This window comes from Zingiber officinale, chromosome 9B (assembly GCF_018446385.1).
Source record: "Zingiber officinale cultivar Zhangliang chromosome 9B, Zo_v1.1, whole genome shotgun sequence".
NCBI classification, from domain to species: Eukaryota; Viridiplantae; Streptophyta; class Magnoliopsida; order Zingiberales; family Zingiberaceae; genus Zingiber; species Zingiber officinale.
In genome coordinates this window covers 55,491,951-55,564,039 of record NC_056003.1, presented here as the reverse complement: position 1 = coordinate 55,564,039, position 72,089 = coordinate 55,491,951, and the positions used below count along the sequence as shown (strand labels likewise).

General features: G+C 37.8%; 2 protein-coding genes across 2 annotated transcripts; one reads left to right on the top strand and one right to left on the bottom strand.

The window, feature by feature from the left end:
• Positions 1 to 34,201: 34,201 nt before the first annotated feature.
• On the bottom strand, positions 34,202 to 39,013 carry LOC122023022 (senescence-associated protein OSA15, chloroplastic-like). Its single transcript, XM_042581121.1, has 7 exons — positions 38,739 to 39,013; positions 38,552 to 38,628; positions 38,402 to 38,464; positions 37,539 to 37,607; positions 34,580 to 34,626; positions 34,326 to 34,449; positions 34,202 to 34,249 (listed from the first exon to the last, which is right to left on the bottom strand). The coding sequence occupies exons 1-7, from the start codon at positions 38,830 to 38,832 to the stop codon at positions 34,202 to 34,204; spliced, it is 522 nt and encodes a 173-aa protein (XP_042437055.1). The 5' UTR covers positions 38,833 to 39,013.
• Positions 39,014 to 45,806: 6,793 nt separating this feature from the next.
• Positions 45,807 to 47,577, top strand: LOC122023021 (flotillin-like protein 1). Its single transcript, XM_042581120.1, has 2 exons — positions 45,807 to 46,745; positions 47,005 to 47,577. The coding sequence occupies exons 1-2, from the start codon at positions 45,807 to 45,809 to the stop codon at positions 47,524 to 47,526; spliced, it is 1,461 nt and encodes a 486-aa protein (XP_042437054.1). The 3' UTR covers positions 47,527 to 47,577.
• Positions 47,578 to 72,089: the final 24,512 nt, after the last annotated feature.

The following is a 72,089-nucleotide window of genomic DNA, read 5'->3' as shown; positions in this document are numbered from 1 at the left end:
CTAATAGCGCCGACTACTTGCGAAGTGATGGAGGAAAGCCGTTCGGAAGTCTTTGAAGCTTGAGATAGATCCGTCCGGCAATCTCCGAAACCACCGTTGAGCCGATCCAGAGAGGGTGGTGAGGAAAACCCGACACTTCACCCCATCTATGTATTGATGAAGAGTAGTCGTGTTATCGAACTTACCCAAATGATCATCCGGGTTAGTGTTTCCACTGTATTCACCGATCGCCGAAGGCACATAGTGCTTTGGCAGAGGGTCCTTCAAGATGGCCTCTGAGAACTGACGATTGACCCGCTCGGGCGAGGAGTCCGCTCGGGGGGCTTTGCCTTTTCTATTGTCCCGCATTGGTACTTCATCTGACGAAGAGCCTCTATCGCGATTAGCTGTTGGGGCTTCAGGAGGAGTGCGGAAGAGAGCTCGATGGAATGGAACTGTGGCTGGGGGTGCTTCCGCTCGGCCACCAGATGCTGACGTTGCTTGCTGCTCAGGTCGCTCGGCTGGTGCCTTCTGTTTTTGTTCCACTAGCTTTGCGGCCCTCAACTCAATCAGAGCGTCGAGTTCCTCCGTGGAAAGCGTCACCGTGTGCTGTCGTCCAGCCTCGTCTATTGCTTCCGTTCGGATGCAGGAGCGTTCCCACAGACGACGCCAAATTGATCCTGTCCGAAAGCTGAATCAACGGACGCTGGGCACGTGGCGCTCCCCGAGTCACTGTCGTGGATCTCCGACCGGTCGTACGGTTCTCCGGCGAACCTACACAGAAGTCGGGCCGGGAAGGGGTTCCCGACGGCGACCCTCCGACGCTCAAGTCAGGCAAAGCTCAACAAGAAAGTGGCTCCAGGAATCGTAGAATGCGTACATCCGTCGAAGGATGAGAGCCTTTATATAGGGCTGTGGAGAAGCGGGTGCACACATACCGAGGTGTACACGTGTCTTCAACTCATACCTGAGTAAAGGCTTGTCAGTGAGCTTACCTGATCCCATACTGCTACAGTCCAAGCACGTCTTTGATGGGACATCGGAACCCCTGGTCGTAAGATTTGGAGTATGGCCGAATTATAGAGCATGCATGCTGTCAGAAGATGTCCCTTGTCCTTTTCTCCTTACTCCCTGACGGCCGTCCGACCGGCCAGCATTCGACTTACGTCCGGTCGGTCATATATAGTGGTCTACTTGGGAGATTCTTGATAACGTGTTCTGTGGAGACTGTTAGCAGTATGCTACCTTACGTCTTTGGCCAAGCGTGACATCTGCTCGGCCCTGCGATCCTGTTTAATGAACGTCAGAACCCCGACTCCTGCCGGGGCGCGTTTTGTCATCAGTCAAACACCGGTCGACCGGTCAGCCGGTCGGTCCACCCTTATCCGGTCGGCCTATCGATCCACCCTTTTCTTGGACTTCCGGTCGGGCCATCCTTCTCCGGTCGGCCACCTGACCTTTTGACTTCCACGTGGCATTGACTCCCCAGAACGGGGGTCCCCTGTTCTTACCGCCGGATCACATATGATTCTAGTTTTCAAATTTGTTATTCGAGTTTGTGTTTTTTTTATTTTTTGAATTTATGATTCGATTGTTCCTTTTGGTTAAACCTAGGGTTATATAAGGAAATTAAATATTAGATTTCATTGAAAGGCTTTGTCTAGGAAGTGGTAGCTGCATACCCAAGAAGGCCTAGTGCCTCACCATGTTTAACCTGGAAGTCAATTTCTGAAATTAATATTTAATTGAATTTGTAACATGGGTGGATTTGGATCAATAATGTTAAACATCGTTTGCGATCCAAGTCTAAACCTAAAAGAACAGATAAGTTAAATTTGGAATCAATAATGTTTAGTTCCATTTGCTATTCCGAATTTAATTTCTAAAGAACACAATAGGTTATTAGGAAAGGTTTGACACTTGTATAAAATTTTTATATAGTGGAACCGGTACGATCTTCCGAGTAGCAACCAACAATTGGTATCAGAGCTAGGGTTTGCCTCTGTGTATTTGGTTTTCAGTTTAATTGTGCACATGTCATACATAATTTAGGCAGGATAATAGTAGGATATGCTAACTCTGTGGTTGCAGGCTCAAACTATTATGACTTATGGTTATTGTGTGTGATTGGACCCTTGGACATGTCAAGGGCATTTTATTATGTGTGCATGATTGTATTTAACTAATACAGCAGGAGCTATATTAGTCCTAGGATTTTACATTTATGTTCAATCTAGACTTGATGTACATTCCCTTGTGGAATATAGGATCGATGTATGTAAAATTTTATTTTCTGTCGTGGATCATATCCTTGCGAGGCGTGGTGCTATTGAAGAACCAAAGGCACAGCGGAAAAGGAAGCTCGATGGACCCGACGGCATGAACCCTAGGGCTGGCAGCACGCGAAGGACAGTGATGGAAAATGCCATAATAGTTGGAAAATTAATTTCCATATTTATTGCTTTTATTTACTATGATGTGTGTGATGTGTGTTTGCTAGGTTAAAATTCCTCACCTTAAATAACTAAGTGGGAGAGGGATTTTTTAAATAAATTCCACGGTCTCCATTACTGGTTTGTAAGTGATGCAAACAAACTTGTGCGCTGGCTCTGAGTGCCTTCCTCCATATCGGATGAGTTTGTTTGCGGATCACTAGATCAAACTTCCATTTGGATGATTATAGGAAATTAATTAAGAGCGTGTGATATTCCCCATTGGAAGGGGCACAATCTTATTTAATGGACTAAATATCAAGTAATGGTATACACTTAGGCATATTTAATAGTATCCTCCCCATCGGAGTCACTGCTATTATTTGTGTGACCGAAGGAAAACTAACTATTAATTTTATTTTTCATAAAGTTAGGTCGACAAGAATAAAATTAATGGGTAAAACCTCCCTTACAAATGTTTGATTTTGTATACGTCCACACTATCGTGGCATGCAAAATTCATGGTGTTTTGAGGTGTTGGTAAATTTAAATAGTATTGTTTGAGGAATCAATATTATTCTAAAATTTAAAGTCTTGACCAAAGTTTATTTTATGATTCTTAAGATGACTTTCAACCCACTGGTCATTATACTGAAAGAGAACAAACTTACTGGTCCCTATTATATAGATTGGAAAAGAAACCTGGACATTGTTCTAACTGCTGAAGGCTATAAGTTTGTACTGTCAAAGGTTTGCCCTAATGTGCCTAATAGTGATTCTACCCAAGAGGAGATTGAGTATCATAAGAAATGGGTAAAGGCAGATGAGATGGCGCGGTGTTACATTTTGGCTTCAATGTCAAATGTGCTGCAACATCAGCATCAGGATTTACCAACTGCTTATGATATAATGAACAATCTCAAAGATCTCTTCGGACACCAGGATCGGGCCGCTAGGCAAGAAGCTATGAGAAAATTAATGACAGCCACCATGTCAGAAGAGACACCCGTAAGGGATCATATCTTAAAGATGATGGCTTATTTAAATGAAATACCAATCCTTGGAGGAGAAATCGATGGGGAAACCGAGATCGATATTATTCTCCAAACGTTGCCCAAAAATTTTGAGCATTTTCGCCTAAACTACAATATGAATAAAAGGATGTATTCATTGGCAGAACTACTGACAGAACTTTAGGCAGCAAAAGGACTATTTCATCAAAATTTTCAGATTCACTATGCTGAAAATGGTTCTACTTCTAAGTCGAAAGGAAAGAAGAAGAAGAAACGGGTTGTCTCAGCAAAGAAGGTGAATAAACCTCTAGGTACATGACCAAAAGCTGGAATGAAGAAGCTGAAGGGCAAGTGCTTCATCTGCAAGCAGTCAGGACATTGGAAGGCAGACTGTCTTCATAAGAAAGAGAACAAAAAAGGTATATCTCATTCTCTAGTAGTTGAAACATATTTAGTGGTGTTATTTACCAGCACCTGGTGTGTAGATACGGGAGCCACTGATCATGTCTGCAACTCTTTGTAGGGGTTCTAGGAAACCCGACGACTATTTGAAGGAGAGATAACCGTCTACATGGGCAATGTTACTAAGGTGGTGGTTGTTGTAGTGGGAGACATCTACTTATCATTTGATAGGAATAGAAGTTTGGTTTTAAGAAATTGTCTTTATGTACCCAGTTTCATAAAGAATTTAATTTTAGTTTCTAAACTGTATCTGGATGGATATTCTATTTCTTTTAATAACAATGTGATTATTAAGAGAAATAGGGTTATTATCTGTTCTGGTGCATTAATTGACAATTTATATACTTTAAATCCAATTTCTCCCACAAAGCAACAAATGAAAATTAATAACACATCTTCTTGTTCCAATAAGAGAAAGGAACCTTCGGAAATGAACCAAACATATCTTTGGCATCTAAGGCTTGGTCATATTAACTTAAGTAGGATTCAAAGGCTTATAGCTGATGGGCTCTTGGGTTCATTAGTGGTGGAAAACTTTCCAACCTGTGAATCTTGTTTGGAAGTTAAAATGACCAAAAGACCTTTTAAGGCCAAGGGGTATAGAGCTAAATATGTGTTAGAATTGATTCATTCTGATTTATGTGGTCCTATGTCTATCCAGGCAAGAGGTAGTTTCGAATATTGTGTCACTTTTATAGATGACTAATCGAGATACGGATATATTTACTTGATGCACCGCAAGTCTGAGTGCTTTGATAAGTTCAAAGAGTACAAGGCTGATGTGGAGAAACATCATGGTAAAAGTATCAAGACACTACGGTCTAATCGTGGTGGTGAATACCTCTTAGGAGAGTTTAATAATTACTTATCATAGGCCAGGATTCAATCCCAATTATCCACACTTGGTACACCCCAACAGAATGGTGTGGCAGAATGAAGGAATATGACTCTTATGGAAATGGTTAGATCGATGATGAGTTATTCAGAATTACCAAATTCGTTTTGGGGAAATGCTCTGGAAACGACAGTGCACATTTTGAACTTGGTACCTTCTAAATTAGTACCCTCTACTCCCATAGAATTGTGGAATGGGCGAAAGCCCAGTCTGAGACATATTCGGATTTGGGGTAGTCTAGCACATGTGTTGAAAGCAGATACTGATAAGTTGGAATCTCGTACAGAAGTTCGCGTGTTTGTGGGTTATCCTAGAGGAACGAAAGGTGATTTATTTTATAGTCCTAAAGATCAGAAGGTCATTGTTAGCACCAATGCTCGGGTTTTAGAAGAAGACTACATATGGACCACAAGCCCATGAGTAAAATTGTTCTAGAAGAAATAAGAGAGGACACGTCTACTTTAGTACCAACAGTACAAGATGAAGTACCACAAGAAACTGCAACACATGTCACAAATGATGCATAGTTACAGACAGTGCCTCGTCGTAGTGGGAGGGTTGTTAAGCAACAAGAAAGATTCATGTTCTTAGGAGAGTCTTCAAACTTGATCCCTGATAAACATGAACCTGATCCCCGGTCTTATGACGAAGCACTCCAAGATAAAGATGCAGCATTTTGGCAAAAAGAGATGAATTCTAAAATAGAATCTATGTATTCTAATAAGGTCTGGGAGCTTGTAGAACCACCAAATGGTATAAAACTTGTTGGATGCAAGTGGATCTACAAAAAGAAAAGAGGAACAGATGGGAAGGTAGAAACCTTCAAAGCAAGGCTTGTTGCTAAAGGGTATACTCAGAAAGAGGGAATCGATTATGAGTAAACCTTTTCACCGGTAGCTATTCTTAAGTCTATTCGGATACTCTTATCCATTGTCGCTTATATGGATTATGAGGTTTGGCAAATGGATGTCAAGATAGCTTTCCTTAACGGAAGTCTTGAAAAAAATATCCATATGAAGCAACTAGAGGGGTTCATTGAAAAAGGCAAAGAGCATCTAGTGTGCACGCTCAATCAGTCCATTTATGGACTGAAGCAAGCTTCAAGATCTTGGAACATCTAGTTTAATGAAGTAATCTAGTCATATAGATTTATTCAATATCTAGATGAGTCTTGTGTATACAAGAAGTGTAACGGAAACGTGGTGGTATTTCTTGTACTATACGTAGATTACATTTTATTAATTGGCAACAATGTCAAAGTGTTATCGGACGTAAGGGTATGGTTGTCCAAACAATTCGATATGAAGGACTTAGGAGAATGTGCACACGTTCTTGGGATCAAAGTCATAAGGGATCGCAAGAAAAGGATGTTGTGCCTATCTCAAGCCTCATATATAGATACAATCCTTGCTCGTTTTAGCATGCAAAACTCCAAGAAAGGTTTATTACCTTTTAAGCATGGAGTAGCTTTATCAAAAGAGATGTCTCCGAAGACATCAAAGGAGATAGAGGATATGAAGGCAGTTTCTTATGCTTCGGCAGTGGAAATCCTAATGTATGCAATGCTGTGTACGAGACCGGATATCTATTTTGTCATGGGCATGGTTAGCAGATATCAAAGTAACCCTGGACAAGGACATTGGACTGTTGTAAAGCATATATTGAAGTACCTGAGAAGGACTAGAGATTATATGCTAGTTTACCAAGCAGATGATATGCACCCTGTGGGTTACACGGATTCAGACTTCCAATCAGATAGGGACAATAGTAAGTCTACATCAGGCTATGTGTTTACTTTAGGAGGTGGAGCCATTGCATGGAGGAGTGTCAAGCAGAAATGCGTTTCAGACTCAACCATGGAAGCTGAGTATGTGGCAGCCTCTGAGGCAGCCAAAGAAGTTGTATGGCTTAGGAACTTTCTAATGGACTTAGATGTGATTCCTAGTATGCCCAAAATCATCACAATTTATTGTGATAATAGCGGTGTAGTTGCAAACTCGAAGGAACCACGAGCCCATAAGGCGAGTAAACATATAGAGCGCAAGTACCACCTGATACGAGACATCGTCAAGCGAGGAGAAGTTGTTGTTGGTGCAAGTTGTACCAAAATCAAACCTAAGTTTTGATGTTGTCAAAGGTTCAAGTTAAGTCTTGTTATGATCTAACAAGTTGATTGAGTGTGCAGGATGTTTACTCAATCGAGAAAGACCTAGTTGGAGGCTAGGCAGGAGAAATCTTAGCAGATCGTGGAACCCAGGTGCAAGTCCAAGAAGGTCGAGGGGACCCGAAGCTTGGCAGTGTGATCAAGAGGTCTGGAGGACCGAAGATCAAGAGAAAAGTCCTGGGGAGCCGATCAAGGCTGAGTGAAAAGTCCAAACTAGATCTGGAGGATCAAAGTTTGGCAGGTAGGTTGAGGCAAACAAACTGGAGGAGCGACAGTGAGATCGGGTTCCCGAAGGGAACAACCTTAGGTCGCTGATCCAACTGAAAAAATCGGAAAGGTTTCCAAGTTGAGATCAAGACAGTTTTACTGTCTTTCATATTACTCATGCATTTTATATTACTATGCTAATCTCAGTTTTGCAGGGTGTTTTGCTTAAAACTATTTTGCAGGTTCTGCCCGATCGATCGACTGAATCACCTGATCGATCGACCGAACCAGGCAAGCTCAGTTTAGTATTCAGATCGAACCAAAATAGAGTCCAAGCCTGATCAAAGCTTGATCAGTCAATCGAACAGTAAGATCGGTCGACCGAACCATGGTGACTCAGCATAGAACAGATCATTAGCATCAATCAGCAGAAAAAGGAAAAAGGCTGATCGGTCGACCGAATCAGAGGATCAGTCGACCGATCCAATCAACATTAATTGTGCAATAAATAAAGATCTCGGCAGATTGCAACGAACAAGGAAAAAGTTTGTTTGGTCGACCGGAAGGCATGATCGGTCGACCGAACCATTAAAGGTCAGTTAATGTCAGAGATCGAGCCAGCGTCAGACTCCAGCCAGGAAGGAAGGAAGGAGCGGGTTCGGTTGACCGAACAGTGGGATCGGTCGACCGAACGCCCAAGGCCTATAAAATGGAGCTCGAAGTTTGTGAACGAAACATAATTTTTCTGAACAAAAATCCTGTTCTGCAAACGACTCGTCTTCATCAGCCCAGCAAGCTACATCATCCTGAAGTGCCGACCTAAGCCTCATCTGTAATTTACTTGTCGGTATAATTTAAATTAAGCTTGCATTGTAATTTCATTTAAGCAAGATAGTAGGGTGTTACTATCTTGCTCCATTGTACGATCTACTTCTTTCCGAAGGATTTCGGAAAGAAGAGTTATAGTGCTTTGTCCATCGGTGCGGTCAAGGACCGCAGACCTTGGAGTAGGAGTCGAGCTAGGCTCCGAACGAAGTAAACAAACGCATCTCTTTCTAATTTCCGCTGCTTAACTTTGTGTTTTAAAAAGAAAAGTAAATTTTTAAAAGAAGCGATATTCACCCCTCCCCCCCTCTATTGTTCACATCCAATCTATCAATTGGTAGCAGAGCCTCATTAGCTTTGAAATAACTTAATCGTTTTTCAAAACATTTTTAAAACTTCTTCTTTTCTTTAATATTATTTTCTTTTAGAATTTTTTTTTTCTTCTCTTATTCTTTCAAGCATTGCTAACCCCAAGACGAAAGTCTTGGAAATATTTTTCTTTTAATTTTTGTCTTGCAAGGATGTCGAATTCGTATCAAGAAGGATATAGTATTGTCCGACCTCCACTATTCAAAGGAGAGAATTTCAGTTACTAGAAGAATAGAATGGAGTACTATTTGAAATCCGACATCGAGCTCTGGTTCACAATCTTGAAAGGCTACACTCCCCCGACAAAAGGTGGAACGCCTCTTGAACCTGAAGATTGGACTCCCCCAATGATCAAGAAGGTGCAACTAAACTATAAGGCGATCAATACCATTCAGTGCGGGCTTACAATGGAGGAATTGAATCGAGTCGGTCCCTACGACAACGCTAAAGAATTGTGGGACTCTTTAGTCAAACTACACGAAGGAACCGACGACTCGAAGGTAAATAAACGGGACCTACTTTTAAATAATTTATTTAATATAAAAATGTTTCTCAGAGAGACGGCCTCGCAACTACACGCTCGACTGAAGGACATACTTAACGGCCTCTACCTGATCGGACACAACCTGGAAAACCGTGACATAATAAGGTATGATCTGAATGCTTTTCCGAGGAATGCTTTGTGGGCATCAATTGTAGATGCATACAAAGTTTCCAAAGATCTTTCAATTCTTAAGTTAGACGAGTTATTTTGCGAATTGGAATTACACGAACAGTCTAACATAAGTCATGTCGAGAAAGGTGTAGCGTTGTATGCAGGTCCAAGCAAGGAGACAAAACCAAAAATCAAGATCGAGTCTGAAGGCTAGACAGACTTTGACTCAACAAATGAAGAAGAGTTGGTGAACATGGTGCAGAGACTTCTGACGAAGAAGAAGTTCAGAAGAAATATCAAGAAGACTCCACTCAACCAGACCTAAAACAAATTTGAAGTGATTTGTTACGGGTGCAACAAAAAAGGACATTTCAAAATCGATTGCCTGAACCGGAAGGAAGAAAAACCCAAATCAACAAGACGAAAGAAGACTCTTTAAGCGACATGGGACAAGACTTCTTCCGACGAATCTGACGCGGAGCAAACGAAGCACTCGAACCATCTTGCATTTATGGCAAGAAATGAAGATTCCGACTCCGAGTCTGACGAAGAGTACGAGTCCGAGATCGACCTCGATTCCGACAAAAGCCATGGATCAGAGGATCCAAATATGGTAACGATTTATTCTAAGTCTAATTTGCTTAAAGTAATTAAGTGTTTATTTAAAAAATTAGCAAAATCAGAAAAACAAAATAGCTTGTTACTTAAGGAAATAGACCACCTTAAGCAACAAGTTAACTTGAGTGACTTGACTAACCAAGTTCAAATTGGAATTTCAACTTAAGTTGAAAAACTTGAGAAAGAACATTCTGATTTGAAAGGTCAAGTCGAGCGACTCAAGAAAACGTTGGAAAGGTTTGAATTGGGATCCAAGTGCCTAAATATGGTACTTGGATCGCAACGAGCCATATACAACAAATCAAGACTCGGTTACAAACTCAAACAAACAAACAAATCATACTTATCTTTAATCAGTCAAAATGCTAGAAGTCAAGTCCAAGCATGGGTTCAAACTAAACTTTTAACCAAACAAATTGAACCAAACCTATACTTAATCCCTAAGAGTCAGATTCATTACTTAGATAGACTGTATCTAAGCTATGACTCAAGGGGAGCAAGTAGAAAAACAATACAACCAACTTGATTAACCAAACTCAATACTTAGGATTAGGTTTATTTTCTGCTTAGAATGGTTAAATGAAAAAGGTTTACCAAACCCTACAACATAGCATCGGAATAGATTGGGATGATAGTACGTCAAAGAAACTTTGTCGAAGGCATGTCTAGGCTGAATATGGAATTCTACCTGGTGCACTAGACTTAGTGGATCTGACCGAAGCTACCCCAGTCAAACATGGGCTAGTTAGACCAAAATTTAGTATTAAGTTTTTTGGGCGGGAACAGTTTGGAAAGTCTTCAGCAAGTGGTCCACCGTTGATACACAAGAAGGCCATAAGCCTCGCCACTGAACTGAAAGCTTATATTTATAAAGCCTGCTTGATTAACCCAAAGCTAAGTTTGAATCTAACATGAGTTCAATAACATTTTTCAAATCTAATTAAATTTGAAACCTAATTAATTATCAAACCTAATTAAATTTAAAACTTAATTCCAAACCTAATTAAATTTAAAACTTAATTCCAAACCTAAATATTTTAAAATTTATTAAAAATTATTTTAAAACTTAATTAAAACTTTTTCAAACTTTATTAAAACTTATTTTAAAACTTAATTAAAACTTTTTTAAACTTAATTAAAAATTATTTTAAAACTTAATTAAAAACCTTTTTAAACTTTATTAAAACTTAATTAAAACTTTTTCAAACTTAATTCCAAACCTAAATATTTTAAAATTTATTAAAAATTATTTTTTAAAAAAATTATTTTAAAACTTAATTAAAACCTTTTTGAAGTTAATTAAAAACTCACTTTAAAACTTAATTAAAACTTTTTCAAACTTAATTAAAACTTTTTAAACTTAATTAAAAATTATCTTAAAACTTAATTAAAACTTTTTCAAACTTTATTAAAACTTATTTTAAAACTTAATTAAAACTTTTTCAAACTTTATTAAAAAATTATTTTAAAACTGATTAAAAATTATTTTAAAACTTATTAAAATTATTGTAAAACTTATTAAAAATTATTTTAACACTTATTAAAAATTATTTTAAAACTTATTATTTTAAAACTTATTAAAAATTATTAAAAACTAAATTAAAAATTATTATACCTTAATTATTAAAAACTTAATGACATAATTATAAATTGTTAAAACTTAATTACTTTTAAACATAATTAATAAAAAAAAATGGGTTCCGTCGATCGAAAAAAATTATCGGTCGACCGAACCATTGTTGAATAGGTCAATGATACTTAAATTGTTATAAATTAATCGGTCGACCGAACCGTTTAATCAGTCGACCGAACAAATTAATTCTCATCCGTTCAACTGCTCTCCACCTGCCCTGTATCTGTGCCAAAGTTAATTTATCGGTCGACCGAACCGATTTATCGGTCGATCGAACACCTTATCGGTCGACCGATCGACTTCTATAAATACAGGTTTCGGCAAGCCGAAAGCCTCATCTCCCTAATCTCCTTTTTCCTTTGCTTTCCTCCTTGCATTAGACGTTCTTCTCGCCTGTTTCAGTTTGTCCAGTAGCCCGACAATGCCTCAGTAACCATTTCCTTGTTTTAATTAAATACTTATGCACAATTATTTATTGCTATTTTTTTTATATATAGTGAAAAAAATAGAGCTATTGCGCAACGAGAGACTAGCTCTCTTAATCCCAGTCAGGACCCTAGGTTTTCTTCTGAGGAGTTAAGGCAATCTTTTCCAAATAAAAAATTTAAGGTGATAGGTACTCGTTGTCTAGATCTTCAATTCTACCAAACCTTTTGTCCTGAAGCTATAGAGATCAATCAACACTATCAACTAGATAGCATTATCTTTTGCAGGCATGCATACAATCCTATCCTCTGTTCCGAATTTTATCACAATTTGTGTGAACTTGATCCTCATCACTATTGGACTAGGGTCGCCACCAGAGAGATGCTATTTGATCTAGATATGTTTCTTCGATTTTAACGGATACGACCCTCAGTTAACCGTATATTTTTTAGTGCTTCTCTTCCAAATCCATTACCTGCTCCGTTTACACATCTTACTCTTGATCTTATGAATGTCGACTTCTTTGAGGGACCATGTCTTAAAAAGATGTCTACTGTACCCCTTAGTCCGACAGACAATGCTTTTTATAAGATGATTGTTTCATGTGTTCATCCTCTGTCATCTAGAGATCAAGGTGTTTTACGACTAGTTTATCTTTTTCTAATGTATGCATTACGCCATAGACTAGATTTTGACTTAGGTTACTGGGTATTTTGGTCCATCATCTATTATTCGAGGTACAGCACCTCGAATAAAGTTCATATGATCCAGTGTCATGTCCTTACTGCCTATATTACTTCTTTGGGTGTGGGTGTTCATCGGGGTGAGTTGATTGAGTTATCAGATTTTGATCTTGTCAGAGTTAGGCAATTGTCCTTGGCTGGGATTAAGACTAGCGCTGAGGGTCTGGTGTATAAATGATCTCATCCATACTACGTACCACCGGCTGTTGAAGAACCCATTGCTGAAGATGATCCTGTCCCAGTTACTGTGCCTCCTCTTGTGTTTATTGATCCAGGATTTGCCATGACGCCCTACTTTGATTTTTCTCAGAGTAGTTCACATGCTCCTCCTCCTCCGACTAGTGACTTCTTTACCCGTCTTCGTGATGATATTTTTAGTCGATTTAACTCCTTGGAGACAAAGATGGATGATCAGTACAACTTTCTTCAGGGGCAAATTGTAGATTTTCGTCAGGAGATGATGGATCATACTGATGTTTTAGAGAAGGAGCAGCGGAGGATGTTCGACTATTATCGAGATGATGAGTATGAGGATGAGTGATTTTAGGATTTGTTGCTTATGACTTATTGTATCTATTGACTTGGATTATGACTAAGTTTAATCTTAAGTACTTTTTAGTTATTAATGTCTTTTGGTAAATTTTATAGAATAATTTTTCTTTTATTTTGAAAATTATTACTTAGTTTATTTTCCAAAATTATTTTTGTAAAAATCCCTCCTTCAAAAGTTTGGTTTTCAAAACTCTTTCAAAACTATTTTCCTTTTCTGGAGTAGCTTAGGTTCTACCATATAATTGCATGATCCTATAGTTCTAGGAGCCAGCATCTCACAAGCACAGTAGGATCCCTTGTTTGATAACTTAGAATGGGTGAGATGCTTAGGACTTAGCCCTAGATTTCATATGCTTATGTCAGTGCATCGCTATAAATCTGAGCTTTAAACAACATACATGAATCAATTTGAGTTAACTAGCTAGTAAAAATCTAGTTAGTATTAAATACTCAAATTGACCAACCTAAGTCAATTGTTACTATCCTATGGTAGTTAGCCTTGAACAAAGGTTGGACATTTCATCATAAGGACAAATTTTCCTTAGTTTTTTCTAACCATGCTTGGACTTTTAGGAATTTCTCTATTTTAGGGGGAGCCTCGAATCAAAATCTCTAAATCACAAATTTTTACTACTTTAAAAAAATTTTAACTTAGCCACTCTTTTTCAAAAAAAAAAAAAAATCTTTTCAAAATTATTTTTGACTTAGTAAAATTTAAAAATTTTATTCTTTTCAAAATTGTCGACTTAGTAAAATTTTAAAATTTTATTCTTTTCAAAATTATTTTTACTTAGTAAAATTTTAAAAATTTATTCTTTTCAAAATTATTGACTTAGTAAATTTTTGTAAATTTTATTCTCTTCAAAATTATTTTTGACTTAGTAAATTTTAAAAAAAAATTCAAATTTGTTTTTGAATTAGTAAAAAATTTTGAAATTTTATTCTTTTCAAAATTATTTTGCTTAGTAAAATTTTTCAAGTTAGCTTCTTAACTTAGTAAATGTTTTTAAAATTTTATTCAAAACTATTTTCTTTCAAAACATCTTATATAGTCTTTGGTACTATTTCAAATTACTTTTTACATACTTAGTTAACACTGTTATATATTACAACACTTCTGATTTGTTTGTTTTCCCCTATTTTTGATGTGTGTCAAAGGGGGAGAGATAGTGAATTCAGGGAGAGTTGTTTAACTCAGGGGAGCATTAATAGTTAAATTGCTTGTTTATTTAACTGTTGCATATTTTTAACTTAACTTTGAACCTTGGTTGTCAAACATCAAAAAGGGGGAGATTGTTGGTGCAAATTACACCAGAATCAAACCTAAGTTTTGATGTTGTTAAAGGTTCAAGTTAAATCTTGTTATGATCTAACAAGTTGACTGAGTGTACAGGATGTTTACTCAACCGAGAAAGACGTAGTTGGAGGCTAGGCAGGAGAAATCTTAGCAGATTGTGGAACCCAGGTGCAAGTCCAAGAAGGTCGAGGGGACCCGAAGCTTGGCAGTGTGATCAAAAGGTCTGGAGGACCGAAGATCAAGAGAAAAGTCCTGGGGAGCCGATCAAGGCTGAGTGAAAAGTCCAAACTAGATCTGGAGGATCAAAGTTTGGCAGGTAGGTTGAGGTAAACAAACTGAAGGAGCGACAGTGAGGTCGGGTTCCCGAAGGGAACAACCTTAGGTCGCTAATCCAACTGAAGAAATCGGAAAGGTTTCCAAGTTGAGATCAAGATAGTTTTACTGTCTTTTATATTACTTATGCATTTTATATTACTGTGCTAATCTCAGTTTTGCAGGGTGTTTTGCTTAACACTGTTTTGCAGGTTCTGCCCGATCGGTCGACTGAACTAGGCAAGCTCAGTTCAGTATTCAGATCGAACCAAAACAGAGTCTGAGCCCGATCAAAGCTTGATCGGTCGACCGAAGAGTAAGATCGGTCGACTGAACAATAAGATCGGTCGACCGAACAGTAAGATCGGTCGACCGAACCATGGTGACTCAGCACAGAACAGATCATCAGCATCGATCAGTAGAAAAAGGAAAAAGGCTGATCGGTCGACCGAACCAGAGGATCGATCGACCGATCCAATCAATATTAATTGTGCAATAAATAAAGATCTCGGCAGATTGCAACGAACAAGGAAAAAGCTTGTTCGGTCGACCGGAAGGCATGATCGGTTGACCGAACCATTAAAGGTCAGTTAATGTCAAAGATCGAGCCAGCATCAGACTCCAGCTAGGAAGGAAGGAAGGAGTGAGTTTGGTCGACCAAACAGTGGGATCGGTCGACCGAACGCCCAAGGCCTATAAAATGGAGCTCGAAGTCTGTGGCCGAAACACAATTTTTCTGATCAAAAATTTTGTTCTGCAAATGACTCGTCTTCATCAGCCCAGCAAGCTACATCATCCGGAAGTACTGACCTAAGCCTCATCTGCAATTTACTTGTCAGTATAATTTAAATTAAGCTTGCATTGTAATTTCATTTAAGCAAGATAATAGGGTGTTACTATCTTGCTCCATTGTACGATCTACTTCTTTTCGAAGGATTTCGAAAAGAAGAGTTATAGTGCTTTGTCCATCGGTGCGGTTAAGGACCGCGGACCTTCGAGTAGGAGTCGAGCTAGGCTCCGAACGAAGTAAACAAACGTGTCTCTTTCTAATTTCCGCTGCTTAACTTTATGTTTTAAAAATAAAAGTAAAGTTTTAAAAGAAGTGATATTCACCCCCCCCCCCCTCTATCGCTTGCATCCGATCTATCAGTTGTTGTCGCTAAGATTGCATCAGCAGATAACCTGGCAGATCCTTTCACTAAGGCCCTTCCGGCGAAAGCTTTTGATCGGCATGTGGAGGGGATTGGAATCAGATGTATGACAGCAGATATGGCAGCTTAGTCTTTTAGTATAAGTGGGAGATTGTTAGAGTGTATACTAAAAGCCTAGCTTTTGAAAACATTTATTTTGAAATAAAAAATCACATTGGTCAAAAATGTCTACATTTATATGCTAAGTGTAGTTGTTCAATTAATTTATATTGTAGATAACATGGTGTGTGGTGTCACACACAAAAGATCATATTTTCGGTTCTTTATAAATTATAAATAGTAGCTCACGACTAAGATGGATAGGAACAAATCATTGGAATAGTCGTAAAGTAATTTGGTATTAGTTTATCTTAACTATAAAATTACACTAGTACACTCTGAGTGTATTGAGCAAGACCATTTAAGGTAAGTTTTTTTTTATACTAACTTAATAAAAGAACAAGAGCTTAGTTATTATAGAAGTGTGTGCTCTTAATCCTAATATAATAACAAGCACATATATTTAGTATTCATTTCTTTAACTTATCAAAGGGTGAGATTTAGCTCGATAAATCAATAGGCTCGATAAGTTGGGAAATGATATTAATTATAGTGTGTGTTGTTGATTATAGAAGGAAACTGTGTCCCAGTAATCTAGGTTGATAATGTCCCCAAGAGAAGCTCATAAGGATTGTCATGTTAAACTCTGCAGGTGGACTTAGTCCGACACGACAATAAGGTTGAGTGGTACTACTCTTGAACTAAGATATTAATTAAAGTGGGTTGTCAGTAACTTAATTAATTAGTGGGCATCAGACATCTTAAACACGGGGAGATTAACACACTCATAATAAGAAGGAGCCCAAAATGTAATTTGGGATTGGTGTGGTAGTTCAATAATAATTCTTTAGTGGTATGAATTATTATTGATGAAATTAAGTTGGGTGTTCGGGACGAACACGGGAAGCTTAATTTCATCGGGAGACCAAAACTAATTCTTCCTCTCGGTCCCTATCGTAGCCTCTTATTTATAAACTATTATACCCACCTATATCCACCTTCTTACCCAACCATAGGTGGTCGGGCAAGCAAGCTTGGAGTCCAAGCTTGGGCCAGCCAAGTATAGGTGGTCGGCCCTAGCTTGGAGGCTAAGCTTCGTGTGGCCAGCCATGTAAAGAATAAAAGAGATTTTATTTAAAATCTTTCCATATGTGGATACCATGGTTTTAAAAGAGAGTTTAAAATTTAAAAATTTCCTTTTATAGCTTTCTACAAAAGATTAAGTGAAATGTTTGATATCTTTCCTTATTTGTAGTTAAAAGGAAGATTTTAATTTTTGATAAAATATTTCTTTTTTGTAACCATCTTGATGATATAAAAGAGAGTTTTAAAATTAAATCTTTCCTATTATAGTTTCTACAAAAGATTAAGAAAAAATTTGATATCTTTTCTTATTTGTAGATTCAGAGGAAGATTTTAATTTTAAAGATAATTTTCCATTTTGGAAATCATCCACATGTTTTAATAGAGAGATTTTAATTTATAAAATTTCCTTTTATAACCAACCATGAAGGGAAAAATTATTAGAGAAATTTTAATTTTAAAAAATTTTGGAAACAAATAAGGAAGTTTTAATTTTGTGTTTAAAACTTTCCTTATTTGGAGCACATGAGGTGGCCGACCATAACATGGGTTAAAAGGAATTTTTAATTAAATTTTCCTTATTAACTAATGACAAGGAAGATAAGGAAATTTTAATTATAATTAAATTTCTTTATATACCAAGACCAAGGAATATAAAAGAGGGGGTAGAAGTGCTTTCACCTCACAACATATCTTCTATAGTTTCTCCCCTCTGCCTTAGTGTGTGGCCGGCCCTATTCTTCTCCTCTTCTCTTCTTCTTTAGTGGCCGGTGCATCCCCCTTCTTGGAGTTCTTGTGGTGGCCAGTTTTTGCTAGGAGAAGAAGGAGAGAAAGGAGGCTTTGCTCTTGCATCCCTTGGAGTTTGGTTGGTGGCCGAGAATTGCTATCTCTTGGAGAAAGGTGCTTGGCCGAAACTTGGAAGAAGGAAGAAGGAGGCTTGGTGGATTCTCATCTCGGTAGATCGTTGCCCACACAACATCTGAGATAAGAAGAGGAATACAATAGAAGATCAAGAGATTGTTGATTACAAAGAAAGGTATAACTAGTAATTATTTTCCGCATTATACTAGTTTTCTTTGTATAGTTTTTTTGAAATACCAAACACAAGAGGCATATGATTCTAGTTTTCGAATTTGTGATTCGAGTTTGTGTTTTTTTTTGTTTTTTAAATTTATGATTCGATTGTTCCTTTTGGTTAAACCTAGGGTTATATAAGGAAATTAAATATTAGATTTCATTGAAAGGCTTTGTTTAGGAAGTGGTGGTTACTCTCATACCCAAGAAGGCCTAGTGTCTCGTCATGTTTAACCTGGAAGCCAATTTCTGAAATTAATATTTAATTGAATTTGTAACATGGGTGAATTTGGGTCAATAATGTTAAACATCGTTTGTGATCCAAGTCTAAATCTAAAAGAACAGATAAGTTAAATTTGGAATCAATAATGTTAAGTTCCGTTTGCGATTCCGAATTTAATTTCTAAAGAGCACAATAGGTTGTTAGGAAAGGTTTGACACTTGTATAAAATTTTTGTACAGTGGAACCGGTACGATCTTCCGAGTATCAACCAACATATTGGACTTCTTGTAATCTTTGTATTCGGTTCTTTATCTTTGTGCTATGGAGTAGATCTATTGTTCTAAGATTAAGAGAATAATTGTGGTGTGATTTGATGTAAGAACTCATGGATGTGCCAATTTCCTATCTAGATGATGCTAGCATTTCTTGTATCTATTCGATCTTGTGTGGATCTATGTGTTTGGACTTAATTACCATATTTGATTGAATGTTTGTGATACTTGTAGACCCCGTAAAGGGATGCCCTAGATCGTATGACCGAGGAACACTAGTAACAGGCAGTCCCGCTAATGGACGTCTAGTGTAATATCCGCAAACCAATGATTAATTAAGAGGGTTCGTTCAATTGAATTAAGAATTTATTAAATATAGATAGATTTAAATTAATTAAGTTAACGTATAATTATGAATTATATATATATATATAGGAAAATTAATTTGATCCATATAAATAATATAGGAAATATAAAGTATATAACATAAATAATGAAAATAAGAAATTTATAAGATATATAGAGAGAGAGATTTTTAAAATTATGTATATGATATATATGAATAGATATAAGCGATTTGATTCAATATTAAATTAATGACTAATATGATATATTATATATAAAGTAAATGTAATGGACGTGTATTTTTAGAGAACTATATTATGTTAATTATTATGTATATATGACATATATATGAAAATATATAATTTGATTCAATTTCAAATTAATGACTTAGTATTAACAAACTGGAAAAATATTACCATGTATAGCTAATATATATATAGATTTATAAAAATATGAAATTATTAAATGGAATTATATAATCATGATATAGGTTTCTATTTAGACATAATATCAAGATCTATAAGAATAATATATAGGACTTATCATTTAGGAAATCTAACTAGTAAGTAAATAAAAGTATATGAATCTATATGCCTAATATGTGAATTAAATATTACTATGTATGTATGATAGATGGATGGATATCTAATTAATATGAAAATAAAATATTTGTATATGATATAAAATACATAATAGGAATTATATAGTTGGAAACATGTAAACTATAGTATCATAAATATATTTTATAAATATGTATATGTAATATGTAATATAAATTATATAAGAAACGTATGTATAATAAATTTTAATATGTGAATTAAATATTAATATATATGATATAGATATGAATATATATAAGAAATTTTATCCAATAGTATAAGAGATGGATGGATATCTAATTAATATGAAAATAAAATATTTGTATATGATATAAAATACATAATAGGAATTATATAGTTGGAAACATGTAAACTATAGTATCATAAATATATTTTATAAATATGTATATGTAATATGTAATATAAATTATATAAGAAACGTATGTATAATAAATTTTAATATGTGAATTAAATATTAGTCTATATGATATAGATATGTCAGCTTGGTATACATATAATAAGATTTATATGGTATAGTTGATAGAATTTAGATAAAATTAACGTCTCCACTTTATATAAAAACCCTCACCTAGATATTCATTGCCGCCGGCCCTAAGAAGATTTTCCCCGCCTTTTGTTTCTCCACCGATACTAGAGTTTCAAGGGAAGACAAGGAGTAATAGCTAAGTACTTAAGGCACGTTTCCTACTTGTGTAATGCCTTATTTAGTTCTTATATCTTGTGGAAATGTGGATACTATAGTGGCTGGTTCGATCATTGCTTTAGGGCATATTATCATGGTTTTAATCTAGTTGTTTTGTACGAGTACCATGATTTTAAGGCTGCGTCGATGAGTGCAAGCATCATGATTTGAATCCGGATTTCTGAGCAAGCGTCTTAGTCGCATATTCTGATTTTAATGAATGCATGCATTCTAGTGGTGACCATGGTGATTTCTTTTAAAGTTAGTCATCTTGGTGAGCACTTGACAATGGCTGCACGGTTCTATTTGTCTTCCCTGAGACGTTAGAGTATTGGTTGTGCTCCCATTGATTTTAGAACAAGTGAGTTTCGGATTCAATATGATTAATTGATAGCCCTGTTTTAGGAGTTTGTGCATCATAATGTTGCACAAAAAGAAATTCTTCAGTCTCTTTCACTGGTGTGTTCTTCAGGGTTCATACATATATGCTTGACTCACATTATAAACCATCATGCTTATCCGTTTGAGACCATCGACGTGGAGCTTGCCACTTCAACTATTGCCCTCATACTCATCATAACTTAACCTACACATGTCACTCTTTGTCTCTAATATATATTCTGTTGAAGGCATAAATGGAGTCTGATCCATCATAAATGATACTCACTTGTGTGGCAACATCACCACAATGCAAGCCCACCATATACCCTAGTGACATCCAGCACTGTAGCTTCGACAAACTCCAATAGCCTTCTTGGTTTTATGGTAATCTTAAGCATCTTATCATGTTGCATGGTATATAGGAATGCTTTCTGTTTTTATGTTTGTTTTTCTGAAATGTATGATATGATTTGCATGCTTATATTTAGAATTGTGATTATGCTATGTCTAGATTGTTATGTATGCATATGTTATATTGATGCACAAGTCTATGTTAAGTTTATATTATGAATTTACATGTTTATATTAAGATTTATGTTCATGCTCATGTTTAAGTAGTGATCAAGTTTTTGTTAAGTGTATGATTAAGCTTATGTCCATGTTTATGTAATTATGCAGTTGAGTGTGACCGGTATCCTTAGCTCGAGAGCTCACCAAATCTATGTGATCGAGTGTGACCGGTGTCCTTAGCCCGGGAGCTCACCAAATTTACGTGGTCAAGTGTGACCGGTGTCCTTAGCCCGGGAGCTCACCAAATCTACGTGGGCGAGTGTGACATGTGTCCTTAGCCCAATAGCTCACCAATCTTACGTGGTCGAGTATGACCGGTGTCTTTAGTCCGGGAGCTCACCAAATCTATGTGGCCAAGTGTGACCGGTGTCCTTAACCCAAGAGCTCGCCAATCTTACGTGGTAGAGTGTGACCAGTGTCCTTAGCCCGGGAGCTCACCAAATTTACGTGGTCGAGTGTGACCTGTGTCCTTAGCCCCGGGAGCTCACCAAAATTCTATGTGGTTGAGTGCGACCGGTGTCCATAGCCCGGGAGCTCACCAAACTATGTAGTTGAGTATGACCGGTGACCTTAGCCCGGGAGCTCATTAACTCTATGTGATTATGATCTTTTCCATGTTTAGCTTATTTACATGCTTATACTTCTGATCATCCATAGTATGTACGTTTATGCCAGCTAGTATGCTTATGCCTATGTTTATATACATGCTCATGATTATATCTATTTCATTCTTAGTTTAATTACATGCTTATGCTTATGCTTATGCTTATGCTTATGCTTCTGTTCATCCATGGTATGCACGTTTATGCCAGCTAGTATGCTTATGCCTATGTTTATATACATGCTCCTTGTTGTGTCTATTTTATACTTAGCTTACATACATGCTTAGGTTTATGTTTATGCTTGTATGCCTATGTAGACGTCTATGCTCATGTCCAGGATGTGCCAGTAGGTAAGACCTAAGTTACCTTTGATGTGTTTTCCCTTAGTGCACTAGATTATAGACTCTAACTAATGCATAACATTGTTTTGAACATGCTGAGTCTCTCGACTCACAGTTTATATCTTTTTTTTTCAGACAATGAGATGAATGGGATAGAAGGCATTGACTAGTGAGCCAGCTCAGAACAAGGGCAGTACAACCCGAAGGCCTTCTAGATTAATTCCGCATGTAGTTATGTTTTCTTTCGAATCGTCTATTTACTTTTATTTGAAGTAAGAAACCATTATGGAATTATGAGTAAGTAACGTCCGCAGGTTATGTATTATATATATGTTAAAAAAACTAGGGGTGTTACATCTAGAGTGTCATTTTGAAAGGTGAAGTAAGTCTCTATATGGAGGTGGGATGGTTGAATGCAATTATCACCTTCATCACTACGTACATTAGGTAGAGTATGTGTTTCTGTGTTGTATGGTCGAGGGTCGCTAGTGACAGGTAGATCCCGCTAACGGACTTCATAGGAATCATATATATTTGGTTGCTAGTGATGTCGATCTGGTCCCTTGTCGGTTGTCTTCTGCAGGAGAGAACCGGCGACTTCCTAACAATGCATGTTAATTGAGGATATGAATTGGTGAACCATATTGCATTGATGAATATCACAATGAAATCAAATTCCTAGAACACTCATAAAAACTAAGTTTCTCATTTACTTTTCTATTTCTTTACCTTGTTTCTTTACTTAACACATTTCCTATCTTAGTCGGTTGTTTAGTTAATTATTCGTGAGACATTTTCTGGTGCTTATAACCAGTCTCTGTGGGTTCGATAACTTTTATTACTGACGACAAAATTGTGTACTTGCGGTTGCATAACAAGTTTTTAGAGTGACAATATAGGAAATACGATATCGAGCAAATTCAAATGACAATGCATGTATGTATGCATGTACATGTGGAACACTCAAAAATTCATAACAGAAAGAACTATAACTATAAGCAATGGAAACAATAAAATGAAGCAACTTAACATAAATCCAACTCGAGCAGGACTGGCAGTCAGAACCTCTGAGTGAAATAACACCTCCTCTATCTGGTAATCTGAAAGTTAAGGGAAAAGCAAAGGGTAGTGAGTACAACCACTCAGTGGGTAGAAGAAGATAATGCATGAATAATATACTGACAGAAAATCAAAGAATGTAGTCTCAGGTAAAATACTTACTAACCAACATTAGTGTCCCAACATAATCACCAGCTAACCATGGTATAATTAATAACATAGCACTTCACTAACCTACTCAACCGAGTATGACCAACAAATTGGGAGTACATACAGTACATCCAAACTTGAATGAACAAATACATGACCAACATATAGCAAGTACATAACAACTACCGATTGCAAGATAAACGCTCTACCATGGATGGTCTCATGGGAAGTCAAGGTAAATGACTAGTCACTATCTGCGGGAGAACACTCTACCACATATGGTCTCGTGGGAAGAAAGGATAAATAACTAGTCACTATTTGCGGGAGAACACTCTACCATGGAAGGTCCCGTGGGCAGACGGGGTATATACCAATGGTCACTAACGACTCTCTCAACCACGCATGGGAGACGGGATATACTAACGGTCGCTGACGACTTTCTCAACCATGAATGGGAGACAATGGTCAACAAGATATAGCAATGGTTGCTGACGACTCTCTCAGCCACGAATGAGAGACAATGGTCAACAGGTTATACCAATGGTTGCTGACAACTCTCTCAACCATGAATGAGAAACAATGGTCGACAGGTATAGCAACCAAGGATGTAGTAGGATCCTCGAAATACTACACCATGGTATAATTCTACTAATGTATAGGCATAAGCCTATATAACAAGTAAGAGTCAACTAGGATACTCGGTACCCTATATTATGATATAATCCTAGTAGTATATAGGCAAAAATAGACAATCACGTCCCCACGTTACTAGTCACCTAGCATTAATATCTCGACTAATTCCATGGTATCATCACACATATGATAAATAACAGGATCAAGATCAAGTAATCCTAGGGGCTGATTCAAATGGGAAAGCCTAGTGGAATACACTACCCTTCTACTAGGGAGTGATTTCCATCTAGTATAACTCAGTATAATCTCATATATATGCCCTCGCACTAGTATACAACTATACTACCTATAATAGCAATGCCCTGCAGGCACGAGCCTAAGTATATAACCATACTATAATACAAATTCGTGAACATAAGCTATAGGCCTAAATAACAACAAGGGTCTATTAAGATACTCAATATCCTACACCATAGTATGAAATAACAAACAAAGGTTTAGCAAGATGCTCAATATCCTATACTATGGTTTGATCATCCTACGCTAGGGTCTCGTAATATCGTGCATATATATGTGAACCCAATCATGAATAACAAATATAACTGTATGGCAATAAACAATAAGTCAACATATAAGGACAAACAATAAGGTATCAACTCAGGAGCAACATAGGATAGATTTAAGGTAAGCGAGTAATTGTAACCTCATTAAATATGACAGCAAAAAACATGAACTATGATCAAAGCTATCAATCTCAAATGTAGATCATCTTAACCGTCTTCAAGTTCAGAGTCTGCGTCGAACTCAACTCCTCACTATTTTTTGCTTCTCTTTCTTCTTTGTCGGCCATTCTCGATAGCCAAAGGAGGAGCTGTGTTGAGGTAGCCATGGGCGGCCGCAGACAGCGACAGTTCAGATGGAGCATTGGCCGATGAGGCAGGGATATCGAAGCAGTTAATAGAGCTTGGAAGTAGCTCGTCTGAAACTGGGCAGCGACATTTACTTGCGGCAAGGAAATGAAACAACCATGTCACCACACGACGATGGTAAGGGATGGCGTCTAGGGGATGAGGGACGCCACTAGGCTATGGCAGTTGATAGAAATGTGCGGCAGTGGCGTCATTGCACAGTGGCGTTGACGCATGGTGGCGTCGTCGCACAGTGATAGTTGAGAGGCAGTCATCAGGAAGGAACAAGACTCGTCGTCAGTGGAGGTGCATGGTACCACGACAGGGTCATTGTCGCACGACACCGCGGTGTTATATCATGCTGCAGAGCAATAGCGGAGGAGAATGGTGCGGTGATGGGCAGTCGCCAAAGCTCACGAGGAGGTAGGGCTTCCCTTGGTGACCGGAGTAATCAGCGACGGTGGTCCTTTGCATGTTTTGGATCCAGTCTCTGTTGTTGATCACCGAGGAGAGGAAACAGGCGGTCGTGGCGGTGATCTGGTCGCGACGGAAAGAAAGGCGGCTTGCGCTGTTGATCGCTCGCGACTGGGATCATCGCTGGTCATTATCTGTGACGGAGGAGGGGGTTCTCTGACGAATGTCAGGGCAACTGCAGGGAAGCGCAACGCCGACGGTGGGGGCTCGCGAACAGTCGGTGCGGCGAGGTCGCAAACATTGTGTGCGCGCAGAGGAAGAAACGGTGGAGAGGAGGAAATAAATAAACTTAGGGTTTGATTAATGAAAACTTAAGTTTATTTCAATCTAACTCCTAACTTAAATAGGATATTCTCAAATAGTCTTTCTATCTTACCCGTTTATCCTATAAAATCTAAAATACCCTCTTTAAAATCTAGAAAAATTCTAGTAAATTCCATAAATTCCTATAAACTTATTTCCTAATAAATTATTCACTAGAATATACCTATTTTCCTTAAAATAATTTAATTATGCCACATTTAAACTATATTTAAATTTTTATTATATTTTTAGTATATTACAACAAGAACCACTGTAATAAACAACAATTAAATAATAAGTGTTATTGGAGAAATAATCTTATTAAATTTTTTAGGAATTTTTTAATATTTAAATGGAGTTCGTATAACTCATTTTAAGGGTATGAATTGATTGGGTTAGAAGAAAGCCTGTTTGGAATATCCCTTAGGTGGAAGTTGATAGATTTAATTAAACCTAAAGTTTATTTCGTTAACCTAATTATATAAAATTTAAAACCTAAGTTGATTTCTTATCTCTTCTGATCTTTTTTTTTTCTCCTCTCCTGAATCCGCCATCTGCTCCTCCCCAAGTTGACCATCGACCACCGGGCGATGGTGCCGACAACCACGATAGTCGGACGTCTTCGGTGCAGATCCCATGGTCATCGCTGCAGGATGCAGCTGCAATAGGAGCGGTGGCCAAACCATTCCATGGTATGCTTACGCCACCACTGCCCTGAGGCCTTGCCGGCCGCCAGCGCCGCTCTTCCCCTCCAGCGTGCCTCACTACTAGCGGCCCCTCTTGGTTACTAGACTCTTGGTCGAGCTGTCTTTGTGTTCTTGATCCATCACTGACGCCCTCCCCTCACCGCGCCACCCCTTTTCTTTTCGATCAACGCCTCTGGTAACCAGGGTAGATCAAGCATTGATGTAGTTGGTTGTCGTTTGTCATTATTGGGGCTACCACCGAAAAGCAAGGACACTATTGAGTTGAGTCGCGTCAGTTTGTAACCTAAGCAAGGTAATGAATGGGTTGAATGCTGACCCTAGGTTCTGTGATGTGGCCTCATCGTTGGATTGGTGGCCTGCCCATTCCAAGTTGATTATTAACTAATTGAATTAGATGAAGGTGCTTGGATCATAATGTGGAGGGAATTGGAACAGGCTGGTTTCACTAAGCAGTAATTCACCGCAGCATAGTTGATTAGCTAGTTACCATGTGCCGATGTCGGAATAGTGAACCACTACTTGGAAGAAGCTGAAGGGTAATGAATTTGACTTAACCTATTTCCAATTAGAGCTTGATTATAATTTATGGGATGATTAGGTTAGATTAAATTAGGATTTGATTAGTGTTATCTGATCTATGTCTAGATCTAGGTGTTAATGGTATTACGTATTTTAGGTTTCTGATTGGAGACAGGAGCTCGATTAGAGGTCATTCAGTACGATTACATGAGCTACATTTAAGGTGAGTACTTCTTGACTTATTTTCTTATCTGTGACTTTAGTGAATGATCTATTTTATTGATTGGGCAATACTGATTTACTTACCTTGACTCTACTCTAGATCGATTTTTGAGTTTGATACCTTATTATTGTTTGTCCTTATATTTTGTTTGATCTATTGTATATCTATGTAGTCTCATTTGTTATTCATGATTGGGTTGGTTATATATATGCATAAAATTATCAGACCATAATCTAGTTATATGCTTATGTTTGTACATTTATATTATAATATAGTTATATACTTAGGCTCTTGCCTACAGGTTATTGATATTATATGTAGTATAATTATATACTTGTTTAAAGGCATATATGTTAGTGAGATCATATTTACCTATACTTGATCGCAATCACTCCCCAGGGGTAGCATATGCCACTAAGATATTTTCTTTGGACCACAACCTAGGACTACTTGATCTTGATCTCATTGTTTATTATATGTATGATGAGACCATGAAGTTTAAAGAGATATTATTGTTAGAGTGTATACTAAAAGCCTAGCTTTTTGTATGAACATTTATTTAGAAATAAGAATCACATTGGTCAAATGTCTACATTTATATGCTACGTGTAGTTGTTTAATTAATTTATATTGTAGATAACATGGTGTGTGGTGTCACACACAGAAGATCATATTATCAATTCCTTATAAATTATAAAAAGTAGCTCACGACTAAGATGGAAAGGAACAAACCATTGGAATAGTCGTAGTGTAATTTGGTATTAGTTTATCTTAACTATAAAATTACACTAGTACACTCTGAGTGTATTGAGCAGGACCATTTAAGGTAAGATCTTTCTATATTGACTAAATAAAAGAACAAGACCTTTGTTATTATGGAAGTGTGTGCTCTTAATCATGATATAATAACAAGCACATATACTTAATATTCATTTGTTTAATTTATCAAAGGGTGTGGTTTAGTTCGATAAATCAATAGACCCGATAAGTTAGGAAATGATATTATTTATATGGTGTGTTGTTGATTATAGAATGAAATTGTGTCCTAGTAATCTAGGTTGATGATGCCCCCAAGAGGAGCTCATAAGGATTATCATGTAAACCCTACAGGTGGACTTAGTCCGACATGATGATAAGGTTGAGTGGTACTACTCTTGGAGCTAGATATTAATTAAGTGAGTTGTCAGTAACTCATTTAATTAGTGGGCATTTGATATCTTAAACACATGGAGATTAACACACTCATGATAAAAAGGAGTCCATATAGTAATATGAGATTGGTGCGGTAGTTCAAAAATAATTCTTTAGTGGAATGAGATATTATTGATGAACTCGAGTTGGGTGTTCGGGGCGAACATAGGAAGCTCAAGTTCATCGGGAGACCAAAACTAATTCTTCCTCTCAGCCCCTATCGTAGCCTCTTATTTATAATATACCCACCCATACCCACCTTCTTACCCACCTTAAGGTGGCCGACCAAGCCTAGCTTGGAGCCCAAGCTAGGGCTGACCAAACTAAGGTGAGATAGTTTAAAGAGGTGGTCGACCCTAGATTGAACCCAAGCTTGGTGTGGCCGGCCATAATAAATTAAAAGGATTTTATTTTTTAAAATTTTTTTTATGTGGAAGCCATGATTTTAAAAGAGAGTTTAAAATTTAAATCTTTCCTTTTATAGTTTTCTACAAAAGATTAAGAGAAAGGTTTGCTATCTTTCCTTATTTGTAGTTAAAAGGAAGATTTTAATTTTTGATAAAACTTTCCTTTTTTGTAACCATCCTCATGATTTAAAAGAGAGTTTTAAAATTAAATATTTCCTTTTATAGTTTCTACAAAAGATTAAAAGAAATGTTTGATATCTTTCCTTATTTGTAGATTGAAAGGAAGATTTTAATTTTAGAGAAAACTTTCCTTATTGTAATCATCCACATGTTTTAATAGAGAGATTTTAATTTATAAAAGTTTCCTTTTATAACCAACCATGAAGGGAATTTTTAAAGAGAAATTTTTATTTTAAAAATTTCCGGAAACAAATTAGGAAGTTTTAATTTTGTGTTTAAAACTTTCCTTGTTTGGAGGACAATGAGGTGGCCGACCATTAAGGATTTAAAAGGAAATTTTTAATTAAATTTTCCTTCTTAAACATTAGCAAAGAATATAAGGAAATTTTATTTATTAACCTTTCCTTATTTGCCAAGACCAAGGAATATAAAAGAGAGGGTAGAGGTGTCTCACCTAATAACTTATCATCTATTCCTCTCTCTTTTCTTCCTTGGTGTGGCCGACCCTCTTCCTTCCCCTCTCTTCTTCTTGTGGCCGAACCTCATCTTCTCTTGGAGTTCTTGTGGTGGCCGGATCTTGCTTGGAGAAGGAGAGAAAGAAGGCTTTGTTTCTAGCATCCCTTGGAGTTTGGTGGTGGTGGTCGAACCTCATCTTCTCTTGGAGTTCTTGTGGTGGCCGAAACTTGCTTGGAGAAGAAGGAAGCTTGGGTGGATTCTCGTCTCGGTAGATCGTCGTCCACATGACGCTCGAGATAAGAAGAGGAATACAACAGAAGATCGTGAGGTATATGAGCTATAAAAGGTATAACTAGTTATTAGTTACCGTATCATAACTAGTTCATCTTTTTATTTCGATCTTGAAATACCAAACACAAGAGGCTAATGAATCTAGGTAATCGAATTTATGTTTTCGATTTTGTGTTTCTTTTGTTTTTCGAACTTGTGATTCGATTGTTCATTTTGGTTAAACCTAGGATTACTATAAGGAAATTAAATATTAAATTTCGTTGAAAGGTTTTGTCTAGGAAGTGATGGATGCTCCCATACCCAAGAAGGCCTAGTGCCTCGCCATGTTTAACCTGGAAGTCGATCTCTGAAATTAATATTTAATTGAATTTGTAACATGGGTGGATTTGGATCAATAATGTTAAGCATCGTTTGCGATCCAAGTCTAAACCTCTAAGAACAGATAAGTTAAATTTGGAATCAATAATGTTAAGTTCCGTTTGCGATTCTAAATTTAATTTCTAAAGAACACAATAGGTTGTTAGGAAAGGTTCAGGACTTGTACAAAATTTTGTATAGGGGAACCGGTACGATATTCCAAATAGCAACCAACAATTATGACTAGATGGCTAGAATCACCTTGGATTGAGATTATTACTATTGTACTTCTTATTATGGTGTCTAGACATATGTTATTAGACTTGTTATTTAATGTATGTCTATATATTTAAATTGCCCATTAGATCAAATAGTGATCTTGAGCTATCACATGTAAACTATAGTGAATACTTGAATATCCTACTAGACTCTTTGCTTGTTACATAGGCTCAAGCCTACCCATTGGTAAGATTATACCGTAATGTAGGATATCGAGTATCCTACTAGACCGTTAGTTATTATTTAGGCTCATGCCTATCTGCTGTTGATTTTAGACCATAGGATAGCTTGAAGAGCTTTATCCTCGAATGATTTGTTATTGCTTATTTGTCATTATGACATAGTATCTGTATATACCCTGTTTGCCCACAGGACCATCCGTGGTAGAGTATTCTCCCACAGACAGTGACCACTTATGCATCCTGTCTACCCACGGGACCATCTGTGGCAGAGCGTTCTCCCGTAGACAGTGACTATTTACATACCTTGACTGCCCACGGGACCATCCATGGTAGAGTGTTCTCCCGCAATCAGTAGCTGAGATGTTAGATATCTATCTCATCCTATCGGCCCACGAGACCATCCGTGGTAAAACATTCTCCCGCGGATAGTGACTATTTACATACCTTGACTGCCCACGAGATCCATTCGTGGTAGCATATATTCACTACAAGAAAAAAGCTAATAGACAACGCTTTAAAAGCGTTGTCTATGTGGCTGAAAAAGCGTTGTTAAAAGCACTGTTGTTAAAAGTCTGCTCAAAGACAACGCTTTAAAAGTGTTGTTATTTGTATCAAAGACAACGCTTTTGCAACACTTTAAAAGCGTTGTCATTTTTTACAAAGACAACGCATAAAAAACGTTGTCTTTGTTAAAGACAATACATAAAAAGCGTTGTCTTTGTTAAAGACAACACATAAAAAGCGTTGTCTTTGTTAAAGACAACGCATAAAAAGCGTTGTCTTTTTTAGCAAAGACAACAGTTTCACAATGCATAAAAAAGCGTTGTTTTTTTAGTAAAAGATAAGAAGTTTTAAATTATTGTCTTTTAATACCAAAGACAAATAAAAGATAAATGAAAATAAATCTATTTCAATCAACAACATATTATTAAATAAACAACTAAGATCAATATGGAAATTATCATCCTTACACTTCTATAGCAAACATAATTACTTGCATACAAAGAAATTTTAATTAGGAAACACTCAAAACTACTCCTATCGACTACATCTTATTGCATGAACTTAAAGAATCTTGATAGATGCTACTTATCCTCTTGACTTGAATATTGTTTACTCATTGGCTTTAACCATCTTCTCGTTTAAATCCCAAAGTCTTCTTAATAGTTCTTCGTCGAAGTTCTTCATCAAAGTACTTTCCAGTCACACCCTTGAAGTTTGGATGCAGTGCCACATAGCATGTAGTTGTTGTTCCTATAATCATCCATATCTGAGCTGTTTAGCTGGAGTTTCTGAATATCTCCATTTACCATTCAAAATATCTGAAAAGACACTGCATGTAAAATGTTCAAAATCTCAATATTTAATGAAAGTCAACAAGAACAATTTATACATTACAATTACAGAAAGTACATATACAACAATAGGTTATAACCACAACAATTTGTACAGATAACAATTTAAGAACTCACATCATTCTTAAAAAAAACTACTTATGCATCAACAAATGGTACCTTACTCTTGACAGTTGCATAACTAGTTTTTCACAGTAAACGGGGACTTAACACATACTAAACATGTATAGAACAACAACAACTAGAAAAAGAAAGAAAAACGGAATTATCCCCACGCTTTACAGAAAACTCAGATTTAAAATTTAAATCCTAAATGGAAGCACCTAGAACCACAATAACAATTATAATATAAAATAGAACAATCACAACATGATACCAACACAACAAAACTTGTGAATCAAATTCGTTGAGGCATGCACTACTTCTACAATCTAAAGAAAACAATAGAGCCAACTTAACTAGCATACAAACCTTTCACCTCCAGAAACCAACTCAACAAGTATACCAGCATCACAATTCCAAAATCCAGCACAACCAGTATACAACATCATAGATTCAAAAATCCCAGATTCAACATCCTTAGGTTATATGAAACAACAACAAGTTTCTCAACAAAATCCCATCCCACCATACATTAAGTCCATACCCAAGTAAACCAAAACCTAAAGATTATACATCCATCAGAAACAACTAAACTAATGCTACATTGGTACAAGACAAATACAGGTATGCTCTAAAGATAAGCACTTATTTTGCAGTAATCCAGGTTGTGATGTTAAGCAGGTATATAAACAAAATTTCACTTACTACTTCCCAAGAACAAAACATTTGGAACATGATCCTTGCAAGATCTCTACAACTAATTTCATATGAAGATCATACACAATTCGAGCAGTCAAGGTATCACAGAAATTCTCATTCCACTACCACAAGACTCGAATCTGAGAATCAATTCAAGCATGTACAAAATTTCTATGGATAGTATACACCAATCTACCATTTAATGAATACATAAGAATACATATATAGGATAGAACAGAGAACAATACACGTCCAACTCTTTTTTTTAAATAACCAAAGAAGAATTGATTGTAAACAAATTTGACAAATAGCAACAGAAAGACCTTGTACTGATTCATTGAAGAACAAAACTAACGGAATCTGCAAAAGAACCAGCCCCGAACTACAAGAAACAAGAACCTCCTTGAATTCGTCTACACACTACAACAAAAACTGCAAACGACAACGGATATTATCCGTTGTCGTAGGGTCAAAAATCCGTTGTAACTGAGGGCGTTGTAGAATGTATTGTCCTACGACAACGGTTTTGAATCCGTTGTCTTTGTAGACATTTGACAACGGTTTTTATCCGTTGTTGTTTATATACTCAAAATTTATTTATGAAGGATACGACAACGTTTTAAAACCGTTGTGGTAGATAATTTCAACAACAAATATAAACCGTTGTGGTAGACCCTTTTTACAACAGATATAAACTGTTGTGGTAGATAATATTTACTCGTTTTGTATTTTATAATAGTTATAAACTGTTGTAATATAATTTTAATATGTTTTTACAACTGATAAAACCGTTGTCTTTTATCACTTTTCACAAAAAAAAAACCATTGTGGTTTACGTATTTTTTACAACGTTTCTAACCGTTGTCTTTAATGTTCATGTTGTAACGTGATAATACCAAACAACAATTATATTTTTAATATAAGCAAACCACCAATACAAAACATACAAAATGAGTTGTATTCATCAAATTTAGTAGTATCAAACCATAAATCACATGTTTTCCATTACTGTTCTTCATATGACTTTTACACATTAGCAAGGCAATTTATAACCTAACAAAGCTCACTCTTTGCATCCAAAATCTCAAGCCTCACGAATTGCCCGAGTTACATCCTGCAAGAGAAAAATTAAACAAAACTTATCAAAGAAAAATATAAAATATAAGAAAAAAGATAATTGTAGTAAGTACTGCTTGAACTATAACTATAGAATAAACATTTCGCATAGCTCTAATACCTGGACATGAGAGAAGGATTTCCAGAATTCCAGGGCAACACTCAATGTCTACAAAACGGAAGAGAAAATTCTACATAAAATCTACATAAAATATAAAGCAATTCCAGGACAACACTCAATTCCTGTGGAATAACCGAAAAGTGAATCCAAGAGCAAGGCAGTTCAGCATAGCATCAAGGGAAAACAGCATGGTTCCTTGGTTTAAACAAGTTCAAATGGAGCAGAAGTCTCGAATTGGATTAGTCAATTGAGGATAAGTGTCTATACATCACTAAAACTAGTAGTATGATGTCACCAAGAACACTTATGAGAAACCGGGATGAAATAGATAAGGATTTAGATATTTGGCCTTAGCATCACCAAATAACTGCATTGAAGCTTCGAGACTCATAGTTGTAAGATAACTACATCCTAGTGAAAACTGTAAGATGATAGTTCTCAGAGCCATAAGACTTGTGCTAGAATCATGGACTAGATGGTAGTAAGGCAGATGCCATAGTCCAATAAGCTTCCTAAAACAAACAATAACATGCGAAATGAAGCATTCATAAACAAAAATAGAACAAAAAAGTATGCACATTAAAGCACCTGAATGGCTTGCATACGGTCTGTTGTGACCTCATCTGTAAATAGATCAAGAGCTTTCCCATTCTTTTTGAGTGTAATGAATCCCATTTTATCTTTGAGAGAGAAAGACCTTTCATTTGAAGGACTACAAGGAATTGTTTCAACAAAATGAATGATTGATCATGAATGCCATATAAACACAAAAGTGTGCAAGAAACAATTTTAACAGGAGTCACTACATGTAAGAAAGTTTGATATTGAGGTGAAAGACTTACAATTGGTAAAATTTGTTTGCCATCATGTCATGAATGTTTCTTATAAACTGCACAAGAGAGACAGATTATTCACATTACTTGCATCTTGTGTACTAAATTATAGTAAAACAACAGAACAAAGTGTTGGTTGCTACTCGGAAAGCCTAGAGGTTCCACTGTACAAAAATTTTGTACAAAGGTCTGAACCTTTTCCTAGCTACCATGTGTTCTTTTAAATTAAATTTTGGATCGCCTGCGGAACTTAACACGTTTGATCCAAAACTTAATCTATTTGTTCTTTTAGGTTTTGACTTGGATCTCCTGCGGAACTTAACACGTTCGACCCAAATCACCTTAAGTTATTAATTTCATTAAATATTAATTTCCATAATTGGTTCCCAGTACTGACGTGGCGAGGCACATGGCCTTCTTGGATATGGGAGCAACCACCACCGACTAGACAAAACCTTTTATAGAAATCTAATATTTAATTTCCTAAAATAACTTTAGGTTAACCGAAAAGAACAATCAAATCACAAGGAAAAATAAAACAAAAGAACACAACTTCGAAAAACATATTCGAAATACTAGAATCGTAAGCCTCTTGTATTTGGTATTATTTCCAAAAATAACTAGTATGATGCGGAAAGGAAAAATACTAGTTATACCTTTTAGAAAGACCTCTTGATCTTCTACCGTATTCCTCTTCTAACCTCGGACGCTGTGTGGGCAACGATCTTCCGAGATGAGAATCCACCAAAGCACCTTCTTCTCCTTTCTTCAAGTTTCGGCCAAGCACAAAGCTTCCAAAAGATGAAGATCTTTTTCCACCAACCAAGCTCCAAGGGATACAAGCTTTCTCTCCTTCTTCTTCTTCTTCTCCAAGTAGTATCCGGCCACCACAAGAGCTCCAAGCAAATAGAGAAGGTTCGGCCACCACCAAGAGGAAGAGAGGAAGAGAGGTTGGCCGGCCACAACACCAAGGAAAAGAGGGAGAGAAATAATAGAGGTTGTTCACCATGAAGCCTTCTCTACCCCCTCTTTTATAATCCTTGGTCTTGGCAAATAAGGAAATTTAATTAAAAACTTCCTTAATTCTTTTTCCATGAAAAGGAAAAATTTATTTAATTAAAAACAATTTTCCTTTTCTCAATTTACATGGTAGGCCACACCAAAGCTACAAACAAGGAGAGTTTTAATTAATTAAAACTTCCTAATTTGTCTCCAGAAATTTATAAAATTTCTCCAATAATTTAATCCCTTCATGATTGGTTTATAAAAAGGAAATTTAATAAATTAAAATCTTTCTTTTAAACATGTGGATAAAAATAAAGTTATCTCTAAAAATTAAAATCTCTTTTAATCTACAAATAAGGAAAGATATCAAATCTTTTCTCAATCTTTTGTAGAAACTAATAAAAGAGAATTATTAATTTTTAAACTTTCTTTTAAATCATAAACATGGTTAAAAGGAAAGTTTTCTTAAAATTTAAAATCCTCCTTTAATCAACAAATAAGGAAAGATTTCAAATTTTAAACTCTCTTTTAAACATGTAGATGATTTACAAATAAGGAAAGTTTTTACCAAAAATTAAAACAATCCTTTTAATCTACAAATAAGGAAAGAGATTAATCTCTTCTCTTAATCTTTTGTAGAAAGTTATAAAAGGAAATTTTTAATTTTTAAACTCTCTTTAAAATCATGATATCCACATAAGAAATAATTTTAATAAAAATCCTTTTAATATTCTAGTGGCCGGCCACCTAAGCTTGGGACCCAAGCTTTGGCCGGCCACCTACATGACTCATCCACTTGAACTTGGCCGGCCCTAGCTTGGGTTCCAAGCTAGCTTGGCCGGCCCCATTGGATGGATAAGAAGGTGGGTATGCGGTGGGTATAAATCTCTATATACTAGAGGCTACGATAGGGACCGAGAGGAGGAATTGATTTTGGTCTCCCGATGAAATTAAGCATCCCGTGTTCGCCCCGAACACACAACTTAATTTCATCAATAATAATTCATTCCACTAAAGAACTATTATTGAACTACCGCACCAATCCCAAATTACATTTTGGGCTCCTTCTTATTATGAGCGTGTTAGTCTCCCTGTGTTTAAGATATCGAACGTCCACTAATTAAGTGAGTTACTGACAACTCATTTAATTAATATCTAAGTCCAAGAGTAGTACCACTCAACCTTATTATCATGTCGGACTAAGTCCACCTGCAGGGTTTAACATGACAATCCTTATGAGCTCCTCTTGAGGACATTATCAACCTAGTATCTCTAGGACACGCTTCCTTCTATAATCAACAACACACACTATAAGTGATACCATTTCCCAACTTATCGGGTTTATTGATTTATCGAACTAAATCTCACCCATTGATAAATTAAAGAAATAAATATCAAATATATGTGCTTGTTATTATATTAGGATTAAGAGCACACACTTCCATAATAACTGAGGTCTTTATTCTTTTATAAAGTCAGTATAAAAGGAACGACCTCAAATGATCCTACTCAATACACTCTAAGTGTACTAGTGTAATCATATAGTTAAGATAAACTAATACCTAATTACACTACGACCTTCCAATGGTTTGTTCCTTTCCATCTTGGTCGTGAGCTACTGTTTATAATTTATAAGGAACCGATAACATGATCTTCTGTATGTGACACCACACACCATGTTATCTACAATATAAATTAATTGAGCAACTACATTTATCATAAATGTAGACATTTGACCAATGCGATTCTTATTTCTAGATTAATGTTTATACCAAAAGCTAGGCTTTTAGTATACACTCTAACACAAAGGACAATGAACATTATAATCATTTCAAAAAATTTATGGGATATAAACTAGACTCCGCATTTTTTAAACTAGTTAATCATATGACACTTATGCAAGTAATATACATGATTAAACTTACACCACAACGATGTTGGAAAAAAGCAGTACATCTTCTACCTTCAATGCCATGTATGCATCTTCCATGGCACGTCGTCTAAATATGAAGTCAGCTCGTCGTAAGTCGGCCTGGTCAAACTCAAAATGTTTTGAAGAAAATTATACAGTTATAATTAGATGTAAAATAAATATATCAAAAGACACTTTAACAGGGTTGTCATGGTCATCAATAACAACTTCCACAAACTCCATAGTCACACAGTCATGTGATTTCTTCCATTAACTCATAAAAGAAACTATAATCCACACTTGATATCCAATATACACATAATATTATGGACAATAATTAACTTGCAATATTATGAGAAAACAAGCAGAATATTAGCTCAGCAACCAAAACTAAACTATTTCATATATTCCTTGGACGCAATCTACAATGGAGTATGTAGCACATTTCAACAAACACTTTGGTAGCTTGTTAAAGTTTTATTCAGTAACCATTCCTCCAAAAAAAATTTAAAATTATAAAGGCTGGTCATCAGTTTTTTTTTTTTTTTGCCTACATGTTGTGTTTTCCCTCCCTCTTCCACTCTGATTTAATACCCTTCCATTCCTCACATTTAAAAAAGATTTCAAATGACTGTGAAATACATCTACCCTATCAAGTTTGGTTCAAAACACTTGCCAGATGATTGCTTCATTCTTATGAAGCCACTGTAGTTTCATTCTGAATGGAATTTCCTTTTAGATTGAGAAATAATACAATAATCTTCATTCCAGAATATTGAATATAGAGGATCTTCTTTACAACTCAAAATAAAATTTGACGATGGTTTTTCCAAATAAATAATTAAGGAAAAAGTAGAAAATCACGACTAAATAAACTGAATAATTGCTGTTAAATACTACAGAAAAAGAGAAATCTCTAAGGCCCCATCACTCCAATGCTGATCTGCTACTCTCTTCAGATCAGATTGAGCCCTGTCCTTCAAGATATGCATGAATAAATCAAGCCATGCAGATAAAAAAGAGATTTTTGGCTAAAATTGGAAAAGCTAAGCTAGAAAACATACAGTGGCTAAATGCTTCAACCGAGCAGCCTTTTCCTTAACACCAAGGTCAATCTTCCTTGTGTCCTCCCTTGCACGAGCTTCCACATTACATAAATGTTAGCACTTCAAAAATATTGAAGGAACTCTAAAGAACAAGTGAAAACTCTGTTATATTCAGATAAAGTATAGACTAAAGAAGATGTTATACCATCAAGCTTAAGAAATCCAAGTCGAAGAACAGCAGCATCTTGGCGTGCCCGATCATTTAGTCTTGTTATGCCACTAGTGCATAAAAATTCCATGGAAAAATATCACCAAAGCAAAACAATAATAAACAAGCGAAAAGATGATATCAAAACAAATGGCGACATAGTCAAAAGGTTGCACAGAAATGTAGTCTGACCATACATCTATGACCATTTGAATTAGCAATTTAGTTATGAGTAAGCTAATTAATTAAACTGGAGACTACAAAAGAAGTTTAATTGTAAAAAAAACATGAAAGAAAAAAAAAGAGAATCTAGAGTATACCATATCGATCACATTTCACTCAGAATAACAACAATGAATTATTTCATAGTTTCTTAAAGCCAATGGTCTTTCTCAAAGATGTTGATCCAGTATAATGTGATACATTTGAGAATGAGATTATAAATCCACTTCGGCCAGTAACTGTTATTTTGCAAGAAATCTTGCCAGCCATATTTGCAACTAGTTGATGCAACTATGCAACTTATTAAGAATTAATTAAACAGAGCGTCAACATTTATCCAATCTTCTGCAGCAAGCTTTCAGGCATATGTTGTTGAACCTTCACACATGCTGATGACCTGAAGAGTGTTAAGTTCCATATGAGCATCTCTATCAAATTATATGGTATGAGTATAAAATCATGTTAATATGTAAATTAGTACATGTAAGCACATACTACATTATCATAATCTGCACATAGCACAGGCTTCTCCTTGAGGAAAAAGGAGCTGCTCTTGGCACAAGTTCCATGCCAACATGCTAACAATCATGAGTTGGAATTACATAAATGTATCTTTTCTCTTTAAAGGAACCCCAAAAATCACATCAATCCAAGAGAAACTAAAGATATGGGGAAAAAGACAAAGGGAAATTATAAATCGACCCCAAATACATAAAAATACCATCTTTTGATGGCAGACGAGTCGCAAGCCCCAAAATAACACAAATCACGCTGAAAAAGAATGTTGCACGCCCGGATCGTGAACACTGAAGCACAAGGAAAGCAGATCCAGCCCTCCGAGACCAGACATCAGTAGAACTAGGATGAAACCCAAGAACAAGACAAAAAATGGGAGCAAAGCGCGAGTAAAACCACACCTTGTGTCAAGTTTAGACCTTAAGATCGCTAGACAGGCAGTGAGCAAGGGTTCCAACTCTTACACTGCAGTCCACATCTCACCATGGAACATAGAGAGAGCGAAGTGGGGGGATGGGAAAGGGAGAGGGAATGAAAAATTTCTTAGGGTTCGAGAATGCGAAGGGGAAACACGGCGCTAAAAAGATTTTCGGAGAGAGGGAAAACAAAACTGCAGGGGGAAAATGACGAAACGAATAAAGTCAAAGACAACGGTTTTATCAAAACTGTTGTCGTAGCCCCTAAAAACGCGCTTAAAGACAACGGTTTATAAAACCGTTGTAAAAAGTGTTGTTGTTTTAAAAAGAAGTTGCTCAATGACAACAGTTTTCACAAAACCGTTGTCTTTTATATTTAATGGGGAGTTCAAAGACAACGGTTTTGGCAAAAACCGTTGTCTTTGAGTGCATACGCAACGCTTTCTCTTAAAACCGTTGTCGTAGGGGTGTTGTCTTTTAACATTTTTGTTGTAGTGACAACCATAGCCCACACAAAAGAAAACCGAACAACCTACTTCATCAAACCCATCGGAAAAAAAACATTAGCATGCATTAGGGCTACAGTTTGAGAGAAAATCCAGCAACATAAATCAACACCCAGAAGAGATCTGTGAAGAAAATCATCAAATTAACTCATGAAATCACTAGATCGATTACTCGTTTTCAGATCTAGGGCATCGGAACCTCCAAAAACACCCGAAAACACATACCTAGAATGTCTATCTGTATCTATAATGGAAGAAAACTTGCCTTTTTCCCAAGCTCTCCTTCGCCAGAATCGCATAACTTGCCTTTTTCCCGAGCTCTCCTTCGTCGGGATCGCGTGCGCGTCCTCTCCTTCTCTGCCCGAAGCCTTCCGTCGAGACCCCTTCCGCTGGTGAGCTCGCTCCCTTTTCCGGGATCTGTGAAGGAAGTGTGAATGAGGTGACGGATCGGAGGCGAAGAGATTAGGGCATGAAGAGGTGAAGGAATAAGGTGAGAACATTTTGCCCGCGGTCTTGATGGAGAGGAGTTCGGAGGAGTGGTTCGCGGAGAGATGTTTGCCGGAGAGGAGTTGGAAGGAGAGGGCATGAGAGGAGGAGTTGGATGGAGAAGGCCGGCGTGAGATGAGGAGTTGGGAGAAGAGTTCCGGAGGGATTCGATCGGAAGATAGGTGGGCGAGTGAAACTAGGGTTTTTTGATCTACTCCTAAAAAAGGCACCACTTTTTAGATGAGAACTTTTTAAAAGACAATACTTTTAAAAAATCGTTGTCGTAGACACTAAAAAAAAGGCTAATAGACAACATTTTTTAAAAAACGTTGTCTTTGACCCATAAAAATTACTAATAGACAACGGTTTTTAAAAAAGCGTTGTCTATTAATAAGCAAATAATGAAATAGACAACGCTTTTCACTAAAAGCGTTGTTAAAAAAAAAAGACAACGCGTTTTAAAAAAAGCGTTGTCTTTTAAGTGTTGTAGAATCCCAATTTTCTTGTAGTGATTTTAGATAGTCAAGACTTGTTATTTGCTGGTTATGCAATTATTTTTGCAGGATTTGGACGTACTATAGATGCTCTTGATTTATTGGTTATACTTGGTTGAGTAGGCTAGTGGATGTTATATTATGAGTTATGCTTTTGCTTAACAGATGCTTATACATATACTCTTACTTTTATGGTAAGTATTTCTCCTGAGACTGCATCCTTTAATCTCCTTATATATATAGTATCATGGACTATTTTCTTATACCCACTGAGTATTTTGTACTCACTACCCTTGCTTTACCCTTTATTTCCAGTTTAGCAGGTAGAGGATGTGTCGTATTACTTGGAGGTCCTTGCTGCTAGTCCCACATCACTCTCGAGATCGTGTTTTCTCCGTTGTGTCTTGTTGTTTGTGTTTACACTTTGTTTCATTCATGGATTTTAGCCTTGTGGCATCCTTTTATTCTAATTGGTATTTGTTATGTTAAGTCGTGCCAGTACGCAGTTATTTATGTTTTCTATGTTGTGTGGAGATTGTGTAAATCTCTCTATATTATTGTCGCTATATTTAATCTTTTGTTGTGCATTTATGTCCATGTTGTTGACTTATACCATGTTGTATCGTATATTGTCACTAGTGAGTACCGTTTGTTCTATCGGACAAGTATACCTGCAGGGCGTGATAATTTTATTAGTATCAGAGCCAAGTTGCAAAGCCTATTTTTGTATTTTTGGATTTCATGATTTGTTTTCTCTATGTGTCTTTTTGTGTTTTAGGACCATGTAGCGACAGGACATATCCAGGCAATAGAAAGTATGGTATATCTCTAGGGTTGTTATACCTTTTGGATTCACTACTATAGTTAGTTCATTGTCAGATCAATTGAATGTCTATTGAGTTATCATTGTTTTGGTCTAGCATGATGAGACTTGGTGAGTTACTCGAATAGTTAATTATGGATTAAGCTTTAACCTTGTTTTTGGTTGATAAAAATAAAAATGAAATTAAAAGTAATTTTTATTAGTCAATGTTAAGTTTGAGTAAATATGCCAGGCTTGAATTGATTTTGTGAGTTCAAATTCCATGACAAGGAGCTTGGTTTCCATGATAGTCAGCATTCCAGTGACAGAAAGATATTCCTCTATGTTCATAGTGGCACTGGTTTGTGTAAACTAATTAAGGTATCCTATCTTGTTGGACTGTAGGAATTTAGGGCACCAGATAATCCTCATTACCAATTTTCAATACAGATTAACACCTATCTATTTTTGTTTCTTCCTCAACATCATGCCGGGCTTGAACTATTTGACTATTTTATTTGCATTAGGGTCTCTAGTGTAAGAAACTAGGACCGTCCTAAATACGAGAATTAATTTTCCTTTGAGAAAGTATATAGTTTTAATGATAACGTCATTTATTTATCCTTTTTTTAATAGGCATTTTGTAAATATGATAAATAAATGATTATTTTATGCATGACAATTAATTATTTTAATTCGGTCACTTTGGTGATTATAAACTATTTTGATTAATATAAAACCATGCATATATTTATATCATAATCATACTCATCTTAATTATCTTTAAAATATGCATATATATTACCATCATTAATCGAATTCATAAACTATAATAAATCAATGCATAAATTTATTATATCATGCATTATTAAAGATACTAATCATTATTATATAATGAAAGATTAATATACATTTGATAAATGAATTTGGTTATTTAACAAAATTAATAGAAAAAGTCTATTATATGTTTTATATCATTAATTCATATATTAATTTATAATTTATCATAATAAATTCATATATGAAAATATATAGATTTCATAATGAAAGCTCCAATACCACATGGTAATTTACATAATCATTATATTTATTTTATAAAGATCTTGAAATCTATATATTTCACATACATGAGCTTGATAAAGAAATCATTGTAATGTAATTATTTTGCATATATTGTTTTCCTCTTCTTTCCTTCTTTATGAAAGCACTTAATTCATGACATCATAAAACATTATTATTATGCTTTCTTATTTATAGGCAAAGAGAGAACTATTATTTATGTATAATATCTTTATTTCCTTGCATCCATCGTGGCATTGGTTATAATAATAATTATTATTTATATCTTTACAAATAATAATTATTATATATAGATGAGTTATATTTGATTAGTAATTTCAATTGCATGAAGTTACTTTAGTTTTAATTTCCTTTCTTTTAATTTTAAAGTCAATTATTTAGTAGATAATAATAATTATCTAACAGATAACACTAGACGATTATATCAATGATCTTCTCATTTGGATGTTTGACAATAGATTTAAATTAAGCCAACTAAAATGACAATAAAGTTATCATGCATATACAATGAATGTAAAACCATGCATTGGGGCATACATTTATGCATTGTTTCCTCTACATCTAAGCTTAACTTAGAACTAGGGATTTACCAAAAATATTATTAGAGAAGCAAGGTTCTCATAACTTTTTCTGTCTTCTCCCTATAATATCAATTTAGATTCCTCCTAATCCCAACATCGAAGAACCTATCAAAAGGAGAATAAGGTTTTTGACTTAAACCTTTTCTTTACTCTTCTCCTTCGCCACATATCAAAAAGATGCATCAACAATGTCTTAAACTTTAATCTCATGCACCTTCAATGACCTTTAACTTGTAATCAAAATTCTCTATTGGATTCCACAATTGAATTCTAAGCCCTATGGTCATCCCCTAAAGTTGAAACCCCAAATTCAGCTTTACAATACATGTTAATTGAATAAAACTCTTCTCCTAATCAACTACTCTCATAGACAATCAACCCTCTTTGACCTCTCAGTCAGAATATCAGTCAACTTCTTAAATCTTTCAATCAATTGATTTCTAAAATAGTCGAGTAGTCTTTTCTAAAATTTTGCTCTATTCAATTTTAGAAATGTACTAATATTTTTATAAACCTACAAAAATTCTTAAATTTTAAGAAAGGGATTTGTCTAACTCATATCTACTTGAAAAAACAAATAGATTTCCTCAATGGTTCAAATGATAACCCTAAATTCTAATTTTAATTTTCACTGGATGTATCTGTCAAATTCAAACTAAAAAACACTCATTATATTAGTTAATTTGGCATTCCGTATATATAATTGAATATTATTTTCATACTTCTTGAACATATCCTATCCATACATTCCATGATAATTTGATTCCTTCTTCAAGTTTTAGGTTTATAATTTAAATATATCAAAGAAAGGTCAATTTGAAAATATACTATTCTTTTCTTTCTGTTTTTTTCCCTTAAAAAAGATAAAGATAATTAGGAAACATATTATATTAAATTATTTAATTGAAATTATTTTTTTTTTCTTTTCTTTTCCATAAAAAAATGGTAAAGAATGCAATCATGGTAGTAAATTTGTTGCATGTTATGGACGTCATTAACATAAAACTTCCTCTTCTCCTTCTTCATGTTAGTTGATTAAAACTCTTCTCCCAATCGACTGCTATACAATCAACCCTATTTGATCTCTCGGTTAGAGTATTTGTCGATTCCGATTGATTTTAAATCGATAAGCATTTATGAAACTTCTGCCCAAGTCAATTTTAAAAATATACTAAAAATTCTATAAACCTACGGAAATTCTTAATTTTACACACAGATTTATCCAACTCATGCCTACTTGGGGGAAAAAAATTTCCTCCAAAGATTATTCCCAACCCTAAATTTCCTTCAAAAATTTCCTCCCAACCCTAAATTTAATCTTCAATACTAACTAATTGATTCAAATAAATCTTAACCTTAAATTTAAATTTTAATTCTCAATCAATGTATCCTTCAAATTCAAACTGAAATGCATTTATTGCATTTGGCATGCATTCCATTTAATTTAATATCATTTTTATACTTCTTAAACATATTCCATATATTCCAAGATAATTATTTTTTTTCCTTAAAATTTTAGGTTTATAGTTTAAATATATCCGCTAGAATCAATTTGAAAATATACTATTTTTACTCTATTTTTTTTTCGTAAAAAACGGTCGAGATAATTAGGAAACATATTATATTAAAATAGTTAATTTGGAAATATATTATTCCTTTTATTTTCCATAAAAAACGGTAGAGATTTGTGATCATGGCTATAAGTTCGTTGCCAAGGCTGTGCAGAAGATAAAGTTTCTTTTCCTTTTCCTTCTCCTTCTCCTTCTCCTTCTCCTTCTCGAGGGCTCGGTATTAGTCTACTCGAACTTTTGCTCGGGGATTGATTTTATTTTTTTATATATAATTGTTCCCCGATTAGTCCTAAATTTCTAAATCAAATTCCGTGATGAACTTTTTTCCATAAAAAAATTTTAGTCAAGATAAATTATAATTCCTTGCATCTTCTTCTTCAAGGTGGTCATAATGGCGATCATCTCGTTCAAGGTGGCGAGTGCGTCAGAGTACTTGGCCATCACCGGCTGGGGCATCAACGACATCCGTCTGGCGAAGAAGGCATGGGTGTTCATCGGCCAATCGTGCGCCCGTTTCGACGTCTCTCCGGTCAACTACACCTTCAAGGTGGAGGCGATGAGCTCCGAGAAGCTCCCTTTCATCCTCCCCGCCGTCTTCACCATCGGTCCCCAGACCGACGACGTCGAGAGCCTCATTCGCTATGCCCGCCTCATCGCCCCCTGCGACAAGAACTCCGACCACGTCAAGGATCTCGTTCAAGGTGTCATTGAGGGGGAGACGCGGGTGCTCGCTGCCGCCATGACCATGGAGGAGATCTTTAAGGGGACCAAGACGTTCAAGCAGGAAGTGTTCGGGAAGGTGCAACTTGAGCTTAACCAATTTGGCCTAGTCATCTACAATGCCAACGTCAAGCAGCTCGTCGACGTCAAGAACCACGAGTACTTCTCCTACCTCGGCCAGAAGACTCAGCAGGAGGCCGCCAACCAGGCCAAGGTCGATGTCGCTGAGGCAAGGATGAAGGGCGAGATGGGATCCAAGGAACGTGACGGCCGGACACGACAAAATGCCGCCAAGATTGATGCGGAGACCAAGGCGTACTCAAAGCAGAGGGAGGGGGAGGGCAGCAAGGCCGAGGCCAAGGTCCAGACCGAAGTCATGTTGTTCCAGGTCGAGCAAGAGGCGGCAGTTGCGGCCGCCAATGCACAACTCGCAGTGAAGAAGGCGGAATGGCTGTGCCAGGCCAAGGTGGCCGACGTCGAGGCTGCCAAGGCCATCGCCATCAGGGACTCGGAGTTGCAGCTCGAGGTAGAGAAGAAGAACGCTTCCTGCCAAACGGAGAAGCTCAAGGCCGAGCTCCTTACCAGAGCCACCGTCAACTACGAAATTAAGGTAAATTTCTAAACCCAACTACGAAATTAAGGTAAATTTCTAAACCCCAATGCCCTAAACTCAAATCCTAAATTGTAAATCATACCTCCGGTGCCAACCTCGAGGAGGTACATTATGAATGATGTTTTAACTATTAGACCATCTTGAAAGGATACAATCCAAAACAAGCTTGCGGCTTATAGTGTCTGCGAACTTATGGTGCCACTACGAAGGTGGTGGAGGTTATGTAATTGTCTACCAATGGTCCTTTGGTCTGCAGGTTCAGGAAGCAAATTGGGAGCTGTACAGGAAGCAAAAGGTGGCGGAGGCGGCGTTGTATGAGCAAGAGAGGCAAGCGGAGGGCCAGCGTGCGATCGCGGAGGCCAACTTCTTTACACTGCAGCAGCAGGCCGATGGAGCACTCTACGCTAAGCAGAAGGAGGCGGAGGGGATACTGTCCATAGCAGAGGCGCAGGGCGTGTACCTGCGCACGATTCTGGAAGCGCTCGGTGGGGACTACGCGGCAATGAGAGACTTCCTGATGATCGACGGCGGCACATACAAGGAGATGGCGAGGATCAATGCGGAGGCAGTGAAGGGGCTCAACCCCAAGATCAGCATCTGGTCCAACGGCTCGGAGGTGGCCGGCGGAGGTGGACAGGGCAGCAGCCACGTGTCGTCGGCTATGCGGGACATGGCCGGGGTGTACAGCATGCTGCCGCCACTGTTCGGGACGGTGCAGGAGCAGACGGGGATGCTGCCGCCGCCGTGGATGGGGAAGTTGGAGTCGCCGGCCAATTAATTAATTTCTTATTTTGCCATTTTCGTTTATTTTTTTCCTTTTTTTGAATTCCGCCGGAGTTGAAGACTTTTATTGCTTTTGTTAAAATAATAAAGTATTTGAATAATTAATTATTGTAGTTTTAAACGAATTTGGGATCAAATTTTAAAATTTTATTTTAAAAATATATTTGAACCGATTACTACTGATTATTTGAGTTAAAAATAAATTTGCTCATTTTAAAATTATATTTGCTCATTTAGAATTCTGAATATTAGATATGTAAAGGATATCACTCAAAGAGTTAAAAATATATTTTATCTTAATAATTGATGCAGTAAAAATCAATCGCATCATTTGATGTTGCTAATGAAATCTTTTTCTTGTGATGTGATTGATTCTATGAGAATAACATGCGTTAAGATTTGTCGGGAGTCGTCCGACGAGATCCTCCGATGCCTAAATCATCATGGAATCGAAAAAGAGCAAAACAAAAAATATATATATATATAGAAAATAAAGAGAATTCAGATTAGGATGGACATCCAAAACATACCTCCTTTCATCATTGTTATACTATTTATAGTTTTATGCTTCCAAACCCCAAAGGGTTAGTGGATCACGAGTTGCAGATTACAGGTACTAGGGAGGCAATTAAATTAGGGATAACATGGAAACTCCCCTAAGTCAAGTCGAGGAGTAATGAGAACGAGACTTGATTCAGGGTTTGAAGCATAGGCATAGCATGAAAACCTTGGGGGCCGAATAAATGTTGGAACATGAATCTGTTTGGACAAAAATGCTAATTATGTTTAAAAAACAAATTAAAGACAATCGAATCTGATGTAGTAAAATTGATAGCATTTGGATCGGCTTTGGTTGCAAGGCTTTGGATGATAATTCTACTAGATGTAGGTGCCTAGAGACTTTAGTGTAGGGCTCCGAATGATAGAAACTCTGTTAGGCATAGGGATTTAGGGGTCTCGAGCGCAGGGATCCAAATGATGATAACTCTACCCAGCACAGATACCCGAGGGTCTCAGGCATAGAGACTTGGATGATGGTAACTCCGGTGGGCATATGGACCTAGGAGTCTCGAGTGTAAGGACCCTGATGATAGTAACTCCGTCAGGCACAAGGACCTAAGGGTCTTGGTCGTACAAGCCTTGATGATGATTTCGTCAAGAGTAGGGACTAGGGGACTTTGGGTGTAGAGACCTGGATGATGATAACTTCCTTGAGCACAAGGACCCAAGGTCTCGAGCACAGGGACCCAAATGATGATACCACTGGGCACAAGGACCCAAGGACTTCTGGCGTAGGGACTCGGATGGTGGTAACTTCGCTGGGCATAGGAACCAAATGTCTCGGGTGTAGAGGCACAAATGATGATTCTATTAGTGTAATCGACCTCTAGTCAAGGTTGACCGGATTGATCAAAATTGAGTCAACTCAAGTTGAATTTTTAATATTTGATCAATATATTAAATGGTTGAGTAATATGTCAAATAGGTCAAAATTAATCGGATACTTGACAATAAGCATGATTGAGCAAATGATGTGTGTTTAAGTAAAGAGTCAAATAAGTCAATTTGATCGGATACTTGATAAGAAGAGGAAAGTCCAAATGGGTCAAGGGTGATTGACCACTTGGTAATCGAAGATGACGAAAGTCCAAGTAGATTATGATTGACCAAACACTTGGCATATAAAAGAAAATTCAAGTGGGCCACGATTGACCAGACACTTGGTGATCGGAAGTCCAACGAGGAGTTGGCAAGAGGGAAAATCAAGTGAGTCATGGTTGACCAAAACTTGGCATGAGATGAATGAAGTCCTAATAAGTGTTGGATAGTTACATACATGAGGGGGAGGGGTGAATCACATGGTTTTAAAAACTTATTTTTAATCTTTTTTATAAACAAAGTACGTGCAATGGAACAAAAACTAGAAATGAAAAATGTACAAGAATGCAAGTGATTTTACTTGATTCAGAGCTTTTGATAACTGCTATTCCAAAACCCAAGCCCCTCGGACCTATCGATAGGTAATCCACTAAGTCTCTTCCAGAACCGCCAGAAGAGATAATCAAGTACAAATAAAGGAATAGGAAAGTGTAACAAACCTACACTTTTCTTTTATAGATATTTATAGTAAGCACAAAATAGAAACTAGTTACCAACACGAAGACATAGGAGTGAGAGCTCTCGTGTGTTGGTGAGGGTCTGTCTGTAGTAGTCGGTTATGATAGTGTCGTAGCAAACCCGCAGCAAGAAGTCAAAGCAGTCGGAACGTCTAACGAACGCGTAGAAGCTTGTAGAGGAGATGTATGAGTTGTGTCTTGAAGGCTAACCAAAACACGCTTTTATTGAGTGTTGAAGGCACCTTCCATAGCACTGAAGGTGTATTCCATCCGCTAAGTTTTATCCCAAACAGCTCGCCTCTTATTGTTGACGAAGTCCAATTTTATTCGATCGGAGGCGCCTTCCAAGCTCTTAAAGGCGCCTTCCTTCGCATGAAAGGCGCCTCGGGTACTATTCAGCTAAGGCATTTTGTGCTTCTTTTGCCCTACAAAATATGTTAGTCCAACATAAAATATTTTGTCACACCCCGAGGGTAAGGTTGTCCGACGAAAATCGGACAACACCTCCCCTATAACAGCGACAAAAGAAGCATGTATACAATGCCACAAGGATACTCACAAGCTATCAATAGCCCTCACGGCTGAATGTAAACACAACCATGCAGTTTATAAGTAGCCCACATGGCTGAAAGTATACACAACTACGCAGTTGATAAACAACCCATACGGCTGGAAAAAAACACAACCAAAGTCACAAAATAATGAACATAAAATAACTAACTACGAGCCGACCTGACTTGACACCACAACACCAAAACAAATACAAGAAGCCACAAGGCTAAACTCCAAGTTCATGTCGAGTTATTACAACGCCAAGTTCACAAATTCAAAACATGAATAAAATAGGAATCAGAACTAGAAATCCAACCTCGAATGTGACATGGGACTGATAGTCAGGATCCTCCAAGTGTCCTTGTATCATCTACCTATTCTCTAGCGAAAGAAAAACAGTTCAAAGGGGGGTGAGTGCTAATGACTCAACGGGTAATAGACAGATAGTGCATGAGCATAATATATTCTAGAGAGCATAAGGTCTATAGTCTCATAGGAAGTGGTAACATGAACTACAGTGATATTATAATAAATATTCATACCTGAACTCATCTACTAAGCAAGTAATAAAAAGTCAGGAATAGTGAGGATCTGTAATAGTACTACTCATAACTACAAGGATAACATGTGAGGTATATATATATACATATTACCAATAGGTAAGTCAGTATCTAACACATGCAATAGGCATATAACTCAACATATGTAAGCATATCACAATCATACAGATGCAATAAAAATAATAGTATAGTAACAAAAGTGTATGTACGGATGGTCACTTCCCCCCCCCACACCCCTCTGCACCATGACCCCTGTATGGTCGAGAGGTCAGGACAATGATAACTGTATAATACTCTAACTATTACTACTCTCGAGTGACCGAGTGAATAGTTCACGTAGTAGCTGACTAGCTACATAGTAATGGGGTTCCTGCTGCTCGTAACTCTAGCTATCATTATCCACGAGTGACTAAGTGGGGGCATGACAAGACAAGCGACATCTGTTCTAGCAACCACTACCCATGAATGGATAAGTGTGCGGTGTTGACTAAGACTTAGTCAACCACAAGGGAGACATAATTATTAGTATGCATGTAATGACATGATAAGCAAGATGTAACAGTCATCACATAGATAAATAAAAATCAACTATGCTACAATAGAACCAGCATACTCAATAAGGTACATGAATAAATAGCAATCAAAGCAAATAATCATTATATCTAGTATCCGCTAAATATCATGGATGACAACGAGAGACTATATAGATATGGAACTGATCATCTCAAATATCAAGCAAGTAAGTATCAAACTCAGAAAAAATACTAGTGGAGTCAAGGTAAATACAACAACTATCTGAATATATCTCATGTACTAAGGTCAAAGTACTAAAGAAATAAGATAGAAAGTACCCGCCTTAAATATAGCACGTATCAAAAATTATCCTCACGTCAAGCGGCTCGTTGTAAATCAATGTCCTATAACAACATGTATAATTAAGCTACTCCCATGTGCATCAAATAGCTAAACAAAATTCCTATTTAAATCAGGAAACCCCTAATCCATTATTAACCTTGGTTAATTAACAAATCAGATCTAACCTAAACCCTAGTTCAAATCCATCATTTAATCTTAATCATTTCACAACCTCATGGATTAATTATCCCTAGCTATTCCAGCATCAACTCAGATTATGCTAAAACATAAATCAATTTCCAATAACTTACCCTACTACAATGCCTCCCCTGTTGAATCATAGCTAGGAAGAGTGGCTATTAGAAATTTCTAGTTGAAAGTACTTGCTACCGAAGATTCATGGCCGAAGCTACAATGAAGCTACAACTAGGAACAACCATCCCAGTAGCACAACATTCCATACTAAAATCGAAACCCAAATCTCTACAAACCTATAACCCAAAACTAACGGCCTCACCATATCTTAGTGTCAGCAGTTTCCTCTCCAACGGAGTCTAGATCAAGTGGCTGTAGAGATTAGTGAAGAAGGGATCGACAGTGGAAGCTTGGTATTGGCCACAGGAGGAAGAAATAGCCATCTGGAATGTCGATTACAATAAAAATCTAGCGCTGGAATATGTGATTCAACTCCGGAAAAACTAGAGCTCGTATCTCCCCCTCTTGGCCGAAGATGAACTTGCGCAGAGTGACGATTTAGAGAGGAGAACAATTGGTGGGACTTCAGTGTTAGGGTCGATTTGTAGCTAGCTCATCTTGCTTTGATGATGTGCTTCTTCGATGATATGCAGCGGAATAAGGAACAAGAAAACACACTCACAATGCTAACAAGTATATTTACTTGGTATCCACCTCAAGAAGAGGTGATTAATCCAAGGATCCATACACGACGATAAAAACACTCGTTCTCGGTAACTACCAGAGGTGGAGAAATCTCGTACAACACTCACACAATAAATACAACACACGCAAGAAGAAAAATACAAGAATACAAAGAAAAACCTTCTTCTTGCTCACTTGTTGCTTGTTGATGCCTCTTAAACCATGGAGGTGCACCTACATGTATCTCTAAGAGCTTCCAAGAACTGGCGATGAATGTCGTGGATGTTGGTGCAACCTTAGGTCAAGGTTGACCTGGTTGACCCGACTCGAGTTGACTTGACTCGAGTTGTATTTTGATGTTTGACTTGGGAAGATTGTCGGTGCAACCTTAGGTCAAGGTTGACCTAGTTGTGTTGCATGTTGATGTTTGACACTCGTGAGAGAGTTCTATTCTTGATATGGGACAAGAATAGATGTTTGGGAGATTATTGGTGCAACCGTAGGTCAAGGTTGACCTGGTTGACCTGATTCGGGAAAAAGTCCAAGTATGGAGACTTGGCAACGGAAAAGTCCAAGCAGGGAGCTTGGCACTGGAAAAGTCCAAGTATGGAGACTTGGCGAAAGTCCAAGCGAGGAGCTTGGCACGCGAAAAGTCCAAGTATGGAGACTTGGGAAAAGTCCAAGCAGGGAGCTTGGCGAAAAGTCCAAGTATGGAGACTTGCTGGAAAAGTCCAAGCAGGAGCTTGGCACGGGAAAAGTCCAAGTATGGAGACTTGGCTGGAAAAGTCCAAGCGGGAGCTTGGCGCGGAAAAGTCCAAGTATGGAGACTTGGCACGGAAAAGTCCAAGTATGAAGACTTGGCGGAGAAGTCTGGTGAGTGAAGCAGGCGGTGGAAAGTCCTAAGCGGATGTTAGGCGGTTGGAAAGTCCTGGTGAGTGAAGCGAGTGAAAGTCCTAACCGGATGTTTGGCAGGGAAGTCTGGTGAGTGAAGCCAGGCAAGGAAAGTCTGGTGAGTGAAGCCAGGCGGACGGAAAAGTCCCGTGAGTGAAGCCAGATTAAATCCTGGTGAGTGAAGCCGGTGAAAATCCTAGTGAGTGAAGCTAGGTGAATGAGAAAGTCCTAACTGGGATGTTAGGCGGTGTGAAATCCTGGTGAGTGAAGCCGGTGGAAAGTCCCGTGAGTGAAGCCGGGCAAGGGAAAATCCAGATGGATCAAGGGTGATCGGACATCGGTGTTGAGAAGTCCAAGTGAGTGAAGCTTGGCATATGGAGTCGGAGAGGGCTCGGTGGCTCGTTCTCCGAACTAGGTTAGAGAGGGCACTCTAAGCAGGAGTTGGATCGGTCCGTGACCGATCCGGTGATCTGCGTTGCCACGATCGGTCGGTGACCGATCGAATTAGATCGATGGCTCGCGGTTGCAATCGATCGATGCGGAGACCGATCGAGGCAACGCAACCTGCGAGAAGAAAACCGTGGATCGGTCTGCTGACCGATTCTCACTTGATCGGTCGGCGGACCGATCAGGAAGAACACAGATTCGACTCGGTAGCATACCGTGGAGTTCCTGATCGGTCCACGGACCGATCAGGGCTTGATCGCGACACCTGATCGGTGCGGGACCGATCGGTGACAACGAAGCTTCGCGCTGGGCCGATCGGTGCGGGCCGATCGGTGTTCTAGCCGTTGCGATGCAACGGCTAGTTTCTTTTCTTCTTCGCAGGTATAAAGGGGCTGAGGGCTTCTACAGGGCTACTTCTTCTTCTTTCTGGAAGTACTCTTCTGCCTGAAGCTTTTGCTTCTTCTTCCTGCTGAGCTTTGTTGAGCTCGTTGGGTGCTAAAGCTTTGCGTGAGCTTCTTCCCGTTGCTGGTTTTCTAGCTAGGCTTGGATCCGAGAAGCTGCTGCTTCACCAGGGTTCCTGCTGACTTCAAGAAGGCAAGCAAGTGTTGTTTACATTTCTGTTCTTGTTTTCTTGTTCCTATTTGTACTTCTATTGCTGTTGCAAAGATTGTGGTGAGGTTTCTCCACCCACAAGGAGTATCTATTAGCCGGGTTTCCGGGGATTCATCCACCGACGGATTGATAGGCTTCGTCCACCTTACGGACACGCCGAGGAGTAGGAGTTCATCTCCGAACCTCGTTATATGGTTTGTCTTTCTTCTCCTGTATTCTTTCTGCATCTATTTTTCCGCTGCGCTAACCCTAGTTTATAGAAAGAATCGAGAACGAATTGGGGTCGGCTATTCACACCCCCCTCTCTAGCCGTACAAAGGATCCTAACAAGTGGTATCAGAGCAAGGTTGCTCTTCGTCGGATCAACACCCGTGGGAGCAAAGCTAGAGATGGATCAATTCGGAGAAGACATCACGATTCCACCCTTCTACAACGACAACTTCACATATTGGAAGGTAAGGATGATGTATTTTCTTAGGACTAATATGTTGAACTGGTTTTGTGTACAAGAAGGGTTTACTCCTCCAATGGATAAAGAAGGAGAGCCTCTAGAGAAGAACAAGTGGACAAAGGAACAAGTCCATCAATCAACGATCAACAATGAGGTAACTAAAACAATTGAATTTTCATTACCTACTAATATTTTGCGTAAGATAGGTGAATACAACAATGCCAAGGAGTTGTGGGATAACTTGGCCAAGTACCATGAGGAGAGTTCCACTTCAAGCCATGAAGAGGAGCCTAGTGAGCCAAGTAGCTCACATCATGGAGGGAGCGAGTTGGGAGTTGAGGGCTACTCAACATCCAAGGAAGAAGAGGAAGTGAGTTCTTCTTCAAGATCGGAGCACGAAGAAGAAGCTTCTACCTCCGGGAGGGATGAAGAAGAGAACATCCATTCATCCTCAATCCTAGGTAACTCAAACACTGTGATTTCAAGCAAATTACACATAATGTGTTTTGAGTGTAGGAAACATGGACATTACAAGAGTAAGTGTCCAAAGAGGGTAAGAAAGACTCCACCGGCGCCAAAGGTCAAGGAAGCCGGAGTCCCGAAACGCAAGGGCAAGGAGCACATCGTGTGCTTCCAATGCAAGCAAAGGGGACACTATAGGAGCCATTGTCCGAGGGGGAGGCAACCTCACAAGGGCAAGAGACCGGGCACATCGATAGGGGGAGCTAAGGCAAACCCTAAGGTAACCTCTAAGGTTCATTTTTGCAACTCTAATAAAATGCATGCTAGGAATTTTATTGCATTTGTCGATAATAACAAGCATGATAACCTTAGGAATCAATACATGTGCTTAGGTGCAAAACATGTGAGCCTAGATAAGGATAACACTAGGAAAGCCAACCCTAGAATTACCTCATCTAAGGTTAAGGAGAACCTAGGTAGGAATCCCAAATCAACTAGACACATGCCTAGGAATGCCTCAAAGAAAAATGACAAATCAAAAATTGAGGTATTAGAGAAGGAGAATCAAGTCTTGAGGTCAAGACTTGATACTTTGGAAAAGGCTCTTAAAAACATGGAGAAGTCATCTCTAGGGTTTAAGAGTCAAAAACCCAAGTCCAAGGACAAGAAAGGTTTGAGTCACAAACCTAAGTCCCAAATGGTCAAGCCCACTTACCACAATGTTCCATTTGATTATGGAACAAAACCTAGGGCTAGGAAGACCATTACCAAGGTCACAAGGGGAGTCACCCCTATAGTTGACCTTGATGAGACCCAAATGACCAAGGCTTTAAAGCCTAAGAGGGTCATTAGGAGGGTTGCTAGGGAAGTTATCCCTAGTGAATATTTAGTGAACCCAATGAGCTCAAATAGGTATTGGGTTCCTAGGAGCATCTTCTCTACCCCATAAATGGGTTAGAGAGTGTCAACTCCAATAAGAAGGGTAGTTAACCCAACTTTGAGGAAATTGACACTCAAGGAGCATTTTCAAGGTTTTGAGAACTTTTGAAAATGAAATGGAATTATCATTTACTCCCTTGAAGAGCTAAATGTGCCTAATGGTGGAAATATCATTTTTAATCTTAAGTGGCACAATTTGAGGAAAACCTAGAGAAATACCATAATTGGGATTTTGGTTTTCTCTTAGGGATATATGGGCAATCTAGGGTTAGATTTTAAGTTAGCTAAGGCTAAGGATACTTAGATAGGGAATTTAGGTATTTTATTTGTGCTAACTTGCCATGATTGGTTACCATATGCCATGCCATGACATCATATTTATTTTATTATCATTTGAAATGTCATGATAATGCTTAGGCTAGTTGTTATGTCATGTTTATTTAAGTTTCAAACTTTATGCCATGACATCATGACATTGGCACATGTTTTCATTTATGATACCATTTTATGCCATGTCATCATCTCTTGCATTAATAATCAATTGAATTGATTTAAGGATGAAAAATACATTTTGATATTGAGATCAAATTTGTGTTTAGAAAATGCATGAGAACTTAGCCTAAGTTGACCTTAACCCATATCTCACATCAAATTGACTTGAATGTGGTTTGATACACCTTAGATGTGTGTGAGATATTAGGATCATGAATTAGGATCAAGGTGCATAGTTCTTGTACCTAGATGAGCCTAATTCAAGAAATTGAGGATCATAGGGAAAGCTTGTGTACAAGTCATGTACATCTAGCCCTAAGATTATGGTCCTAAATTCAAATGGTTTTAAAATCATTTTAAAATTGATTTGAAAAACCTTGATGAAGCTTTCCTAGTGATAGCATTCATCATTGAACTTTGTGATACAAAGTTGAGTTAAAACTTGAACTATTTCAAAGTTTTTGAACTTTGTATCAAGATTTGAAAATGGAAACTATTTTCATAGAAAATTATTTTTCCATGATAGTGTATGATATGAGGAATGTATCCTCAAAATTTCACAATTTTTGAATTTTCTGAATTTATTAGGGTTTCAATTTCGGGAGAGGAAAGTGTGGATTGGTCACTGGACCGATCCAGGAGAGGCTGGATCGGTCTGGGACCGATCCAGGGAGGTCTGATCGGTCTGGTGACCGATCAGGGCGTGCCATCGTGCTGAAATTCGACCGCATGTCTGAAATTTCAGCTATGGAAGTTGTGTTTTAGATTTCTAAAGGCTTGAAACTCTCCAAGACAGTGTTGGTGCAATGGTCAAGGGGGAGTTGGCCTTTAGGGGGAGGTTTAACTATTAGTCAAGGGGAGTTGACGTTTAGGGGGAGTTTGGACTCCTTGAGACTTGAGTGATATGGGATTATCACTAAGTGGATTGTTGAGCTTAGTATCAAGGGGAAAATAAGAGTTTCAATGAAAGGTATGGGACTTTCATTAGGAAGAAACTCTTGACCTTGATTCACTCCTTTTGATGTGTGTCAAAAAGGGAGAGTGTTCATTGGAGAATTATTGGAGAACCCAAGTTGGGTTATCGGTTTAACCTAAGCTAGGGGAAGATTGTCAAGGAATGTTCGAGGAAGAACATTGGAATACTTTTTGATGTGTGTCAAAAAGGGGGAGAATTATTAGAGAACCCAAGTTAGGTTATCAGGTTAACCTAAGGGGAGAATGTCTAGAGAATGTTCAAGGAAAGAACATTGGACATTGGAAGATGGTTGGAAAACCTAAGTTAGGTTATCGGGTTAACCTAACTTGATTATGGTTTTGTCAAACATCAAAAAGGGGAGATTGTTGGTGCAACCTTAGGTCAAGGTTGACTGGTTGACCCGACTCGAGTTGACTTGACTCGAGTTGTATTTTGATGTTTGACTTGGGAAGATTGTCGGTGCAACCTTAGGTCAAGGTTGACCTAGTTGTGTTGCATGTTGATGTTTGACACTCGTGAGAGAGTTCTATTCTTGATATGGGACAAGAATAGATGTTTGGGAGATTATTGGTGCAACCGTAGGTCAAGGTTGACCTGGTTGACCTGATTCGGGAAAAAGTCCAAGTATGGAGACTTGGCACTGGAAAAGTCAGGAGAATAGAAAAGTAGTACTTGAGGAAAGTCCAAGCAGGAGCTTGGTGCAAGTCAAGGGAGACCTGGTGACCAACGAGTGAGCTGACTGGAAAAGTCCAAGTATGGAGACTTGGCACGGGAAAAGTCCAAGTATGGAGACTTGGCACTGGAAAAGTCCAAGCAGGGAGCTTGGCACGGGAAAAGTCCAAGTATGGAGACTTGGCACTGGAAAAGTCCAAGCAGGGAGCTTGGCACGGGAAAAGTCCTGGTGAGTGAAGCCAGGCAGTGGAAAGTCCTAACTGGGATGTTAGGCAGTTGGGAAGTCCTGGTGAGTGAAGCCAGGCAAGGGAAAGTCCTGGTGAGTGAAGCCAGGCAGACGGAAAAGTCCTGGTGAGTGAAGCCAGGCAGATTGGAAATCCTGGTGAGTGAAGCCAGGTGAAAATCCTAGTGAGTGAAGCTAGGTGAATGAGAAAGTCCTAACTGGGATGTTAGGCAGTGTGAAATCCTGGTGAGTGAAGCCAGGTGGAAAGTCCTGGTGAGTGAAGCCGGGCAAGGGAAAATCCAGATGGATCAAGGGTGATCGGACATCTGGTGTTGAGAAGTCCAAGTGAGTGAAGCTTGGCATATGGAGTCGGAGAGGGCTCGGTAGCTCGTTCTCCGAACTAGGTTAGAGAGGGCACTCTAAACCGAGGAGTTGGATCGGTCTGGTGACCGATCCAGTGATACTGCGTTTTCAGATCGGCAGTGATCGGTCCGGACCGATCTCTCGACTCGACTGCAATCTGATCGGTCCGGAGACCGATCAGGCAGGCAACGCAACCCGCGAGAAAACTGGGATCGGTCTCCGACCGATCAGAAGTTCCCTGATCGGTCCAGGGACCGATCAGCGACGACTGATCGTCACCGATCGGTCTATGGACCGATCAGGGTTCCCGATCGGTCCAGAGACCGATCGGAGGTTCCTGATACCTCCTGATCGGACAGCCGTCGATCAGGTGACAAACAGAAGCTTCACGCGCCTAGGCTGATCGGTCTGCAGACCGATCAGTGTTCTAGCCGTTGCGATGCAACGGCTAGTTTCTTTTCTTCTTCGCAGGTATAAAAGGGCTGAGGGCTTCTACAGGGCTACTTCTTCTTCTTTCTGGAAGTACTCTTCTGCCTGAAGCTTTTGCTTCTTCTTCCTGCTGAGCTTTGTTGAGCTCGTTGGGTGCTAAAGCTTTGCGTGAGCTTCTTCCCGTTGCTGGTTTTCTAGCTAGGCTTGGATCCGAGAAGCTGCTGCTTCACCAGGGTTCCTGCTGACTTCAAGAAGGCAAGCAAGTGTTGTTTACATTTCTGTTCTTGTTTTCTTGTTCCTATTTGTACTTCTATTGCTGTTGCAAAGATTGTGGTGAGGTTTCTCCACCCACAAGGAGTATCTATTAGCCGGGTTTCCGGGGATTCATCCACCGACGGATTGATAGGCTTCGTCCACCTTACGGACACGCCGAGGAGTAGGAGTTCATCTCCGAACCTCGTTATATGGTTTGTCTTTCTTCTCCTGTATTCTTTCTGCATCTATTTTTCCGCTGCGCTAACCCTAGTTTATAGAAAGAATCGAGAACGAATTGGGGTCGGCTATTCACACCCCCCTCTCTAGCCGTACAAAGGATCCTAACAGTGGAAAAGCGCGTGAAGATCGGGAAGAAGGGTTTTTGTGTTTGAAAGCTTCGTCGTCTTTATATCTACGCTTCTAGGGCTTCCAATCGATTGGGGCTCCTCCCAATTGATTGCCACATCAGATCCCAGCAATCTCGACCGTCCAAAACCTGCATCAACAGTCGTATCCCAATCGATCGGCTGATCAATTAGGGAGGCTTGAATCGATTGGTTGATCGATTTAGAGCGCCTCTGTGCTTGCTGGAAGTTGCCTGAATCGATCGACCGATCGATTCAGGCTTTCTCACGATCGGGCGAGAAAACCAGCTGCCAACCGATCGACTGATCGATTGGTGGTGTCTGATCGATCGACTGATCGATTGGGCCACTGCTTGTCACAGCACTTTCCCAATCGATCGGATGATTGATTGGGCTTAGGTCAATTGATCAGTCGATCGATTGCCCCAACCTTGACTTGCCTAAACTCAAGTCCAAGGTTCCCAAACCCAACATCCGGTCAACCATGACCTGTTGGGACTCCTTTACCAAGTGTCCAGTCAATCATTTGATCCACTTGGACTTTTCTCCTTGTGCCAAGTATCCGGTCAACCTTTACCCACTTGGACTTATCATCTCGTACCAAGTGTCTGATCCTCCATGACCCACTTGGATTTCCACTAGATGTTCGATCACACTTGACCCATCTGGATTTCCTTGTACCAAGTATCCAGTCAATCCTTTGACCTACTTGAGCTTCCCAACACCAGGTGCCCGATCAATATTGACCCACCTAGATATCCACGTGATTGGCTTCACTCACTAGGTCTTTCCATCTGCCTAGCTTCACTCACTAGGACTTTTCATCTGCCTCACTTCACTCACCAGGACTTTCAATCTGCCTGGTTTCACTCACTAGGACTTTTCATCTGTCTGGCTTCACTCACCAGGACTTTCACCTAGCTTCACTCACTAGGGTTTTCACCTGGCTTCACTCACCAAGATTTTCCCACTACCCAACTTCACTCACCGAGACTTTTACCTGTCTAGCTTCACTCACTAGGTCTTTCCATCTGCCTGACTTCACTCACCAAGACTTTCACCTAGCTTCACTCACTAGGATTTTCACCTAGCTTCACTCACCAGGATTTTTCCATTGCCCGACTTCACTCACCGGGACTTTCACCTACTTAGCTTCACTCACTAGGTTTTTCACCTGGCTTCACTCACCAGGATTTTCCAACTGTCTACCTTCACTCACTAGGTCTTTCACCTGGTTTCACTCACCAGAATTTTCCCTTGCCTAACATTCAGTTAGGACTTTCCCAGTCAAGTATCCGGTCAACCTTAACCTACTTGACTCTTCTTCACATCAAACTGGTCAGTCCTTAACCAGGGGGGAATTGTATTAACAATATCTCCAATCAGACGATTGCATTTGCAATCTCCATGTATTGTCAAACATTGAAACCCAAACATCAAGACTTAAGTTTGAGCCAATTCAAGCTTAGTCAACCTGACCTAAGAGATATTGCACCAACAATCTCCCCCTTTTTGATGTTTGACAATATCTTTAAGTTAGGCTAATCCCATAACCTCAACTTTTTCTTCATGTCAATGCCCTTTGGATAATGAAGGCATAATTTAGACTCTACATTCTCCCCCAAACTTTCCTTGAGGGACAAAGACCTAACTTAAACCTTACATTTCTCCCCCTATTGGCACACATCAAAAACTCTCCCCCTGAAGAGTTACTCAACGTTGTTCACAACCTCACATGTTATTCACTACACCACAATGAAGGTCCAATACCATTCATTATCTTCAATGCTCACCCTTGAGCATTAACCACTTCACCATGCTCATCCAAGAGCATTCATCATTCTAACAGTGAAGGTCCCATACCGTTCATTGTATCTAATGCTCATCCTTGAGCATACTCCTTTTCTACAATGAAGATATCTAATCTTCCATTGTTCCCTAATGCTCAACCTTGAGCATTTTTTCACATGAAGGATTTACCACCTTCAATGATTTTGGAAAAATATTTTCATGTTTTTAAAGAGTAGTTTCCCCTAAAACATGCTTTAAACTTCTGTCATTGCACCAACAATGGTTTGGAGTTCTTAAATCTTTAGGAAACCCAAAAATTTGAAGTTTTGATGTTTAAAAGATTCAATGTTGAAACTAACCTCATCCTAAACTTCAACCTAGTGTTCCTTAATCATTTCCCCTTGTTTTCATCATGAAACTACCCCTAAATGTATATAAATATATTCCAAGGGTTTAGGAGTGGTTAAATAGGCTAAAAATGGCTTAAAGTGCTGAAATTAGACTTTTCTAGCCAAAATTGGCCTTTTCAATCGATTAGATTGGGTCTCAATCGGTTGACACTAGTTTCAATCGATCGCCTGATCGATTCTGTGAGCTTCTGTTCGCGAAAATTACCTCTGAATTGATCCACTAATCAATCCAGGCAAAGTTGAATCGATTGGATGATCGATTCAGTGAGCTTCTACTCGCGACAATACCCATCTCAATCGATCGCCTGATCGATTGAGATAATCCAATCGATTGCCCAATCAATTGAGACACTCCAATCGATTGCTCGATCGATTGGAGGTCTAATTTCCTGAAATCCAATTTCAGTGAAATTCATAAATGCCCTAAAAGTTTTACAAAATTCTAAAAAACATGAAAATTGTTATAGACATTATTTAGGATATATACTATCAAGGAAAAATAGGTTTCTAAGAAAATACTTCCTATTTTTAAATATTGACACAAAATTAGAAACTTGTAAAAACTTCAATATTTCTTCCAAGTTTATGTCTAACTTTTCAATGATAATTACTATCAAAAGATAGCCTTCACCAAGGTTTTCCAAAGTATATTTAAAATATTTTTCAAAACTAATTTCCAACCATGTTCTTTGGGCTCAATGCACATGACTTATACATTAGCTTTTCCAATGATTGGAGTAAAGATAACTATGTGTTTAGATGAATTCAAAACTCAACTAGATGCATTAAATCAACATCTTGAGTCTTGTTCATCATCCTAACATCTCATTTGTATCTAATGTGCACTAAAACACATACAAGTCACCTTATAATCTTTGTGAGATGTAGTTTTTTTATCTTGCCCTAAACTAGGGATGATGTATATCTATCTAGACATTTTGAATTATTAACATCCACCTAGGATGCTGCTTGTTAGCAAATGTCATTATCCTTAATTGTAAGGAATTAAAAAGTAATGCATGATGATTTATGACATACATCAACATAGAAATAATTTTCAAAAGAAAATATACTATAGCTACATGATGTATGTATGATATGCCATGGTAATTTTGTATTTTTCATAATGAAAATGAATGCACACATGATGTCATGGCATATGATGGGCAAACAAAGCATGACAATTTAGCATACGTAAAATACCTAGATTAACTATCTAAGAATCCATAAACCTTAGCTAACTTAAAATTAAATCCTAGATTGCCTATTTTCAAAGGTCAACTTCATTTTCAAAGGTCAATAAAAACCCTAAAAATACCTCCAAGTGTCAACTTCATCAAGGTTGGATTAACTACCCTTCCAATAAGAGTTGACACTCTCTAACCCATCTAGAGTGTAGAGAATATACTCCTTGGAACCTAAAACCTATTGGTGCTCCTTGAGTGTTCTAGATATTCACTAGGGATAACCTCCGTAGATACCTTTCTAATGACCTTTCTAGGCTTTTTAGAAGCCTTATCACTTCCTCTAGGTCAACTCTAGGGATAGCTTCCCTTGTGACCTCCTTAGTGACTTTCTTAGACTTCTTAGAAGTGTTAGTCACATTTTTCTTTGCAAAAACACTTCTAGGGATAGTTTTCCTTGTGTTTTTGACTCAACCACTAGACCTAGGGTTGGTTCCATAGCTATATGAAACTCTATGATAAGAAGGAACATCCTTCTTGGCCTTGGTTTTGTATCCCAAACCTCTATGGCCATTGGATGATTCTCGATGTCCTAAACCTAGGTTATGCTCATTTTTCTCTTTTAGAATATTTTTCATCCTTTTTATGGTATTTTCTAATTTATCAAGCCTTGACCTCAAGGCTTGGTTTTCCATCCTTAAATCCTTAGTTTTGGATTTTTCATTATTCCCATGAGCATTTTTATGTTTGGGCCTATATCTAAAATTCTTAAAATTCTTGCCCAAATTATTGTCTATCTTTCTAGCCCTAGGTGAGGTAGTCTTGGCATGAAGAGCCACATGATTTTCATTAATTCTATCATACCTCCTATTTTTATGTTAAATAGTATTAAAATGATATAAATTAGAATTAGCATGCTTGTTACCATTACTTAAAGGAGTTGGTTCAATAAATGATACCTTGGGTTTGCTCTTACAAGCTCCCCCTTGACTTGAGCTTCCTCCTTTAGGATTGACCAATTTCTTCCCTTTTGGACATTGGCTCTGGTAATGTCCTTTTTGGTTGCAAGAAAAGCACACAATGTGCTCTTTGTTGTGGGGGTGGTCTCCTTGGGCTTCTCTTTGCCCTTTAGTGCCATTTGACCCTTTTTCTTGGCCAATTTAGGGCACTTACTCTTGTAGTACCCATGTTCCCTACACTCAAAACAAATAATATAATTTTTATTTTTAGTTAAACTACTTATAGCTTCGCATGTAGGGATGACACTTGATCCTCCATTTGATGTCTCTTGATTTTTGGAGGATGCCCCATCTTCTTCTTCTTCACTTAACCCGGAAGTAGAAGCTTCTCCTTCTTCTTGGTCCAGTGTCATCGAACATCGCTCACCCTCTATCCTAGAGGTGGAGGTCTCTTCATATTCATCTTGTACATGGAACAAAGAGTATGCTCCCTCTTTTCCCTTCTCGTTGCACTCTGCTGAAGATGAAGCTTCTTCTTCTTCTTCTTCTTCTTCCGATGTTGAGCATCTCTCAACCTCAGAATCCTCCTCCTTTTGGTCTTGCTCCAATGAGTTACCCTCTTTGGATTTCTCTTGGTTTGGTGTAGTGGAGGGGATCTCACGGATCTTTGCTAATTTGCTCCAAAGCTCCTTGACATCTTTAAATTCTCCCACTTGCTTCAAGATGTTGCTAGGCAATAAATTGACCAATAGCTTGGTCACTTTATCATTGACCTCACATCTTTGGATTTGCTCTTGGATCCACTTGCTCCTCTTGAGAATTTTGCCCTTTGAATCTTTTGGAGCTTCAAAGCCTTCCATTAGAGAAAACCATTGCTCTATCTCCATCATGAGGAAATTTTTGATCCTTGATTTTAAAGAATCAAAGCTCATTGATATGAATGGTGGAGGCACCCTCGTGTCGAATCCAAGTCCATCTTGAAATTTCATTTGAAGTTGAGCCTTTGATGAAGTCTTCAACTTGTTGAAATTTGCTTCAACTTCTTCTCCCTCTAGCTCGTTGCCCCTTCTGGTGATGATTCCGGTGAAGAGCGACCTCGCTCTGATACCACTTGTTAGGGTTGATTTGTAGCTAGAGGGGAGGGGTGAATAGCTCGTCACGCTTTAGTGATGTGCTTCTTCGATAATGTGTGTTGGATCAAAAGGATTAGAGGGGGTGAATAGCGCTCGTGGCTATTTTGTTCGTTTTGGAAAACTCAGAATTATGCAGGGGAATAAAGAAAAGAAACAAACGCAATCGCTAACAAGTTTCTTTTACTTGGTTCGGAGCATGTGGTGACTCCTACTCCAAGGACCGCGATCGTTGATCACTTTTGGTGGGCAATCACTATAAGTCCAGAGAATTACACTTGGAAGGACAATATAAAAATAGTACAGAAAACTTATACCAACAATTTAAGAATAAAGAATTTGAAGCTTCTGCTCGTCGGTGTCTTGTTATAGCTTTATTAGATCATCCTTTGAGCAACACACGGAAGAATGGTTGCGAGTTCTTGTTGTATTCAAGTTGCTACTCGGAACCTACTTATAAAACCTGTGGAGGGTGCCTCCAACACCATAGAGGGCGCCCTCAACCTCGCCGATTTTGTAGTGTGGATAAGCCCTGACTTCTTCGCCGCTTATCCGTCTGAGGGTGCCTCCAACCGAATGGAGGGCACCCTCCACCTACGTCTAGGGCGCCCTCAGCTCCATAGAGGTTGCCTTCTGCTCAGCGTCCAGGGCGCCCTCAGCTCCATACGGTGCCCTCTGCCCTGCTACGGGAAGTGTTTGGCTAGTGCACCCGAGGCGCCTCTAAGCTCCATGGAGGGTGCCTCGGGTACTATTCATTCGAGGCTTTACATCTTTTTTGCTCCCTACAAGATGTGTTAGTCCAAAATATAAGATATATCCTGCAAAATAGAGTTAACCATAATACAATAAGGTTAAGATAAATATCTGACAATCATCGGACTATCCGGTTCTAACTTCGGATTTTCGTCCAGAAACCCTAGGTCGAACCAATGCCTATTGCTCTCTCACCGGGGAACGCATCCTCACCTACTCCACTTAGAAGAGTATACCTGTTGCCAGACCGGTCCTCTAGACCGAATAGACTTTTGCTCAGTGCCTGAGGCTCCAGGACTTTCTGCTGGACGCCCGCTCCACGACCCGTCCAATCTTCCACCTGGTTTGCGACACCAGGACTTTCCACCTAGAGTCCCCAACTCTAGAAATTTTTCCCGAAGCCCTCGATCCGCCAAAACTTTTCGCCTAGGGTTACTACCCCCTAGGACCTAAGGTTACCACCCCTTGGGTTTTTCATCTACCTAACCGCAACTAGGACTTTTGCCTAAGTACACTTAGGACTTTCCTGCAAACTCATTCAAACACATTAGACCACAAATGATCTTAACTTTGAACCCTTTTCCATTATCTAAACTTAGGTTCGATCGTCGGATGTTTTCCGCACCAACAATCTCCCCCTTTTTGATTATGACAATAAAAGTTTAAAGTTAAGTAAAAACATAGTAAGAAAAAAAACATAGTAAGATCATAGCATACATGCAATATCAAATAATGCAAATTTGAAATGAGCTTAGTAGGAGAACCTAACTTTTTCTTAGGCTTGCAAATTAAACAAACAAAAGAAAGAATATATATTTTTCAAACAAAATATGCTAAGGAATTAATTAAAAATTTTGGCACGGAAAATTCTAAAAATATAAATATCCCAATGACAACTAATGTTAAAATTGACTCTGATTTAGAAGGAAAACCAGTAGTCTTAAAATATTATCGAAGTGCAATAGGAAGTCTACTATACCTAACTGCAAGTCGACCTGATATTTTGTTTGCAGTAGGTATGTGTGCAAGGTACCAATCTTGTGCAAAAGAATCACACCTAACAAATGTTAAAAGAATACTTAGATACATTAAGGGAACCCTAAATGTAGGACTTTGGTACCCTAGGACCAGCACTATTGACCTAGTTGGCTATTCTAACTCAGACTATATTGGGTACAAACTAAATAGAAAAGCACAAGTAGAAGCTATCAATTTCTAGGTTAGTGCCTAGTAAGTTAGTTAAGAAGAAAGCAAGACTGTGTTGCTTTATTCACTACTGAAGCAGAGTACATAGCCATGGGAGAATGCGCATCTCAACTATTATGGATGATGCATACCTTAAAGAACTATCAATTAGAATATAAAAATATAAAAAATTCAATTGATAATATAAGTTCAATTAACTTAACCAAAAATCTAATCCATTACTCAAGGACTAAACACATAGAAATAAAACATCACTTTGTAAAGGATCATGTAGGTAAAGGTTACATTGTACTTAACTATGTTGAGTTCAAGTCAAACATGACTGACATTTTCACAAAACCCTTACTTGAACTTGAGTTTCATGCACTTAGAAGATAAATAGAGATGTGCTTAGTAGAATAGAGTTTACTTTCAAAAATATTCCTCTTTACTATTGCTATAAATTTTTTTCTTGGGTTTAAAATTCTAGGAAAAATATTTTCAAAATTATAATTTTATTAGATTTTTAAAAGATTGGACTTAGCCTAGGTATCTACCCCCTAGAAAGCATGTTCCCTTAGGTCTCAACCAGAGCATCTCACAAGCATACTAGAATTACCTTGCTTGTGTATGAAAAACACTTAGAATGGTGTGAGATGCATAGGGTACTGCCTGGACTTCAGAATACTTATGTTTGTGCATTAACATAAGTCTGGGCAATAAATAACAAGTTAAGTTATCCATGTTTAGTCAAACTAACTAGACCATCTACTTAATTTGACTAACCTAGTGAAAGCTACTACCTCATGGTAAACAGCTAAAAGCTAACGGTTAGACATTTTGTTAAGAAAGATATTTATGTTGAATTTCTTTTTATCACTCATTCTTGGACTCTAGGACTCTAAAGCTTAAAGAAATTTTTGGCATTAATTAAGGGGGAGTGAAAGGAGTTAAGTTAAGGGTTAAATATCTTTGACAATTATTCCTTTTCAAAATTTCAAAGTTAAATTTTTTCATTAAAAGTTAAAAGTATTTTTGAAAATAAAGTTTAATTTTTTAAAATATTTATTTATTTTTGAAAAGACAATTTTTTTTAGTTTTAAAATCATTTTCAAGCTAAGTATTTTATCAAAATCTTTTTGAAAGCTAAGTATCTATTCATCAAAATCTTTTTAAAGCTAAGTGCTTATCAAAACCTTTATCTTAACTACCAATCTTTATGAAATTTTATCAACATTCTATACTTTTAAAGGTTAAAGTATTCATTTTTTTTATATATGTCAAAGGGAGAGAAAAGCTAGAAAATTCTAAAGTTAAGGAAAAAATTAAGTGATTAAGAGGGAGCTATAACAAGCTGTTGCATCTTTTTGTACTTATGCATATTTATACTATAAATTGCATTTCATACTACAAATTGCATTTCTGTTCTTTATAATTGCGTTATGTTTTACTTAACTTTGAATTTTGTTGTCATAATCAAAAAGGGGAGATTGTTGGTGCGGGAAGTATCAGACGATCGAACTTATGTTTTGATAATGGAAAAGGGTTCAAAGTTAAGGTTATTTGTTGTCTAACAAGTTTAAATAAGATTACAGGAAAGTCCTAAGTGTTCTTAGGTAAAAATCCTAGCTGCGGTTAGGTAGGTGGAAAATCTTAAGGAGTGGTAACCCTAGGTCCTAGGGGGTGGTAACCCTAGGTGGAAAGTCTTGGTGGGTCGAGAATCTTTGGGTGAAATCCTAGAGTTAGAGACTCTAGGTGAAAATCCCGGTGGTCGCAAACCAGGTGGAAGACTGGACAGGTTGGGAATCAGACGTCCGGCGGAAAAGTCCTGAAGACTCAAATGTGAAGCAAAAAGCCTAGTCGGTCTGGAGGACCGGTCTGGCAACAGGTAAACTCCCTTGAGAGGAGTAAGTGAGGACACGTTCCCTGGTGAGGGAACAGTAGGTGTCGGTTTGACCTACGATTTCTGGAGGCGAAATTCGAAGTCAAAACCGAATAGTCCGGAAACTGTCAAAATAACTTTTTATTTCATATTTTATTATGCTAACTCTATTTTGCGGGATATGTTTTATATTTTGAACTAACGTATCTTGCAGGGAGAGAAAAAGACTTAAAAGCCTCGGATGAATAGTTCCTAAGGCGCCCTCCATGGAGGTCGGAGGCGCCTCAGGTGCCTTGGTCGAAAGGTTCACGCAGCAAGGCGAGAAGGCGCCTTCCAAGGAGATGGAAGGCACCTTGAACGCTAGATGGAGGGCACCCTCCATGGAGCTTGGAGGCGCCTTCGGGGTGGATAAGAGGCGCATGCAGCGGAGCTTACCGGTACCGTGGAAATGGGGATAAAACCTTGGCTGAAGGCACCTTCTATGGAGGTTGGAGGTTGGAGGTGGCCTCAATGGCTTACTTAAGCCTGGTTCGAGCAAAGGCAAAAATAGACATCAAAAATTTGTAAGTCTTCTTCTGTGTGCTGCTCAAAAGACATTCCGACAAAGTCATAACACTGTTTCGACAACCTAAAGCTCCAATTCCAAATTTCTTAGTTGTTGGTATATTTTTACTACACTTAATTAACTGTACTTTAATTTGTAATATTTCGGATTGATAGTAAATTGTCCAAAGTAAACATAATGAGTGTGAGCCTTGGAGTAGGAGTCGTCACAGAACCCTAAACCCAATAAAACCAACTTGTGTCATTATTTTCTATTAATTGTTCTTATTTCGATGCAATTTACTTGTTTCTTTTAAAACGAATGAATTAGCCACAAGTGCTATTCACCCCCCCTCTAGCGCTTTTCGATTCTACATTTTTAAAATAATTATTAAAAGATTTTTAAAATAATTTTTAAAAGATTTATGAAAAAATAATTAAAATATTTTTAAAACAATTTTTAAAATATTTTTAACACAATTTTTAAAAAAATTTTAACATGATTTTTAAAAGATTTTAAAAATATTTGTAAAGTAATTTTTAAAGGCTTTTTAAAATAATTTTGAAAAGATTTTTAAAAATAATGTTTAATAGATTTTTGAGAAAATTTTTAAAAGATTTTTAAAAAAAATTAAAACAATTTTTAAATTATTTTTAAATAATTTTTAAAGATTTCTAAAATAATTTTTAAAATGATTTTTAAAATAATTTTTAAAAGATTTTTTAAAATAATTTTTAAAGACTAATACATTAATTAACATATGTTTAATTCAATTTTGATTATAACCCCTTTTTATTAATTTAATTTAATTTAATTTTAATTTGATTTATTTAATTTTAATTTTATTTATTTTAATTTATTTTATTTTAATTTGATTTATTTAAATTTATCTTATTTTAATTTATTTTAACTTAATTTTAATTTAACTAAATTTTTATTTTATTTTATTTTATTTTATTTTTAATTTAATTTAATTTAACTTAAAATATTTTGTCTTAGTTATTGTTGGATCGAGATGCGCTAAAGGGGGGATGAATAGCGCTTGTGACTTTCACTTTTCGTTTTGGAAAATTAACGAGTAACGCAGCGGAAATATAGTAAACAAGAACAATCGCAAACACCAACGATTTACTTGGTTCGGAGCTTGTGGCGACTCCTACTCCAAGGCGCATGCTCGTTGAGCGTTTACTTTGGGCAACAACTATAATCACACAAATATTACAAGAAGAATATTACAATTTAACTGAACTGAAATTATACTGACAACAAGAATTTGAAATTCACAGCTTTGGGTCATCGGGGTCTTGTTATGGATCAGCCGGATCATCTCGTTAGCAGCAAATAGTTGAAAGATGCTCAGAAAGTGATGATCTCCAAACTGCTGGTCGAGACAAGTATATAAAGCCCGTTGAGGGTGCCTTCAACCTCCTTAAGGGCGCCCTCAACTCCGCCGATTCCGCAGCGAAGATAAGGGTTGGAGAAGTTGCCGCTCATCCTCTTGAAGGCGCCTCCAATGCCATTGAGGGCGCCTTCAAGCCCATCCGAGGTCCCTCGGTATTCCTTTGAGGGCGCCTCCAGCTTGACTTCGCGCGCTCCTTCTTCTAAAGAATCCAAGGCGCCTCTAAGCTCCATGGAGGCGCCCCGAACACTGTTCATCCGGGGATTTAAGGTCTTTCTTCGTCCTACAAGCTACATTAGTCCACAAGAAAACAACATATCCTTCAAAACAAAGTTAGCACATAATAAACATGAAAACAGAAGTGTTTGACAATCTCAAGACTGTCCGGTTTTGACTTCGGATTTCCGACCGGAAATCCTAGGTCGAACCGACGCCTACTATTCCCTCTCCGGGGAATGTGTCCTCACCAACTCCACTCAGGAGAGTATACATGTTGCTAGTTCGATCCTCCAGATCGACTGGACTTTTGCTCAGCGCCCGAGTCTTCAGGTCTTTCCGCTGGACGTCCGCTCCACGATCCGTCCAAACTTTCCACCTGGTTCGCAACAGTAGGACTTTCCATCTAGAGTATCTGACTCTAGGACTTTTGCCTGAAAACCTCAACCTGCCAAGGCTTCCCACCTAGGGTTACCACCCCCTAGAACCTAGGGTTACCAACTCCTAGAGTTTTCCTGCCTGCCTAACCGCAGCTAGGACTTTTACCTAAGATACCTTAGGACTT

Coding starts and splice junctions, on each gene's coding strand:
- LOC122023022 (XM_042581121.1), bottom strand. CDS start 38,832: ATGGAATTTTTATGCACTAGTGGCATAACAAGACTAAATGATCGGGCA. Junction 37,608..38,401: donor GGAGTGATGGGGCCTTAGAG/ATTTCTCTTTTT, acceptor GAGTTTGACCAG/GCCGACTTACGACGAGCTGA. Junction 34,627..37,538: donor ATGCATACATGGCATTGAAG/GTAGAAGATGTA, acceptor TCTCTTGTGCAG/TTTATAAGAAACATTCATGA.
- LOC122023021 (XM_042581120.1), top strand. CDS start 45,807: ATGGCGATCATCTCGTTCAAGGTGGCGAGTGCGTCAGAGTACTTGGCC. Junction 46,746..47,004: donor CCGTCAACTACGAAATTAAG/GTAAATTTCTAA, acceptor TTTGGTCTGCAG/GTTCAGGAAGCAAATTGGGA.